Genomic DNA, 72,089 nt, shown 5'->3' with positions numbered 1-72,089 from the left:
AGTCTAGTTTAGCGGATTTTTATCTGCTCCATTTCTGACATGCTCCATTTTGCTCCATTACCCCCTTAGATGGTTGACACGTGTATATGACTAATCCAACGGTCAGTTTTGAGATAAAAAATTTTACTTTTCTTTTTTCACTTTTGAGTTTTAACTTTTCATTTCTTTTACTTGTCCTCTCACTTTTTGATTTTCACCTTTTCCTCTCATTCTCTCTCCCCTTTCACAATTGAGATTTCTGTTTCTCTCTGCTCCGGCCACTCTCAAGAAAGGTTCCCTAACCCGAATCTTTCTCCTCTCTCACTCCTCCCCCTCTCCCTCTATGCGGCGGCGTAACCCTCCTTCAAATCAAGCTGGCAGAGTTGTTCTTGTTGTTGGGTCACACTCCTCTCTCTGAATGTTTAGTTTTCACTTCAAAAGAGTCCCAATCGGGAAAAATGTAAAGAGATTCAACAACCCAACTGAGTTTTCTATAAAACCCTTCTTCTTTCAAATACTTCTCCTAAAAAACCTCAAGAAATCAGTTTAGATCTGCCGATGGAGTATATATACACTAAATGAATGTGGAAGACGAACCATTGAAGTTAATGATTGATTATGGATTTCCTATTTTGCATCAAACTAAAAAACAGTGCGCTTTGCAGCCCCTCTACAAGAATGATTGTCTTGTTCCTCTCTATCTGGATTTCAGAGAAACTCATATTTGATCATCATCAATATAATTTGTAATGGAGGATTAAGAAAATTTTATTGTTCTTAATTTTAGTTCCCTTTTCTAGTTGCAGTTTCATCAAACAGCATGTCCATCTAATAGAAATTGGTCGTTTTCACTAACTAAGGATCATTCTAAAAATGATCTAAATTAGTATTTTTTTATTTTTTTATTTTTGATAAGTAAGAATTGTATTACTAAGAAAAGAAAAAAAGTACAAAGAAAGGCATCCTTTAAGAACCCAAAATCGGGGAAAAGGACCCTAAGCAAGATAGGATAGTCCCTATCCAAACAACAGGGAGACAAAAAACCCCCAAGGCTACATCCTATAATAGGTTTCCAGCTCCTTATCTTTCTTTATGAGAATGGCCAGCTCCGGAGGGAAAGACACAGGCTCCCAAAGGATTCCAGAGGGGTCGGTAGGGATAGAAGCCATGAAATCTGCAGGCTGGTTCTGTTCTCTCCAAACATGAACAAATTCTTTAGACCTCAGCAGCCTAGACTTTGAGTGGATCTTCTTTTCAAAGTAAGGATTTGCCACGGCCCAATGATCTTCCCATTCAAGATGTCGACGGCCAGCTTCAAATCTGACCTAACAGAAACATCATGCAAGCCCTTCTCGATACATAGGGAAATTCCCTTGTAAATAGCCTTGAGCTCCATGGACAGCACCGAGAGATCTTCCCCTAGGCCAATATAGGCAACTATGGGATCCCCACATCCATCGTGAATGAGACCCCCAAAGCTTGCTTTGTCATCTGCAAGAGACCCATCACAATGGAGAGCAACCATATTCAGATTAGGGGCAAATTAAGAGCAGGCCTTTGGTATTCATGCAGCCCAATGAACATGAAGACCCCATTTGGCAGCAATATAGAGGCTGGCAGTAGTATGGTCACCCACCAAAGAAATGGAAGATAACCTACCAATAACATCCCCCTTTATAGCCCCTATGATCTGGTCCTTAGGTCTGATTTTGTTCCTGAGAATTTTGTAATTTCTCTCCGACCAAATATGCTTGATTGTGGCACAGAATGCAAGCTTGATGACCAGCCCCAACTTCCCTACTCTACCTGCAGCATAACTAACCGAGATGGCTGCATCAATGACATTACTAGGCATGGTCCCATCATGAAAACAAAGATCATAAATATTTTTCCAAATATCAGTAGTAAAGGGGCACTCGAAGAATAGATGATTCCTGCTTTCAGTTCCAGCCCAGTAAAACTCACAATGAAGAGGAGCCGGAATGTGTCTATGAATGAGGTTGTCCCTAGTGGGGAGGGCATCCGAAAGGCATCTCTAGGCTATAAAGCAATGGGAATTAATACCCCCTTGAAACCAAACAGCTTCGTTCCAATCTATACGGGCATCTCTTGTGCGGATAGCATTCCAGGCTGGTTTGGAAGAGAAATTACCCGAAGAGTTACCAGTCCAAACTATCAAATCCGGAACCTCATCGTGAAATTTTTCAATGGCTGGGAGGGCCCTCCAAATATCAATGAGGTCAAAAGATGTAGAGGGCCCAGGGTACCAATCTCCATCACGAATAATCTCCTTGACACAAGCATATCGGGCAGCAAGAGAATAGGAGCCTGCGTCATAGCATATCCTACTACCAAATCTATTCAAGAGAACTCCAAACGGGTGCCAATTATCAAGCCAAAGCTTAGTAGCAGCCCCATCCCCAATGATAGTTTTGATAAGAGGAAGGGCTTTATCCCTATACTTCAAAACTTTACGCCAGACCCAACAACAGTTGTTGAGACCCTTGACTGTCCAAATAGACTCTTGCTTAAGGTATCTTTGTTGTACCCACTTGACCCAAAGCCGATCCTCCTTGGAGGCAATCCACCAAATTTGCTTCATAATTCCAGCAATGTTCATTTCTTTGACCCGCTTGATTCCCAAACCTCCCTCTGATTTTGGCTTGCAGACCGCATCCCAAGAAATAAAGTGGGTCTTCCTCTCAAGGGAAGGGCCTGACCAAAGGAAATTTGAGAACATAGACTCCAGCTTGGTGATAACATTACCAGGAAGGCCAAAAATCCCTGCCCAGTAAATGTAACTTCCTTGAAGAACTGAAGATAAGAGTTGAAGACGACCAGCATAAGAGAGAAATCTAGCCTTCCACCCCTCCAATTTTTGACGAACCAAATCCAAGGTGGGGCTGCAATCTTTCATGGATAACCTGCCGGACACAAGAGGGACTCCAAGATACCTAATAGGCAGCTTGATTTCCATAAAACCCGTTAAATCCAAAAGTTCCAGACTGCTAGTTTGGGTAAGGCCCCCTAATATAATAGAGGACTTAGATCTGTTAAGTTGAAGCCCGGAGAGGGCAGCAAACTCATCTAGACCCCCCAAACTAGCTAAAATTGAATCACGGTTCCCCTTCATAAAAATCATAAGATCGTCATAAAAAATGAGGTGTGAAAGGTGGAATGATTTACACCGGGGCAGCAGCTTAATCTGTCCATCAATCTCAAGTCTACGCATAATTCCAGAGAAGGCCTCCATAGCAAGGGTGAAAAGGTAGAGGGACAGTGGATCCCCTTGTCTAATCCCTCTCCCTCCACTGAAGAAACCTGCCGGACTGCCATTTATGAGGATAGAGAACATAGGAGTGGTTACACAGGCTTTCACCCACCCTATAAACTTGTCAGAGAATCCCATTCTTTCCATCACAGCAAACAAAAAATTCCTACTTAGAGAGTCGAAGGCCTTGTGAAGATCCACCTTCAAAACTGTAGTAGGATTGGCGGCTTTTTGTTCGATACCCCGCACAATATTATGGCAAACAAGTATATTGTCAACAATAGACCTGCCCTTGATAAAAGTTGACTGATTATGGCTGACCACACTCCCAATAACATGCTGGATCCTATTGGAAAGGATTTTAGTGATAATATTGTATAGGAGATTGCAAAGAGCAATAGGCCAAAACCCCGTAAAAGTAGAGACATCCCCAGACTTCGGAACCAAAGTAATAAAGGTTGCATTAATAGAACAGGGCATGAAGGAGTTCACAAAGAACCATTGGACAGCATGTGTTAGCTCCTCACCAATGAGCTCCCACGAGTGCTTGTAAAAGCCAGCCCCGAAACCATCAGGCCTTGGGGCTTTAGAGTCTTTTAAACTGAACACAACTCTTCCATCCCCCTTTTCCTTTATCCAGCAAAAAAATTCTTTGCAATTCCTTGAAAGGGAAATGCATAATTTCACTGTTACTTTCAATGACACCAAAAACTCAACAAACACATCGAAAGGAACTTTTTACCTTTTGTTTGAAAGAAAACTCTGAAAATGGCCTATATATTCCCAAATAGTGGTAAACAAACTCAGTGATGTTGAATGGATATAATCATCCTTCTAGGTCTTCTCACATTTATAGGATATACTACTTTTCAAAGTTCAATTCAATAACAAGCATTTGTAAAACTGAAACTGCACCAATTTTCAGTACTAAAAACACTACAGCTTCAGCACCACAAGTTTATAATCAAATACACCAAAGGATGGTTATTTCTTTTTCCTTCTCTCTTTCTTACTAGTTATACAAATCAGCACAACCAATTTATCAAACCATTGACATTAAGCAGCCTTTTTATCCAATTTTACATAAATTTTACTGAGCTATTTACCTTCTAAGGTTTTGAGTAAATTAAAGTTAAACTATAAATCTGGGACAAGCCTCTACTCAAGTAACCACAAGCAACAGAATGACTAAGCAATAGAAGTGCCTTTCTGCTGAGCTCAAAACAGTTCACCCGAATCATAAAAGCTGGATAGTAGTACTCAATTAAGTCCCTAGAAACCCATAATATTAAATCATTGACCTTAGTGGTTGCACAAAAAAAAGAGTTATTGAGGATCGTATACAATCTCCATATAGACCTTAAGACTTCAAGCTCACAAAGAACCCTTTAGATCTAGTTGTCAAATTTCAAAATTTTGGGCTATTTTACAATAGGTTCTTTCCACACTTCCTCAGTTCCAAACCTTAGTCCTTTGTATATATAATTCCAAGAGATGAGGAAATTCTTTCTCATATTTGGTCACAAACTTCTCCAAGAAATGCTTCACTTTTGTCAATAGATGTCCCAATTTAAGATCTTCCTTCGCCAGACCTTTCAATCTCAATACTCATAAAACTGAACACCTTGGAAGAATCCTCTTCTCCAAGCTCAGCTCAAGAAGTTGCGGGTATGTGATGATAACTACCTGTTTCCAACCCATTTTGTTGACAAAGAAATCCCCATATGGCTCATTATCATCTTCTCAGATACTGTCATAAAACAAAAGTACCTCCTAAATGCTATGAGAAAAATCCCACCATCTATAGGCCTCCAATTTCAGCTTCCATGTTGATTTGTTCACTGATGTAAATGTAGGAAATTTTTGATTGGCCAATTGACCAACTCCATCCCCATTCAATGGTTTCCGTTATGGGTTCCATTAAACTTGATCCTTTATGTTCCATTACTAGGCTTCATTATGGGAGTATTAATCCTCTAGTCTAACTGTCAAGTCTCTATGGGAGATTGACAGATTATGACTATTTAAGGAGGAGAAGGTCCCTCCCCTCATCTACGCACAAGCAAATCTTTACCCATTGAAAGAATTGCATATAGAAGGATTGATGGAAGAAGTCCTTCTCTTTTTTGTTTTTGATATTCTTCTCATCAAAATCCGCTGCAATGGCTTCATCAAGTTTCGCCGCAACTAATGACTCGACGGTGAACGATATGTCATTGTATTTTATAGTATTATAGTGATTTATTGTATAGGGCAAAGATTCAATTGAGTATTATAATATTACTAATTCTCCTACAGTGGCATCAGAGCTAAGGTTATAGCCCTCATGCTTTAAATCACATTATTGATTTCCTTTTTATGGAACCCCTTCTGCCAAAGAACCGATTTAAAATATATATATATTATTAAAGAGGATGCCGAACTGTTTCAAATACCAAAGGGTTTTGTAGTTCATTTCTTTAGGTTTGAAATCAATTAATGTAAAAGGGAACTCCAGAATAAATCATAAGATTAATGATGGTTTGATGTGTGTTGTTTGATTCATTAAATAAAAGGGGATTCGGACATTGGAATCAACCATTAAAGAGGGGTTATGAGTTTTATATCAGTTTCTATAAATGGGATTTAGGCTCGATTCTACAAACAATGGTCATCGGCATAATGTTCGCCGTACCAATTTGGGTGTTCGTCAAAGATTTGGAGCCTAGCCGTCGTGTCATGTGGCTGCCATTACGGTTCTATTTTGTTCTTAGCTGTCCTAAGGTTGAAGAAATGGTCATAATGGGTATTATACAATTATATTATTTTTTTTTCTTTTCAATGTTTCTGCTAGGCATTTCTTTAATAAAAGAAGTCATGGGCTTAAGCCCCATGTGATGGTTTTAATTGAAGAAATGGACCCTAATTTATTGTGTATTGACCCATTAAGATTGCCCATGAACGGACCACATGGTCCGATAATTGAACCAACCAAACAAAACAGAAATTAGAAATTAATTTGTTAAGTTTCTGTAATTAATTTTTACTTATAGTTATTTCTGTTTTTGTTTATGTTTATAAACAGAAAATGTTTTGTTTAAATTTATTTCTGTTTCTTTATGTTATAAATAGAAATTGGTTTGTTTCTGTTTATTATGAATTCTATTCTTGTTTATTTATGTTTCAAAAAAAAAAAAAACATGTTCTATTGCTAGTAGTTTTTGTTTATTTCTGATTATTAGTGGACAGAACTTATTAGCATCAGAAACTTGCTATTAGCGACAGAAATAGAACCTTTGGTGACGAAAATTTATGTATGACAGAATTGTTTCATAATCGCTTCCACTGGCATTCTGTCTTCATTTTAAACCCGATTATAATTTTGTCTTCTCTTATGTTTGTTATTTTAGGAGAACCTTAAGATAAAATTATTGATGAACTTAATTGTATTAGTTTTGAGAAAATAAATTAATAAATTATTAATGTCATATGTGACTAGATGTTGGGATTTTCAAGGATTAAAAAAAAACAGTGATTCGATCGCTGCCGAAGTGGATCGGTCATGAAAATTCAAGGTAATTGAACTTGAAATACCTGAACCAACCATCATTAATGAAAAGATGTTGTAATAAGGCAATTTAGGATACAAGTGTTTATCACATAGTCGAGTTGGATGGAAGTGTCATTATGTTATGCAAAGTGTAATCCTACTACGAGGGTGATCCCTGTTGTGCCTCACCATGTGCATCATACTAATCACTCTGGGATAGTATGATGGTTGCTCCCTGCACTACTTTCTGCAAACACACATCTTTACTTACCTAATTTGATTCACCCTAGATATAAATGACAAATCATCCCAAATATAATGCAACTAGTTTAGGGTATTAGGTCATGTAATTTGGATTGAACAGGAGTAACCAAAGGTACACGTTTCATCATGGTTGTAATGACCATAACTATTAACCCTAGACATAAATGTAACAACATCAAATTAAAGGTAAAATAGGGCATTTTGATAAATCATTACTTACAGTTGGGTTGGGATGGGAGTGTCCAAAGGAACACATCTCTGCTTGACTATGTAGATAGATTTTTAAACCTAAGAGGTGACTTCCAACACCCATCGAGTGAACCAATAGCCTGTTACATTCTCAATCCCGAAGGATAGATTGTAATGATGCAATAGGTTGCTCCCTCTAGAATTATAGTTCTAGTATTATTGAAATTCAAAGCATTATAGATAAGTAAGCATGTATTTATGTTTCCTTTTAATAGGACCATCCCCTATGGCTGTACCTAATTCTGTCCCTATCCTCACTGACTCAAACTATTCGGTTTGGCACGAGGAGTTGATATACTACTTAACTATCGTTAATCATGATTATTGTTGCCGCTCTGAGAAGCCAGCTGATCTTACTGATAAGAGTACACCGACTGAGATAACTCTTCATGAGAAGTGGATCCGATCAAACCAGTTGTGCCTCTTATTCATCAAGAAAAGTGTTGGCAAGACTATTAAAGGATCAATCCTTGCCTCTGACGATGTAAAGACCTATTTGGCCTCTATTGAAAGGCGATTCTCTTCAGGAGACAAATCTCTTGCAAGCACTCTTATGTCCAAATTAGTCAACATGAAATACAATGACAGCAGTGGCATAGGCGATCAAATCTATGAAATGGCAAACTTAGCTGCACAGCTGGACAAGTTGGACCAGAAACTGAATGAACCTTGTTGGGTTGATCCTTTATCTCTTTGTCAAACCTGCCCCCTGATTGACTAAGAGTTTGGATGAAGGATAGGAAACCCTGGTCAATCAACCAAGCACTCTGTGGAGCATCACACCAGTGGCTGATCCAACAGGGATGATCTCCCACATACCTACCAGGAGGTGGATTGCAGCTCCATGCCATTATACAGCCACTGCATAATGTACAGCCTGGACTCTAGGTATTCTCTCTCCTCCTTAAGAATGTGGGGTCCACACCTGAAAAGAGGTGCAATTGACCCTGGGTGAGGTATGGGTGTAAGGCCTAAACCCTGGACCAAACCCCTGTGCAAGCTCATTGTGATACAGCTTTGCTGTATTCTTTAGGTGATGCACTGGGTGATGTGTGAGTGGGAAAAAGTAGTATTTTAACCAACAGATGTGTGGGGGCCACCCAAACTGGCCAGGAACACTCTCCAGAGGTAAATGGGAGTCTTGGGAACCACCACAACCCTTAGACCCCTGTGGACCCCACCAGAGTGGCCAGAATGGCCCAGAATCAGTTCCAAAATGCATTCTTAAAAGTGGGCCCAAGCTGCCAAACAGACCTTAATTGTAACAGGTCTATAAATAGAGGGTCTCGGCTCCACATTTGAACTCTAGCTACTGTTCAAATCGTGGGAGAGAAAGAAGAGAGAAAAGAGAGAAAAGAGAGAAAAGAGAAGGAGAAGAAGGAAGGAAGGAGAAGAAGAGGGAAGGAGGGGGAACTGCTGTCCAGACTTGATTCCTACAGTATTTTCAGTCCAATCATAGGTATAAACTCATACCTATATGCTGTTATGCTGTTCTCTGTTCTTCACCTTGGATCTCTATGTTTTGGAGGTATCTCTGGTAATGGACAACCCAGATCATCTGGGGGCTGCCATGTACTACCTCAGATCCAACATGCAAACATGTTGCATGGAAGATCTGAGCATATTGAAGTGATTTTTGCTGCTGTTTTGTACCTGAGACTGAAACCAGTCTCTGTGCCAGACTGTACTGCCCTGTTGCACCAAGAACAGGCAGTCTGGGCTTGGATCTGTGCACACAGGCTGCTCTCAGCCTAACCCTATGTTGCAGCAGCCTCAGACCACCCTATTTTACGTAGGATCACCCTTGCATGCAGCCCAAACCATGGCCATATGCTGGAACACAGCTGGGTTACTATTCCCTGGGCTGTCTGGGCAGCTCCAGGCTACTAAGTGGTGGGCCCAGGTCATTATCCATGTGGACCATTGCAAACTACTCCACATGGGGTCCACAATGACCTAATAGGCATAAGGGATCGACTATGGCATTGCCTGTGGTGCAAAACCCAATAATTGGAGCCTGTTTACTTTCTAAACAGGCTTTGGGCGATGCACACATCACCCAATGAATCGCCCAAAGAATTAAAAAGGGGTGATATGCAGATCTGACTTTGGGAGCTTCCACCCATGGACTATGAATAGTGTAAGGAGGTGGTAAATGACCAAAATACCCCTCCTCACATCTGTCCACAATTATGTACACCTTGGGTACCCAAGTGGGCCCCACAGGGCTAGAAACCCCTGCCTGGAATGGTCCACCTACACTGCTGACCTAAGGGCTGTATTGTAAGACTGCTGGGACCATGAACCATGTACTACAGTGGTAAAATACCATATCTAACCCTGAACCACATTCTCCGAATGATGCACCGGGACATAGACCCAAAGCCCAATACAAGACCCGGAGAATTCCAAGTGATATCAGACTGAGCACTGAGTCAGACCAGTGAGTCTAAATCAACACTAAAACATTCAAAAATAGTCTGAACATTAAATAACACATGTCTGATTTGACATTTTAGAATTTGATCCCACGCTCGAGATGCACTGCCAGACTACAGCTGGAACTAAAACAGCAACTGATCTTATAGAACCAGGCCAAGGTGAGTGGAATGTCATCGTGTATGTACGTGTAACATGAATGATATGCTAAAATTAAACTTTTATAATATTAATACTGTGATATATGTTTAATTCAAATCTTACAAATTCATTACAACACTGTGTTGATTGTTGGACAATTCTGCTTGAATATTCTATACTGATTGTGAATGCTAGACTGGATGTCGTAGCTGGCTTGGAAATGAGGCCTGCAGTAGCCCATAGTATGAGATACGGTTGACACCGCCTGACTCATACGATGCCATATAGACATGGGGTTAGAGTTTCATCACCCGTGCTATGCACCCTTGCCAATAGGGGTTAAGGTGTTGGATGCCTGTGACAGTATATATGAGAAAAGAAAAGAAAAGTGATTATGGGCTATATACCGGGCTATAAGCCAGAAAAGAAAAGAAAAGAGAAAAAGGGATGGATGCCTCATAGGTTAATCACAGAGGGCTGGTCGGGCTGACCTTGGTGAACAAATGCAGGAGCTAACTGGTCCTTTCCGACAACTCAATGGGTGTATCGTGGGAAGGGGTTAAAAGCCCGCTCCAGGGATACATGTATTGGGGATTGTAGTAGCACTAACCTACCCTAGTTGTGATGTTAGGAGGCTAATAAATAACTGAATTGCATTTTCATGTAGGATCCATATGATTGTGGTTGCATATGCATGCATGATGATATGTTTCATTCACGAACTTAGTGGGGCTCGCACTCTGTTATACATGCTTTTCTATTAGATGATTGTACAGGTCGATGTCACTGTGGCGGGGAGGCTTATTACGCGGAGGAAAGCCATGGTAGTTATGACCATATTGGTGTGGACCCCGACGGAGGTCGTGCCGATGGTCCGAGTGTTCTCGGTGACTACTGAGGACTGACCCGTGAAGGGTGTTGACGTGGATGCTGATGCTACTTTTTGTCTTGGGGACTCCTTTTTGACTTTGTCAGGAGTTTATCCCCGTCTCTGCTTTTAGTTTTTCTTTCTTACTTTTTGGGGCTTGAGTTACCTCGCCCTGTGTATATTTTCTTTTTATCTCAGTTGATGTATATATTAACTTTCACTATTTGTTTGTAGGCGTGAGAGAGGGAATGATCAGACCTATTTAAGTATATATCAACATTTCCTGTACTGCTACGCTTCATTTATCTTTTAATGTAATTATAGTTTCTGCAGCACTCTGAGTTTACATGTGGTATTACTATGGATGTGTGTTTGTGAATGTATTAACTGCTTCTAGATCCGTGGGATTTGGCGGATTATCGTTATGCAATTTGGGTCACCTACCTAATCCTCCCAGGGGGTAGTTTGGGGTGTGACAGAGCTTAGTATCAGAGCGTGAAGCTTTTTCTACATTCACAGACGGCAGAATAGGAATAATAAATTACAAATAATCAAACATGCAACAAATTAAAAGCTACAGGGGGTAACTGTAAATAAAAAGACAGAATGCATATTTACATTAATAAAAAGTTAACTATAGCCGGAGCCACTACATAAAGTTTAACTGGAAGTACTACTTCTAAATGCATAAGCTGACAAAAAAAAAAACACTAGTACATAAACCATGATAAAAAAAAAACAAAGGAAGGGAAGTCAGAACTACATCAAGTAAGTCAGGCTAAAACATAAAAAACTCGAACCGGGAAAGCTACTCCTGAGGGGGAATATCACTTGATGGAGGCTGAGTTTGTCGAGAGTCGACGTAGTAATTAGAGTCCCAGAAATCCAAGTGCCGCTCCACGGAACCCACTCTCCCCTCCAAGGATGAGAAGCCCTGATCCATCCTCGTAGACATATCTGTGAGCTGTATGCGGAGGCCCTGAAACTGTGCCATCATATCAGACCACCCGTAGGACTCCGACACCTGTGAGCTCGTAGCACCAGTCGGCACATATGAGGGCAAATCAATAAACTGTGCACCGATCCCCTCTATGTCACCCTGGTCCTCTAGGCCAATCTCCTGCTCCTGCTCCTGTCCCTGCTCCATCTCCTCACCCTCCTCTGGATCACTCTCTGGTTTCCCTTGCACTTTCATCTTTAGGATCGAGGTCTTACTGATAGGTCTAGACCTGTCCCTATCCATGTACTCTCCGGCCAAGGGAACGTCAAAATGTCGAAATACTAAGGTTATGAACTTCTCATACGGTAGGTTCCCATCAGAAGGGTTCTGTGCATGGTATAACATGGCCTGCATCAGTAGATAGGGGAGGTTGATCACTGGACCCCCTCTACCAGCTCCCAATAGGCAGTAGGTGATGTAAGCCCTCAGTATAGAGATACTAGCCGATTCCTGCCCTTCGGGTAGATATTATAGGAAATGCATCTACTGATAATCCTAGCACTAGGCTTATATTCCGCCTCAGACTTAGGAACCCCCTCTAAACCAGTCAATGCCTTGAAGACCCTCCTCCTGGTCTCCAAGGAAAACATGTCTGATATGTTTATCCTGGGCTTGTAGTAACATCTCTCGCTAGTGTCAGGCAGCCCTAGGATCTCTGCCAGGAAGGCAATGGTAAGCCTGATATCCACCCCCTTCACTCTACTTTCCAAACCAATTTCCTGGGCCCCAGATGGTACTAGGTTACAATAGAAATACAGAACCAGGTTCGGGTAACATGGGTTGGTGGGCGATAACATGGATGCCCAACTTAGGGCATTAAACCTAGAATATAAGGCATATTGGTGGAAGTCATCCACCTGTACCATTCTCCCGTTGACTATGCTCTTGGACTTGAATTTGGTCCAGTCTCTGGAGTGCTCATAACTAGAAAACCAGAATCGGTCGAAGTATGACTCCTCTGAGGAAGAATCCTCTCTCAGTGAGGCTGGTGGCACTGCAGAGGACGAGGAAGGCTCGGGATCTGACCGCAGCCTCTTGTGTGCCACCGATTTCCTTGCCATACAACGTCTGGTAGACATGGTGCTGCAAGAAGATAAGATAAAAATAAGATTAGGGCATAGGAAATCTAGAAATCCAAGCCAAAAGAGTAAAATCGTGGGCAACAGTCCAAAACAGTAAGAAAGTGTGTAAAATTTACCTTGGGTTGGCGTAGGAGCGCGAAAGACTCGTGCAAATACGTGGTTTTGGCAAGGGAGAAGTCGAAATAGCCCTTGGAGCTCTACCCTGGGTGTTTGGAAGACTGTAGAGAAGAAATAAGGTGAAAATGACCTATCTCGGACTGAAATAGGCTGGGCCCCGATTCTCTGGGCGATGCACTGGGCAATCCAGCCTAACGCCCAGAGATATCGCCCAGAGAATGAATTTTTGCTGATTTTTACATAAATGCTTATAGACATGAAGTTTTCACCCAAAAACAGCATAATGGACCTAAAAACATTAATTAAATAATTATTTGATAAAAATAATAATAATATATAAATATATATATATATATATAACTAATTAAAATATACATTATTGGCTAAACAAGACAATATAAGTAGACTGTCAAAATGAGAGTAAGATGCATGGGGATTAAAATTTTTTTTTATTTTTTTATGGTTGAGAATAAACAAATATATACATAAATAGAGTGTAATATTATTATTAAATATTGTGTACCTATATTCATATGTATACGAACCATGGTTGAGTGATGTTGTGCAAAATTGAACATAGGTATGTAGGTATGTTGTTTTGGGTGGTCGTAGGGAGCGTAGATCCTACCCCATCCATAACCTAGTTCAACTAGGAATAGAATTTATTAGGCTACCGAGTGGAATTTAAACCCCGTAGGTACCGAGACACCTTGTGCAACCTCGAGCTGACCTATTTATCTTCCTGCTTCTGCTACTTAATTTCCCTATAGTATTATGCTTAATTCTTGAAATTAAGTGACCATAGTGGCCTGATACTTAGAACTTCTTCATGGCAGGACCTTGCTGCATTGTTTGGGTTTGGAGACCCTAGCAACATGCGATACTTTAGGCAACTAAGGAGGAAACTGATCTGGATACGTAAGATACAGGCCCGTGCTGAGAACCAGTTGGTAGTTTACTTAGCTCTTGTAGACACTAGTGGACCCGTGGGTCGAGCCATTTACCTATCCTTAGCAAACGAGGTTAGAGGTGATATAGCCTATCTTTACGTGCAGACTATTATCACCAGTTGGCATATGCAAAGGCTTGCCTGCTAAACACAAGTACATAATTAGGAAGATTGTTATTTAAATTAAATTAAAGATAACATCATGCATAACATGGCATAAAACACTCCTCCAACATGAAACAAATAAAAGGATCAAGAACGAAGTAATAAACAAATAATACACCTTGCTGGGATGACAACATAATTCTCACTGGAACTGTGGAATAGGTAATGTACATGTGTTAAACTAGGAATTGCTTGTTGACCTCGATAAGAAGTGATGGATTATTGAACGCGTTGCTTTTTCCAAAAAAGCAGCCATTGCCAACACTAGAACCAACCGAGGTGGTCGTCGAGGAAGACGCCCTCGAATTGTCCCGAATGTTGAGCTGCCAGACGGAACGAAGCTCAAAATTTTGAAGTGTCGGCTACTTTACCGAGGGCACCAATGGATGCTCAAGCCACTGCTGCAGCACCTCAGCCAGGTATAGCAGCCGATGAGGTGAATGCCTTCATGACCACTATGATGCGGACCATGCAACAATAATAGGAACTGCTGGGCCAAGTGTCTACACAATTTGCGGCCATGATGCAAGAGCGTGCAGCACCACCTCCACCACCAAACCGGCCAATACTCTTTCCACCACCTGTACCTCAACACCTAGCGAAAAACTCTACAGCAAAGGTGATGAAGAGGTTCAAGAAACTCCAGCCACCCGTGTTTTCCAAGTTGAACTCGAAGACAATGCAGCCGAAACGATGGATTAGCACCCTGGAGAAGGCATTTGATGTGCTTGAATGTACGGTTGTGCAAAAGTTGATATGTGCGGGTTATCAGCTATAGAACGAGGCTAAAGCCTGGTGGAAAGCTACCAAGCCAAATCTTGAAGCCGCTCATCCAAATCCCACTTGGGAGCAATTCAAAGAGGTTTTCTTCAAGAACTACTTCCTAGAGAGCTTTAGGGACAGAAAGGAAGCTGAGTTCTCTGCACTTGTGTAAGGAACCAAGTCGGTGCTGGACTATCAACAACGGTTCGAAGATCTGTTCCATTTCGCTCCAAAACACCTTAAGGGAGAAGTAAGCAAGACGAAGAAATTTGAGAAGGGACTTAAACCTAAGATCGGGTCAGTCCTGTCAATTATGGACATTCGGGATTATGCTCAAATGGTCGACAAGGTGAAGACTATGGAAGATAGATTGAAGGAGAAAGAAAAAGAGAAAGCTACAACGTCGCCAGGATTAGGCAAGAGGCCTAATAACTACCAGAACTTCGGTTGGCCGAACAAGGTTTTTCAAGGAACTAGTTCGAGCCCCAATCCGACTACGTACCGTAGGCCAGACGTGGGTCAGAACCCTTTCCGCCCCACTTATAATCGGCCTGCTCAACCAACCGCGAGTCAAGCGACAACGGCAGCTTCGCCAGCCCGACCAGCTACAAGCCAAGTGAGTCAAGCCTCATCGCCGGCCGTTCCGTCCAACAAATGCTACGTGTGCAGCAGAGCAGAACATATGGCTAGGGAATGTATGCACCGCGGATACAACACTTATTCGCCAAATTAGTCCAACGCTAGACCTTTTTAGCCACGGGACAATCGAACGCGAGGAAAGGTATTCGCGTTGACTAATGAAGAAGCAGAGGCGAACCCCAATGTAATGACAGGTAAGTCCACTGAACGCTACTAAATTGTAGGGAATAGCCGATGGAATGTGAAACCTAAATTTTGTACAAACCCTAGGTACCCTGAATGTCTCAACCATTCCCGCACGAGTACTATTTAACTCGGGCGCATCCCACTCTTTCATTTCTACTGCCTTTGCGAGTAGCATGATTGATCAACCGAGGGACATCGGGCATGATTTAGTAGTCAGCACGCCGATGGGTAGTGTCGTGTGCTTGAAGGAAGTCTACGACCCCTGTCAGGTAGAAATTTGTGGGATGAACTTGACTGCACATTTGATAAAGTTCGATATGAAGGACTTTGACGTAATACTGGATTGACTACATACCCCCATCCCGACAAGGGATAAAATATAATAAAAGGGTATGACTAGGACAACACGTGTCATCCCAACCACTGCCAGGATCACAGATGCAGTGTCCCAATACACACTCAGAACTAATATTAACAACATAGTATTATTAAAGCACGAAGGAAGAAATATTACATTTTGAAAGTTCAAAAATACAAGTGGAAGCGTTTACCATAATAGTTATTTCATGCCTAAACTACTGAATGATACATATAGTTTAACGTTTTCATCCTGAGCTGATCATATAGTACTACATAAATTATATAGTGTAAAAGACAATATTATTACAAAGGCACAAGGCCCAAAAGTCAAAATATAAAAGGGGACCAAGTCCCAGCCATCATTATGCCCTGTAGGCAAAATCATTTTGAGGACATCGATCGCAGTGCTCCTCCGCTACCTACATCATAATCTAAAAAATGTGTACACGAGGGGGTTACCTCCACTGAACCAGTGAGGGGATGGGGATGCACAAACACACAATTCACACAGTCCATGATGCATGCATATGTTAGTAAATTTTCAACCTATCACACAAACTAAGTCAGAGGTATATGCTACTATGATAACTCGGGAGACACTGTGGGTCACTTCGATTATCGCCACAATGAAACCTCAATTGTCACCAGGGAGACTACGCCAGTCAAAGCCACCAAAACCATCCAATGGCAGACCCCAATAACCATTACTACTATGACTGGCTCTCTCTCACACCACAGAATCCGGAGCTCTGGTTTCCCAAACACCTAAACCCTTGTTGGTAAGGGTCGTAGCATAAGGGTACAAAAGTCCTAGCCGCAGATATACTACATGCAAGTCCTATCGTCCTGAGAGGTATTCCGGGTGCATCAACGTCCCATTCCATCTAGCACCCGAGTACCAACACGACACAGCGCATACAGTTCAATATGACATTCAATAAAAGGTATTACATATATTTCGGGGTTCCGGCATCAGCACTCACCGGTACCGTAACCCAATAAAAGATGAAAAGCAATCACAACATCATCATATCAACCAAGTATTAAAAGTATGCAAGATGCATAATCATGCTTAATAAAGTATACTAGTAGCATGGTACATGTATAATTAATAATAGCAAGCCCAAATAATAACCAAATCCACTCAAAATATAAGTTATGCCCCGTTGTTACAAGTTTGTCACCGTAATTGAATAATACGTCATAAGATAAGAGTTTTAAACCTGGGGAAAAAGTGAGAATAAGGTTAAACAAGTAATGGAGAGGATCCTAAAAAAGGTATCCCTTAAATCACCTAAGTATAAGGTTTCAGAGGCAGGGTGGTTTTATGGGTGGTCTTATGCCTAATTCCTAAAACCATATGTAAAACCTCTCTAACCAGTGGTTTCAGAGCCTGGCAATTTTATGGGTGATTTTTCTCAGAACATAAAACCGCAGGTAAAACCTCTCTAACCAGGGGCTCATACAGGGAGGTGGTTTCAAGGGTGGTTTCTCGTAGGTCTTAAAACCGCACGTAAAACTGTATACCTCCATATCTAAGATTCAATGGATTTTTCACCAAGTGTTCCATTTTCAAGGGGTTTGAAGGCAAGGGAACGCCAAAGGAGCTTCCTCCTAGGTCCATTAGGGTTCTAAGACCTCATTAGGTCTATACATCCCAAAGGATTCAAGAGGAGAATCCAAGAAGAACCTGTTCTAAAGCATAATAGGGTAGAAATCCTAGGTCTATCAAGTAGAATGAGATTGTGAGTCTTAGGGCTAGCAATGGAGTGTAATAACTCCACAATAGCATAGGCTAAAGGTTTCAATCGATCCTTGGGTTTCAAGTAGAACCCTAGGTCAATGTTTTTCCATCTTCCAAGCTCCCAAAACCCAAAAATAGAAGAAGGGAAGAGAGTTTAATGGCTTACCTAACAAAGATAGGGGAGCTCCATGTTTAGGGCTCTAAGAGGTGGAGTCTCAAGCCTCCAACCAAGCCTTTCCACTCTCCTTCTTCCTTTTCTCCTTCCTTCTTGCTCTCTTCCACGTTTTAGGGTAGATGGGAGGAGTTAAGAATAATGAATGTCCATTGGTTCTATTTAAGGTAAGTGGGACTTAGGGTCCATTTGGTTAGACAACAAATAGAATAAAACCCATTGTGGGTCACATAGATTAAATGGGTCAACCCACTGGTCCTAATAGGAAAAAAAGATTATGGGTGGGGTCCACATGATAATGGAACACAAGGCCCTGACACGTTTCCCAAGATTAGTGGGATTCACAATAAAATATTCCACAAACGGCTAAAATAGCCAAGGCGATTTAAATGTTGACCCGCACATCGAGGACATCAAGGGAAATGGTAAACAAATAAAACAAGGGCTAGAACTTACTTCTCCATTGTCATGGTGTGTCACCCATGACCCCGAATAGTTTCCCCACAGCAATGCCAAGTTCATCACTGAACGAAGTGTCCAAGTGAGGCGACGCTCCAGGGTACTCTCAGGAATTCTTCGCTTTCCGGGCTGGTACTTGGAGGATAGTCGAAAAAGTTGCCATCAACGAATTTCCCCCACTACCGGTTGAGGAATCTTTCCTCCACAGGCAAACCCATACTGTGGTCAATGATTTTGTAGTTGGGTTTGACCACCAGCGAGAACAAGTCACCAGCATACATGGCAGTGGTAACTACACATCATGAGGAAGAAATAATAATTAATTATGATCCCGGGTGCGGGTATAACAATCCGCCTATGGTGCGAACGTCATATGTGCGGAGAAGAAGATAATATTCAAGTTAGATGATGGGTCGATTTTCACCTACCAAAGTGAACCGATGAGGAAGCACAGAAGAATAACCTTATCTGCCCTTCAGGCGTGGAAGTTGCTAGATGAAGGGTGTCAAGGCTTTTTGGCCACCGTGATTGACACCGAGGCAAAGATTAAGCCTTTGGAGGAACTTGACATCGTCAGAGAATTTCTTGATGTCTTTCCAGAAGATCTGACCCTGCTACCGCCTGATCACGAGATGGAGTTCACGATTGATCTAATCCCTGGTGCAGCACCGGTATCCAAGGCACCATATCGAATGGCACCTATTGAGCTGAAAGAATTGCAGGTCCAACTACAAGACTTACTGAAGAAGGGTTTTATACGACCAAGCGTGTCTCCCTGGGGAGCACCCGTGCTATTCGTAAAGAAGAAGGATGGTAGTATGCAGTTGTGTATCGACTATCGTGAATTAAATAAACTGACAATTAAGAATCGATACCCATTGCCATGCATTGACGACCTATTTGATCAGTTACAGGGAGCAAGAGTTTTCTCCAAGATTGATCTTAGGTCAGGATACCACCAGTTGAAGATCAATAGTGGTGATATTCATAAAACGGCGTTTAAAACTCGATACGGACATTATGAATATCTAGTCTTATTGTTCGGGTTAACTAACGCCCTAGCAGCGTTCATGGATATGATGAATAGAGTGTTCCATGACGTGTTGGACAAGTTTGTCATCGTATTTATCAATGACATTCTGATGTACTCCAAGAGTGAAGAGGAGCATGCTCGACACCTTACCTTCATGTTGCAGCAGTTATGGGAACACCAACTGTATGCCAAGTTTAGTAAGTGTGAATTCTGGCTTCACCAAATTGGATTCCTGGGGCACATCGTCACCAAGGACGGCATCAAGGTAGACCCAGACAAAGTGAAGGCAGTTCTTGAGTGGGAGACTCTGAAGAATGCCACTGAGATCCGAAGTTTCTTGGGTTTGGCCGGATATTACCGCCAGTTCATTGAGAATTTCTCGTGCATCTCGGTGCCCATGATGAAGCTAACAAAGAAGGGCGGAAAGTTTGAGTGGAATGCTGCTTGTGAGAAAAGTTTCCAGGAGTTGAGAAATCGATTGGTGACGGCACTAGTTTTGACTATTTTGGATGGCACCGGAGGAATGGTGGTATACACCGACGCATCCAGAATAGGATTGGGTGGAGTCTTAATGCAGAAAGGTAAAGTGGTCACCTATGCCTCAAGATAGTTGAAGGAACACAAAAAGAACTACCCCACTCATGAATTAGAGGTTGCAGAGGTAGTCTTCGCGTTAAAGATATGGCGACATTACCTCTGTGGTGAAAAGAGTGAGATCTTCAGCGATCACAAAAGTCTGAAGTATTTCTTCACCCAGAAGGAGTTGAATATGAGACAGAGACGGTGGTTAGAATTGGTGAAAGACTACGACTGTGAGATTCAATACCACCTTGGCAAGGCCAATGTCGTGGTGGATGCGTTAAGCAGGAAATCGCAGACCGCATCTCTCGCTTCTTTGGTTGTAAGCGAGCAACTTCTAGAAGAAGCATGAAAGTTTGACCTAGAGCTCATGATTAAAGGAACAGCTATGCAGCTAGCAGCCATGGATATACAACCGTCGATATGAGAAGAGATAATTGAGAAGCAGCCTCTTGACCCCGAATTGGCCAAAATAATTTGGGAAGTGCAGCATGGTGTCCACAAGGACCCAGACTTTTCATTTTCCCATGATGGGGCATTGAAGTTTAGAGATAGATTGTGCGTGCCTGACAATTATGTGGTACAAGACCGAATCCTTAGAGAGGCACACAACTCACCCTATTCGATCCACCCTGGAAGCATGAAGATGTACAAGGATCTGAAGAAGTACTATTGGTGGATCGGGATGAAGGAAACCATAGCCCTATACGTGTCCGAATGCCTCACCTACCAGCAAATAAAGGCGGAGAGACACCGACCGTATGGATTGTTACAGCCACTCCCTATACCTGAATGGAAGTGGGAAAGAATTACCATAGATTTTGTGACAAATTTACCCAACACCAAGAAAGGGATGAACGCAATCTGGGTGATTGTGGACGGACTGATGAAAGCGGCTCACTTCATTCCCATTAGAATGAACTATTCGATGGAAAAGCTCGCCCAACTATACATTGAAAATATAGTCCGCTCACATGGCGTGCCTACCAGCATTGTTTCTGATAGGGATCCTTGTTTTACCTCAAGGTTTTGGAGAAGTCTACAGAAGGCACTGGGATCTCAACTAAATCTCAGTACGGCCTTCCATCCTCAAACGGACGGACAGTCCGAAAGAACTATCCAAACTCTGGAGGACATGCTATGAGCCTGTATATTGGAAATAAATGACATTTGGGATGCCCACATACCTTTGGTGGAATTTACATACAATAATAGCTACCACTCCACCATTGGCATGGCACCGTATGAAGCTCTTTATGGTCAGAAGTGTTGGACCCCGTTGTATTGGGACGAGGTTGGAAAACGAAAGTATCTTGGGCCCGAGATGATACAAGCAACCTGTGAGAAGGTGGATATCATTAGAGAGAAGATTAAAGCAGCCCAATCAAGACAAAAGAGTTATGCTGATCATCGAAGGAAGAATATTGAATTTAGAGTCGGAAAGAAGGTATTCCTCTGAGTGTCTCCAATGAAGGGATTGCTACGTTTCAACAAGAGCGGCAAGCTAAGCCCAAGATTCATTGGTCCCTATGAAATCCTCAATAAAGTGGGACCCGTAGCATACCGGCTGGCATTACCACCTTCCTTCCACTACCACCTTCCTTGCAAGGCATCCATGATGTTCTTTATGTGTCGATGCTAAGAAAGTACATCAACAATCCGGCACATGTACTCTCAGCTGAACCTGAACAGTTGGACGTGGATATGATCTATGAAGAACAGCCTATGAAGATATTGGACAGAAAGGAACATAACCTCCGTAACCACACAGTCGCATTCGTTAAGGTTCGATGGGGAAACAGTCCCATAGAGGAAGAGTCACGGGAATGCAAAGAGGAAATGTAGGAAAAGTATCCCCAACTAGAACTACCAGGAAAGCAAATTTCGAGGACGAGTTTTTTAAAAGATGGGGAGAAATGTCAAACCTGCCCCCTGACTGACTGGGAGTTTGGATGAAGGACAGGAAACCATGGCCAATCACCCAAGCACTCTGTGGAGCATCACACTAGTGGCTGATCCAACAGGGATGATCTCCTACATACCTGCCAGAAGGTGGATTGCAGCTCCATGCCACTGTACAATCCACTGCATAATGTACAGCCTAGACTCCAGGTATTCTCTCTCCTCCTCAAAAATATGGGGCCCACACCTGAAAAGAGGTGCAATTGACCTTGGGTGAGGTATGGGTGTAAGGCCTAAACCCTGGGCCAAACCCTTATGCAAGCCTAATGTGATACAGCTTTGCTGTATTCTCTGGGTGATGCACTGGGCGATGCACACATCACCCAGAGTGGGAAAAAGTAGTATTTTAACCAACAGATGTGTGGGGACCATCCATACTGGCCATGAACACTCTCTAGAGGTAGATGAGAGTCTTGGGAACCACCACATACCCTTGAACCCCTGTGGACTCCACCAGAGTGGCCAGAATGGCCCAAAATCAGTTCCAAAATGCATTCTTAAAAGTGGGCCCAGGCTACCAAATAGACCTTAATTATAACCGGTCTATACATACAGGGTCTCAGCTCCACATTTGAACTCTAGCTACTGTTCAAATCGTGGGAGAGAAAGAAGAGAGAAAAGAGAGAAAAGAGAAGCAGAAGAAGGAAGAAAGGAGAAGAAGAGGGAAGGAGGGGGAACTACTATACAGCCTTGATTCCTGCAGTATTTTCAGTCCAATCACAGGTATAAACTCATACCTATATGCTGTTATGCTGTTCTCTCTTCTTCACCTTGGATCTCTGTGTTTTGGAGATATCTCCGGTCATGGACAGCCCAGATCATCTCGGGGCTGCCATGTACTGCCTCAGATCCAACATGCAAACGTGTTGCATGGAAGATCTGAGCATATTGAAGTGATTTTTGCTACTGTTTTGTACCTGAGACTGAAACCAGTCTCTGTGCCAGACCACACTGCCCTGTTGCACCAAGAACAAGCAGTCTGGGCTTGGATCTGTGCACACAGGCTGCTCTCAGCCTAACCCTGTGTTGCAGCAGCCTTAGACCACCCTATTTTACATAGGATCACCCTTGCATGCAGCCCAAACCATGGCCATATGCTGGAACACAGCTGGGTTACTATTCCCTGGGCTGTTTGGGCAGCTCCTGGCTGCCAAGTGGTGGGCCCAGGTCATGATCCATGTGGACCACTGCAAACTACTCCACATGGGGTCCACAATGACCTGACATGCATAAGGGATCGACCATGGCACTGCCTGTGGTGCAAAACCCAAGAATTGGAGCCCGTTCACATTCTAAACAAGCTCTGGGCGATGCACTAGGCAATGCACACATCACCCAGTGAATCTGTAATACCCTGATTTTGGACTAGGGATAATTTGGTCTTTTTACCTAATGCAAGATTAGGGCAAGCTGAAGTGTAGGAACTTGGAGTAGCTGGAGGTGTACACATGCATGCATGGTAAGTAGTGTGCCCTAGTGTAACACCCTCATTTTGAGTTTATTCCTTGCCTAAGCGTAGAATTAGGGTTTTATTTATAAAATATATAATTTAATTTGGAAAATAATTCACAGTTAGTAACCTAGCCTAGTAGTCAGACATTTAATTTAATTTGTTAGAAGTCTAAGGTTCTATTCTTTAGAGGGGCAATTAAATATTTTATTTTTATAATTTTATAGGGTTTAGAATGGGCTTCCACGATTCTAACTTGGGAGGTCTTAGATTTTAGCTAGGAATGTATTACCTAATCTAAAATTTTAATCTAAAATCTTAAGTCAAGATTCCTTTTAAATATTTTCATTGGAGGACAAGTAAATAGATGTAGTTAGAGACAAAATTGGATTCTTTCCACCTTCTTTCTTGTTAGGATTAAATCCCCATAAATAAATCCCAATCCTCATTCCTTTTATCATAAATATTAGAGAGGGAGAGAGAAAAATTCATGCACTACAAAGAAGAAGAGAAGAAGAAGGAGATTCAGACTGTGCAAAACCATCAACTTGGCGTCCAATTTTGATCATTTTTTTAGCCGAATTAGAAAAATCTTATTTCACAATAAAACATAGCCCCGTCTCTTATCTTCGCAACCCAACTTGAATCAGTCCAAATAGAGATTGGAGCAGAGAGATATCACTGATTTACTGAAGGTAGATCATTCTGTTAAAATTCTGTATTTCCCAAATCCGAGTTTATGCAATATAGTGATGTTGATTTCATCATTACCTTAATCATAGGACTCCATTAAAGTGATTCTGAATTAGGAAGACATATATCAACATTATTGAAGCATTGATTTGAGGTCACTTATAGAAACCCTAATTGCTTCACATAAGGTGAGTAGATCTTCAACCATTATACTTGATATTTTCTCTTCATATAAAGTTATTTTGAAACATTGTTTTAAATCTGGAATTTAGTTTTAGATTGAGATTTATCATACCGAAAACATATTTTATTCATATTTTTATTCAATTAAATTATTCACACATGATTGCTTGCAAAGAATGGTGATTTTCTTATGATTTAATTCACAAATATGTGCAGAATTTTTAATAATGTCATGTTTATAGACTAATAAATCCAATGCCTAGTTGTTGCTAGTATGATGAAGGTCTATGAATGATTCTTCATGATTATAACTTAATGTATGATGTTTTTGGATGATGCATAAAAATCTGATTTTGTTTAGGGTTTACTTTTAATTTTCATTGATGTTATTGTTGGATAAGTGATTGCGAAGATTTTGCCCAATCTTCTCTATTATTGTTCTTCACTTTATGTATTGATATGTTGATGAAAGTTACTATTTTCAAACTTTATTTTTATTCTTTTCAATAGCATGTGTTAGGGTGGAATTGAGGAGTCATGACCCTAAGTTCCGAACTTGGATGTATAGCTTTAATTATAAGCAAACCCTTGATTGTTATTTTATTGTTTACCTTACCGACATTGGTGAATATGTTGGGGTAAGGATAAGTTGGCGAGTTTTTGAGCTATGGGCTTACCCTTATTGGAGCTATATGGGCTACTATAAAGAGGAGTGATGATCAAAAACTCTCTAGGAGGGCTGGGGCAAGTTTGGTCACTAGTTTCTCCATTAGTTTCTTGATGTTGAAAGGGGACAGTGTTGTTGTGGTTGATCATAACTAGAGTTCATACGCCGCTATCATGAGGATCTTGACCAGTGTATGGTAACTAACTCACCCTAGTCTATTAGGGAGTGATGTGCTTGTTATATTACGTTCTTTCGATATATCTTTCGTTGATTGTTGTCATATATACTTTTCATTACAGTAGTGGTGATAAACAAATATGGTTATGATCATTTTGTTTTATTTTTTTTTTTAGATTTATATATATATATATATATATATTATTGTATGTATTTACATTTTGTATTACTTGTACATGTTTTCACACATGTATAGTTGTTGTGGATTTACTTGCTAAGCTTTTCCCAAAGCTTACCCTCACCATTTTTCAGATGAACAACTTTATGAATGCAAACCTGGATGTGAGGATATACTAGAGGAGGAGGTCCAAGAGGACGAAGCTTTTGGATTAGAAGAAGACAGCTACTAATAGAAACTTTACACTTTCTTTCAATTTTAGAAGAACTTATTATTTATTTCAGCTTAATTTAATTTTGGGAATTGTAACCTTTATTTCAGAATTTTATGTTTAAATTGGAAAGTGTAATAGCTTAGTTTAACTACTCTACTTTATTTGAAGTCTTAATCTATACATTTTAGACATGTGTTTGTGTTTTGGTTCTACTCCGGTTCATATCTCCTTGACATAAACGATCTTGTGGACCGTCAATGTTCTTAAACCGCTAGGGTGGTTTTGGGGGCGTTACAAAGTCGCCCAGAGAATTAAAAAGGGGTGATATGCAGATCTGACTTTGGGGGCTTCCACCCATGGACTATGAACAGTGTAAAAAGGTGGTCAATGACCAAAATACCCCTCATCACACCTGTCCGGATTTGCATTCATAAAGTTGTTCCAGCTTGGATACCCAAGTGAGCCCCACAGGGTTGGAAACCCTGCCCGGATTGGTCCAGCTACACTGCTGACTTAGGGATTGTATTGTAAGACTTTTGGGACCATCAACCCTGTACTACAGTGGTAAAATACCATACCTGACCCTGAACCATATTCTTCGGATGATGCACCAGGACATAGACCCAAAGCTAAGTGTAAGACCCAGAGAATTCCAAGTGATATCAGACTGAGCACTAAGTCAGACTAGTGAGTCTAGATCAACACTAAAACACCCAAAAATAGTTTGAACATTAAATAACACATGTCTGATTTGACACTTTAGGATTTGATCCCGCGCTCGAGGTGCACTTCCAGACTACAGTAGAAACTAAAACAACAACTGATCTTATAGAACCTGGCCAAGGTGAGTGGAATGTCATCGTGTATGTACGTGTAACATGAATGATATGCTGAAATTAAACTTTTATAATATTAATACTGTGATATATGTTTAATTCAAATCTTACAAATTCATTACAACATTGTGTTGACTATTGGACAATTCTACTTGAATATTCTATGTTGATTGTGAATGCTAGACTAGATGCCGTAGCCAGCTTGGAAATGAGGCCTACGGTAGCGCGTAGTATGGGATACGATTGACACCGCCTGACTCATATGATGCCATATAGATATGGGGTTAGAGTTGCATCACCCATGATACGCACCCTTGCCAATACGGGTTACGGTGTTGGATGCCTGTGGGAGTAACCGTATCTATGAGAAAAGAAAAGTGATTATTGCCGGGCTATAAGCCAAAAAAGAAAAGAAGAGAGAAAAAGGGACGGATGCCTCATAGGTTAATCACAGAGGGCTGGTCGGGCTGACCTTGGTGAACGAATGCAGGAGCTAACTGGTCCTCTCCGACAACTCAATGGGTGTATCGCGGGAAGGGGTTAAAAGTCCGCACCAAGGATACATGTATTGGGGATTGTAGTAACACTAACCTGCCCTAGTTGTGATGTTAGGTGGCTAATAAATAACTGGACTGCATTTTCATGTAGGATCCATATGATTGTGGTTGCATATGCATGCATGATGATATGTTTCATTTACGGGCTCAGTGGGGCTCATACTCTGTTATACATGCTTTTCTATTAGATGATTGTATAGGTGGATGTCACTATGGCGGGGAGGCTCATTACGCGGAGGAGAGCCATGGTGGTTATGACCATATTGGTGTGGACCCCGACGGAGGTCGTGCCGATGGTCCGAGTGTTCTCGGTGACTACTGAGGACTGACCCGTGAAGGGTGTTGACGTGGATGCTGATGCTACTTTTTGTCTTGGGGACTCCTTTTTTTACTTTGTTAGGAGTTTATCCCTGTCTCTGCTTTTAGTTTTTCTTTCTTTCTTTTTGGGGCTTGAGTTATCTCGCCCCGTGTATATTTTCTTTTTATCTCAGTTGATGTATATATTAACTTTAACTGTTTGTTTGTGGGCGTGAGAGAGGGAATGATCAGACTTATTTACGTATATATCAACCTTTCCTGTACTGCTACGCTTCTTTTATCTTTTAATGTAATTATAGTTTCTGTAGCACTCTGAGTTTACATGTGATATTACTATGGATGTGTGTTTGTGAATGTATTAACTGCTTCTAGATCTGTGGGATTTGGCGGATTGCCGTTATGAAATTCGGGTCACCTACCTAATCCTCCTAGGAGGTGGTTTGGGGTGTGGCACTCTTCCTTCTAAGTTTGAACCATTCAAGATCCATTACAACATTAATAAAGATAAGTGGGATTTGAATGAGCTTCAAAGCAAGTGTGTTCAAGAGGAGTAGAGACTGAAGCAAATAGGAGGACAAGTGGCGAACTTAGTGTCACATAAGCGTAAGAGAGGAAAGAAGAGCAACAGTGCAACAAAGAAGAAGACTGACAATCCACAGGAACGGAACACGGAAAGTCTTTCAAGATGAAGTGCTTCTTTTGTAAGAAGATCGGACATCCTTGAAAGGACTGTCAGAAGCGTCGAGTATGGTTCGAAAAGAAGGGTAATGATTCTACCCTAGTTTGTTTTCAAACCAATCTCATTGATGTTCCTTGTAATACATGGTGGATTGATTCTGGTGCAACTGTGCATATTACGAATTCTCTACAGGGATTCCTTTCAACCCAGAGCCCAAGTCCCAATGAGAGTGTCGTCTACATGGGAAAGCGGATGGAGTTTGAAGTTCGAGCGATCGGCACTTACAGACTCATTATGGATACCGGATACCAGCTCGACTTATCTGATACCCTTTATGTCCCCTCTATTTCCAAAAATCTTGTTTCTTTGTCTAAACTTGATGTTGAGGGTTTTAACTTTATATTTGGGAATAATATTTTGAAAGTTTATAAAGATAATAATCTAATATTTACTGGATATTTATGCGATGGTCTATATAGATTTAATTTGGACTCCGATTATGAAAGCTCTTTGCTTTGAATGTTGGAACTAGACGTAAATCCAACAATAATGTTTTCTCAACCTTGTGGCACAAACGTCTAGGTCATATCTTCAGACCAAGGATGGAGAGATTAGTGAAGGAAGGTGTATTGCCTAAGTTAGACTTCACTGACTTCGAAATTTGTATAGATTGCATAAAAGGTAAACAATCTAGGACAAGTTGCTACCACAAGGAATGATGCACTGTTAGAATTAATTCACACAGATATTTATGGACCATTTGACCCCTGCATTACTGGTGAGACGTATTTCATCACCTTTATTGATGATTATTCACGATATTATTACGTCTACTTGTTGAAGGAAAAGTCTAAAAGCATAAATGTCTTCGAGACATTTTGTGCTGAAATCGAAAACAAGTTGGACAGAAAGATCAAGACTATGAGATCTGATTGAGGGGGTGAGTATTACGGTAGACATACATACCTAGGGCAAGTTGAGGGACCATTTGCCTGCTTTCTCAAATCGAAGGGGATCACTCCCCAATATACACTTCCTGGTACACCTGAACAGAATGGAGTTGCAGAAAGACATAATCGTACCCTTAAGGATATGATTCATAGTATGATAAGCAACTTATCGCTGTCTGAGTTTATGTGGGGCGAAGCTTTGAAAACAGTTATGTATATCTCTAATCGGGTTCCCAGTAAGTCAGTTCCTAAAACTCCTTATGAGTTATGGACGGGAAAAAAACTTAGTTTGAAACACTTACATGTATAGGGTTGTCCAGTTGAAGCTAGATTGTATAATCCACATGAAAGAAAACTCAACCCTAGGACCATTAGTTGTTACTTTATTGGTTACTGCCAATGGTCAAAGAGATTTAGATTTTATGCATCTAATCATAGTACCAGGATTGTGGAAACTTCAACTGCTAGATTCCTAGAGGATGGCAACATTAGTGGGAGTAATAAACCACGTAATGTGATATTTGAGGAGCTCCGGGTTACACTTCCAGCCCCTGTACATCATGATAGCGTTGTTCTTCCACAAGTCATCATTAATGATGATCCTATGGAACAACAAATTATAGAGGATGTACCACTCAATGAGGATTGTCACTGAGAACACTGTGGATTTACCTCCACCTCAGTCGAAAGTACAGGGTAGACCTTAGAGAGGGAAGAGGTCTGTCATTTCGGATGACTACATAGTATATCTCCAAGAGTCTGAGTTTGGTATAGAAATCAATGATGACCCTTTAAGTTTTTCATAGGCTATGAATGACAATGATTTTAGTAAATGGGTAGATGCCATGAAAGATGAGATGAAATCCATGAGCGACAATGATGTCTGGGAGCTTGTTGAACTATCTTCAGGGTCTAAAGTGATTGGTTGTAAATGGATATTTAAGACCAAGCGTGACTCAAAGGGTAAAGTTGAATGACATAAAGCCAGATTAGTCGCAAAAAGTTTCACTCAGAAGGAAGGCATTTATTATCATGAGACCTTTTCTCCTGTTTCTAAGAAGGACTCACTTAGGATCATTTTAGCATTGGTGGCTCATTATGACCTGGAGCTTCACCAAATGGATGTGAAGAAGGCATTCTTGAACGGGGATTTAGAGGAAGAACTCTACATGAACCAACCAGAAGGGTTTAGTATGCAAGGAAAGGAAAGATGAGATGAAATCCACAATGATATCTGAGAGCTTGTTGAACTATCTTCAGGGTCTAAAGCGATTGGATGTAAATGGGTAATTAAGACCAAGCGTGACTCGAAGGGTAAAGTTGAATGACATAAAGTTAGATTAGTCGCGAAAGGTTTCACTCAGAAGGAAAGCATTGATTATCATGAGACTTTCTCTCTTGTTTCTAAGAAGGACTCACTTAGGATCATTTTAGCATTGGTGGCTCATTATGACCTGGAGCTTCACCAGATGGTTGTGAAGACGGCATTCTTGAACGGGGATTTAGAGGAAGAAGTCTATATGAACCAACCAGAAGGGTTTAGTATACAAGGAAAGGAAAGTCTGGTGTGCATATTAAAGAAATCAATCTATGGACTTAAACAAGCTTCTAGACAATGGTATTTAAAGTTCAACCACATCATCATGTCTTTCGGGTTTGTAGAAAACACTTTCGACAAGTGTATATATCTGAAAGTCAGTGGGAGCAAGTTTATATTTATGGTCCTATAAGTAGATGATATCTTGTTTGCCAGCAATGATCTTGGTTTGTTAAAGGATACGAAAACATTTCTCTCTAAGAATTTTGAAATGAAGGATATGGGCTTGGCATCTTACGTTATCAACATAGAGATATTTCGAGATAGATCTTGTCGATTGCTTGGGCTATCACAAAAAAACTACATTGATAAAGTTCTTGAGAGATATAGTATGAAAACATGCATACCTACTATTGCTCCCGTGATTAAGGGTGATAAGTTTAGCTTGAACCAGTATCCGCGGAATGATCTGGAGTGAGAACGGATGAAAGACATTTCCTATTCTTCAGCTGTGGGAAGTCTTATGTATGCCATGACTTGTACTCGTCCAGATATTAGCTATGTAGTTGGGATGTTAGGCAATACGTCAGTAATCCTGGTATGGATTACTGGGTGGTTGCTAAGAAGGTGATGCGTTATTTACAAGGAACGAAAGACTACATGCTTACTTACAGAGCAACTGATCAGTTGGAAGTGATTGGTTATTCGGACTCTGATTTTGTCGGTTGCCTCGACAGTAGGAAGTCTATGTCTGGTTATGTCTTTCTATTAGCTGGTGGGGCAATTTCTTGGAAGTCCAAGAAACAGACTTGTGTCTCCACTTCCACCATGGAAGCGGAATTCGTAGCATGCTTTGAGGCCACATCAATGGCGATTTGATTGCGAAATTATATCTCAAGGCTTCGGGTTGTCGACTCCATCATGAAGCCACTAAGACTTTACTGTGACAACATCGCCGCTGTGTACGACTCCAAGAATGACAAGCATTCTAGCAGAGCTAAGCATATTGGAGTGAAGTACAACTTTGTGAAGGAAGCTGTTCAGGAACAAACGGTATCTATATCTCATATAAAAACCAACCAAGGCATTGGCGCCTAAGCTCATTGTAGATCTTGTATCTGATATGGATCTTACTAGAGTTTGATGTATTGGTCACATTTTGTTATAAACACCTTCTATTATTTGATATGATCATATTTATGGATGTTCCTGAACATTTCTCATCTCTATCTTTGTGTATACATTTATTGCGATATGAGTGAGATGTTATAGTTTTTTTCTTTTGGACCATTTATTATTTGTTTCACTACTTAAGGATCTGCTTGGATGGATTTATTAGTGTTGTGATTATGGAAGGGAATATGTTGGTATAAATGACATATAACCGCCATGATTCGCGTTGATAAGACTGTTCATTCAAGGTATTATGTTGTGTAAGCTTTGTATGGGATATTTTGACGAGATCCAAGTATTATTGTTATGGATTGGGAGATTATAAGTTTGGTCATATGGTCCAAGTGGGAGATTGTAGGAAATTTTTGATTGGCCAATTGACCAACTCCATCCCCATTCAATGGTTCCCGTTATGGGTTCCATTAAACTTGATCCTTTATGTTCCATTACTAGGCTTCATTATGGGAGTATTAATCCTCTAGTCTAACTGTCAAGCCTTTATGGGAGATTGATAGATTATGACTATTTAAGGAGGAGAAGGTCACTCCCCTCATCTATGCACAAGCAAATCTTTACCCATTGAAAGAATTGCATATAGAAGAATTGAGGGAAGAAGTCCTTCTCTTTTTTGTTTTTGATATTCTTCTCATCAAAACCCACTGCAATGGATTCATCAAGTTCCGCCGCAACTAATGACTCGACGGTGAACGATATGTCATTGTATTTTATAGTATTGTAGTGATTCATTGTATAGGGCAAAGATTCAATTGAGAATTATAATATTACTAATTCTCCTACAGTAAACACATACAGAGCATGCATACACTTTTGAATCAGGCACTCCATTTTCTCTCAAGACTGCAACTTTTCGAACCACATTCTTTATCAATTCTAGGTTGCATATCAAAACCTTACCATACATCATAAGTATAATTATATGTAATGTATAGGTAGCCATAACCTAAACCTTAACCTTATCAAAACATGAATCCACTTCCTATATAGAGCAAGATCCAAAATGCTCAACCTGTATGTCCCAAATGTAGGAATGGGTATGAAACTTTAAAATCTAAAACCTTCTAAACAGTTGTAGGTTGGAGAAAAACTCAGATCTTATTTGTTTCTACGCCCTTTCCTTTGGTATATGAATGAGATTATGGGATTAGGATTAGTTAAGTGGTGAAGGAAATCTGCCCTGTTTTTCTTATTGGGATATCGATATGGAAGCATGTTTATCTTGAATTTATTTGTTGGTTTCTCACTCTCTGTGCTCTCTCCTTTTTATTTTTTATTTTATCAAAAAAAATCAATTCATAGGCGAAAGAAAAGGGACATTGGCATATAACATCATAACAACAACATTGTTAGACGTTACTACATTTAAATAGCAGAGCCAAATTTCATCCAATTTCCGATTACCATCAACCAAAAAAACCCTAAATAATCTTCATATTCAGTTCCACTAGCAAACCCTAAGCTCCCTGCCCTCAATGAAAGAACACACAGAAGCAATGAAAAACCAAATAAATATAACAGCTTTATACAGAGAAGAACAACAACTGGGGTTCATTTCACACCTGGCCTTGTCGACAAGTTGAACGGTCTTCCCTCTGGATTAAAAATAAAGTAAAGCAGAGAGAGAGAGAGAGAGAGAGAACACCTGTGTTGGTGAGGAATCTCTTCCAATGACTGTTCTTGCTGCTTTGGTGAAGATAAAATGTGCCCTAGCTCATATTACAGCAGAATTTTTTCTACATAAATTTGATTTCCGAGTAGTGGAGAAGGAGGAGGTGGAAATAGGAGAAGGAATAGGGTTAATGGGGAGGCAAGTGGGTTGAAATCGAAGGAGGAAGAGGGTTTTTGTCGGCGGCAGCTTCTCGCGGGAAACGAAAATCTCGATAGATAGCTCGATCAACTTGAAGTTCTGCGCTTATTTTTTTTGACAAAAAGACTTACAAATTTTGGGATGGAATACAGACCGTCCAAATAAAGCCTTTTTTGATATATTATATTAGATAAAAGACAAAAAATTACCGTCTCCAAAGAGGAAATAATTTTTACAAATTAGAGACGGAAATTTTCGTCCCAATTAAATGTATTTAATATAGAGAAAAGTCCGTCGTAATAGGTATAATATTGGTCAATAACAAGGAATAAATATAGTCTCAATTGGAAAGTCGCATTTAGAGACAATATTATGTCTGTCCCAAAAGATGAAATTAAGAGACGGCTTTTAATCCGTCTCAAGTATCTACTTCCTTAGTGCTAATTGAGACGGACGTGAAGTCCGTAGTTAACTGGGTTCTTTTCGGATGAAAACTATATCTGTCCCAAAAAAAATGTTGCTAAAACCCTTTTTTGTTGTAGTGTATGTAGGGTAACCATGCATATTTTTGTGCATTTTTTTAAATTTCATATTATTTTCTAAAAATGCATTTCAATTTTCCACTAGAAAATAGGGAAAATTATTTTCTAATGTTTTTTTTAGTCTAAATAAATTTAGTAGATGTTCTCTGTGGTGTTTTACACGACTTAGCACAATTCCCTTCATGGATGACGTCAGCATGCATGGTATTTCTGCTTCTTCTTTTTTCTCTCATTTTAAGGCATATTGGTAATTTCATAAAATGTATTTTATGGATCATTTTCTTTTAGAAGGGATCGTAAGTTTTAGCGGATTAGTTCCAAAAAGATTCCCAATTCCGGTCTCAAATTGACACCAAATCCAATAGTTGGGATTGGAATGTCAAAAAAACCTGGCCAGCCCAAGCTTGCCCTAATCCGCCTTGAGCCCGGACAGGGCCGAGCTAGGCCTGGGGTTAACACAGGGTCGGGCTGGGTTTGGTCTTTCCTTGGCACTGGCAGGTTCAGGCCAGGCCTGGGTTGAGGCCTCGAGCTGAGTCCTACCCTTTATATATTATAGATGGCAAGACCCATTTATTATATATTACAAGACCCATCTATTGTATATATATACAAGGCCAGCCCATCGATTCAAGGTCAACCAGGCCAGTCCGGCCCTATTAGATTCAATCAGGTTGAGCCGGGTGTGACTAAACTCTAATAGGGTCAAAACGGGTTGAGGGTGTGTTGGGCCCTGGGAGAGTCGGGCTGGACTTGGGCTGACCTTAAGAGCCCTCTGGTTGGGCTAGGGTTTACAGCAAGCTCGGCTCAGCCTGGCCAGTTGACACCCCTAAGTTGGGATGACCAAGTCAACCATTCATGTGTTGAGGTAGGTGACAGTGTAGGTAAGTACTCCTATATTGTTAGATTAGTTTTCCTTCTTCATTTATCGATTTTTTAAGGGGCAATTACTATCACTACCCTACACTTAGCTTATATTTACTAAAACTACCCTACTTTAAACTTCTTTTCTAATACTACCCTGTTTTTAAACTTTTACGTCTCCTTCTACCCTCATGTTTTTAAATACCCAAATTGTCCTTCCTTTTCACCTAGTAACCTGCTAATATATTTAACCTACCATTCTTCTTCTATTTTCTACTACTTTTGTCATTTAAATAGCAAAAACTGAAAGCACCCACTTGCTTCTTCTCTCTCTCTTGTTTTTTACTCTATTCATTTTTTATCTTCAATTTTTCTATTTAATTAGTTTTTTATTCATCATTTCATCCTCATCTTTCTTCTTTGATCAGATCATGGTTCTAAGTATCAGTATCGTATCGCCCATATCGGATGATACATACCAGTTTTGCTAGTCACTGATACCGATATTGTGGCGATACCGTATCAATAGCATGTTATGAACAAGGGGTAAAATGGTCATTGTAGACACCACATTTTGACACCTTGGAAGTGTGTCTTGGCAATGATGGTCAAGGACGTAACTCGTGTGGTGACTGAATGGCAAGAATTATCAAATTATCCCTACCCCACTTTTTGTAACCAAATCGTCCCAAATAGAGCCTAAACCCTTAATATAGCCGTATTTAACCATTTTAAGTTCACATTTGAAGTTTCACCCAAATCCAACACCTTTCATAAAAATGACCGTTTTTCCCCTGGTACAGTTCTCGGTATCTGGACCATCCGATTTAGTCCGAAATACTTTGGATGACCTTATTTGATCATATTAAGTTTTCACGTAAAGTTTCGGCCAAATCGGGTAATTTTGTGAAAATGACCGTTTTGCCCCTGGTATGGTTCTTGGTACCTGAGCCACCCGATGTGACCTGAAATCATTTGGATAACTTTATTTGGTCATATTGTGCTTACACGTAAAATTTCATGTAATTTTGATATCATTTGAACCTTGATCGGTGTGAAACACCATTTATGTATTTTCCTCGATATCCGTGCCATTTTTAGGTAAAATCCGACCATATCTGTCACACGGTTGAAAAGTACGGGTTGAGACCTTCGCGGCAATATGTGGCGCGTCAAAATCGGCCACACGGATTGGAAGATATCAATATTTGAATGTGGGCCTTTAAAATGGAATCTTTGAGAAAGAGAAAAAAAAATGATCGATCCGAGTCAGACCGGATTGACCCGACCGGATCAACCCGGCCTGACCCGACCCAGCTGGACTGTCGGCAGGGGACAAGCCCCCACCATTAAGGCTGAGCCACACATGGCCCCATGCCCACTTGCCTGAGCCAAGGTAAGGCTGCACCGGCCTAGGCTGCCCAGCAGGCCTAAGCACACGCAAGCCCAGCGAGCCCATCACTCACCTTATCCCCAGCCTTCAATGCCCCAAGGGTCTTTGAGACCTTTCCTCGAACAGATTTTCTCCTATAAATAGGAGGCCATTTGGAGGGTCTAGGGACGGAGGAAAATTAGTGAAAAATTACCTTCACGTAGTCCTTGATCCCCTCTTTCCATCCATGTTTTCTTATCCATAGGTTATGCTCCATTACTGATATAAAATTCCGTAAATACCCTTTCTTCACCACTCTTGCCATTCGGAGCAACCACATTTGGAGCGGCTTTTGGAGGTTTCCAACGATACTTACTGTAAAAAAAAGGTTACTCAAGCTGAGCCCAGGCACTTCCATGCTTGAAGGGTATTTTTCCATATTTTTTACTTATTTCTAAGTATTTGTTTTGATTTTCTTTACAACAAAGGTTGTTTTTCAGTTTTAAAAATGTTAAAAATAATTCAAGAGTGATAAAAATATGAAATTTTCAGGGATGATGCTTGTCACTATGTTTGACATTCATTAATTTTCTCAAGCTCCAAATCATTTTTTTGTGAGATTTTTTCTCCTATAAAGGATTTCGGATTATGTAAAATCTGAACATGTGGGTGGGTATTTGGACAAAATTGTTATAACCATGTTAAAGATCATGTTTTGATTAGTGGGAATGGGCTTTGGTTTGATCCAATTCGAATCTGTGATGGGGATTTTGTATTTTTCTTTGTTTTTCCTTCTTTTTTAGCATTTCAGAAAATATTAAAAATAATATAAATGCATAAAAATTCACAAAAAAATTATGGAATGCATATTTCATCATGCTTGATTTTATGGAATCATTATCCACTGACATGCATGTTTGATAGTTTTTATACATTTCCCACCTCATTTAGGGGTATAAATGTCATTTTTCTAATTACAATGAAAAATTCTGGAAATATAGGAAAAAATGTTTTTATGCATGACATCCTATTTTAAAATGGTTTAGGATGTTTTCATATGCATACGTGACCATCATGCTTGACGAATATGCATAAAAAGTCATTTTCGCCCCTCGGGGGTGTTTTGGTAATTTACCAAATGTGGGCCCAGACTATCATTCTGAAAATATCATTTGGTGTGTTCAGTCATTTTAGGATGTTTAACATCACTTTCGATGCCTACAATGATTCTAAGTGTCTTTTGACACTTTTACCATTTTGCCCTTAGGGGCATTTTGGTCATTTTGCGACCAAACCTTGTTTAGGACCCCGAAAAGGCTCTTGTTACTTTTGCCACATGTTTTAACATTAATAAACATGTTTTAAGCATAAGTCAGCATTTTCATGAATTATCATGCATTTTCTACATGTTTGCCATAACAGGGGCATTTTGGTAATTTTTATCACCCCACATTTTCTTGCCATTTCATGTGCTCTTGATGATCCAAATGCATGATGTTAATGTTATTTAATCATGTTTTGCTTATTTACAGCATTTAAATATGATTTCATGCCTTTGTACATATTTTGGCCCTTTAGTGGCATTTTCGTAATTTTGGTTATTTTGGCCTATGAGCTGTTTTGCTTATCAATATAATTGTCCTTCTCCATAATATAATTAAACTTGGTTTTCTTTTTTACAGTCAACCATGTTTTTAACCATAGAGTTAGGCTTTCTAATTTAGGTAAAATCCATTAATTAGCTTAATCAGGATGCATAATGTACATAATCACCAAACTTAGGAGTAGTAATTAGGATTAAAACATTAATCTTAACTAGCCTAATTAGGTTCATAAATTTCAATCAAGTTAATAAAAAAATCTTCAAAAAAAAATTAGTTTAATTAGGTGCATAATATGTATAACACAATAGTACACAACAAAGTTTGGTCTAGGAAGGCCGGCTGTCGGCCAGGCGGTTGCTGGGTGCCTAACACCTTCCCAGCCCGTAACTTGACACTTACCCAGAGATCTGGGGCAGACCATCTATTGAGTCATTGGAGTTAATTTAGCGCCCCTTCTGCGAAGGAGGGGCACCATTCATGGGTCCTAGATCCTAAATCTAGGTGGCTACTCCCATTTTCCAATTTTCTTTCTTTCCCCCCGGGTGCATGCCAGCGACCCTCCGTCCGCTGCACCTACAGTCATAAAACTTGTTTTTTAAGGAGATTAAGGGGTAATTTTGTCCGATGTAGCCAATCCAAGCTGATACCGTATCAGTACTGTATCGGTTTTGCAGGTTATCGATACCCGTTCCGATACCGTGCACTAAAAATATGGAGCAGATCGGCTCTCTTCAAAGCACCCCACTTCTTCTCTCTCTTCCTCTTTTTATTCAATTTACCTTTCTGTGTTTTTTATTTTTTATTAACCTACAGCGCGATTCTTGAGTCGTCACTCTTCTTCCCTCTCTTCATATTCGCAGAAGCACCCCACTTCTTCTCCCTCTTCCTCTTTTTATTCAATTTACCTTTCCGTGTTTTTTATTTTTTATTAACCTACAGCGCGATTCTTGAGTCGTCACTCTTCTTCTCTCTCTTCATATTCGCAGAAGCAGAAGGCAACCCTATCTCTCCATTACAATTGATCTCTACACGACCATCTTCATCTCTCCTCAACCTCACAGCCATGGGATAGAACGGCACAAGAACAATCATCGAATTGTCTCTGCCTTCTTGGCGATTTCAATTGAGAATTCATGAAAGATGGATTGGTTTCAGAGAAGGGAACGTGCTTGTACTGGAGACAAAGGAGAAGAACTGGATCACGGTGAGGATCTGGTCGATCTGTTCGAAGAAGAACGATGAGGATGAAATGTTGAATAAAAAATTAATTAAATAGAAAAATTGAAGAAAAAAAAAAAAACCAAATGGAGTAAAAAATGGGAGAAAGAAGAAGCGGGTGAGTGCTTTCATTTTTTACTATTTTAATGACAAAAATAGTAAAAAATAGAAGAAGAATAGTAGGTTAAATAGCTTAGCAGGTCACTAGGTGAAAAAGAAGGGCAATCTGGATATTTAAAAACATGAGGGTAGAAAGAGTTGTAAAAGTTTAAAAGCAGGGTAGTTTCAAAAAAAAAGTTTAAGATAGGGTAGTTTTAGTAAATATCGGCTAAGTGTAGGGTAGCGATAGTAATTGCCCCTTTTTTTAAAGGTAAAAGGTTTCATGCATGGCCATGCATGATCTACGGTCATACTACAAAACCCTTGGATGGGGACAAAGTCCCTTTGAAATACTAAAACCACCCTCCCTATAATATGACATCATCGATGATACAAAGCCGGTCGTGCATGAATCCCTTCCCTTTTTGTAAATTTTAAGCTTTAGTGCATAATAGTTTTTAAAAGGGCAAAGGTTTCCTCAATGGCCTCTTAAGATTCAGTCCAAGTATCTACTACAAGGTGGTAGATCAGATGAGACCCAGATTTTGTGGACATGTAGACACTAATATCCCTTGCCTCCATTTTAAATTTCACGCCAAACTGATATCATGAAGTGGTAAAATAAAATAATATTCAGGGGTTCTAAGGACTACAAGAGGGTGTGTGGGCATGCACAAAAAGCTGAAAAATACAAGATTACATGTTAATACACGGGAGAATATTTGATTGCATTAGGTTTGGGAATTTGACACAGTTAATTCAATTAAACTTAGACCTATATATCCAATGGTCAGAATCACCAAATCATCCTACCACAGGCTATAAAAGATGGACCATTGAAATGAGTTATTAAGACAAAATGAATTTTTGCCTTGTTAGAATCGGACTAAAGGATTAATGATTTTTTCGGTTTAACCACCGAGTTGGGTCAGGTTTTAAAACAATAGCTTGCACATAGTATTCGGCTCTCCTCCAGCAATGGTGGGAGTTAGAGGATCCAGCCCAACAAAAACAAAGGTGTTTAATTGGGTCATTTCATAGGCAAACCCCCCTATAAAATGACCAATCCCTCCCCCCCCCCCCCTTGTTTTTGCTGGGCTAGATCCTCCAGCTCCCGCCACGGCTGGAGGAGAACCAGGTCCTTGCACACACCAGCCTGATGATAAATGGGCTGGGCTTGAGCATGCCCATTTTTGAATGGGCTTATGGCTCGAGAAACCCTTGGGAACACGATCGAACCAGCCAATTACTTGAGCTGACATGCATGAAAATTAAGAATTGTAATTGCATTTCTCAAAAACGAAAAAGAAAAACAATTGTAATGGCGACTATCAAAACTTAAAGGGTACCTTCGTTGATTGTTTTTTCTTCTGTTGGGGGTTTTCCTAATAACATCCGAATGAAACTGTATAATAATAACCAAGAAACTATTTTGCAGTGGCTGTTGTTGTGCCTGCTACTATTAATTAAGCAAGCTTCCACGGATTCGTAACTGTACAACATCAAGAAGGCCAATAAATTGTGAGAGGAACCAAAACAGCAATCTATGAAGACGATAAGGAGGTCCCAAGAGATGTTTGTTTTAGACTTTATAGAGGCATTCAGTATCTGAACAGGTAAGCATGGTGAGGGATAAAATATCAAAAATGTCAGCAGGATTTTTATTTTATGGTGTGATAATGTTAGTGCAACTTACCTCACAGTCAACACAATTTTTCATGCCTGAACTAAACACGTTGAAATTGATTTCCACTTTGTTCGGGATAAAATCTCCAATGGTGATCTTGATGTTAGGTTAATCTCCACCAAAGATGATTTGCATAATCTCAAATCCCACCAAGATGGAAAGAAGATAAATGATGAGTTGGGAAAAGAGACAAGATGAGGTGTAATTGATATCTCTTTTCTTTGCAATGGCTATTAAACTTTTCTTGTAACCATTTCCTTTGACTCGAGTTCGGTTCCTCTGCACATACGTGCAGGTGCATTTACATGTGAAAGGCAACCACCTATTCTATTTTTCCATTTACAAGAGCAGGGGTAGTTATAGAAACAAACTAAAAGTGTGATTGACTCTGAGACGTACATTCACTTCTCCTTTGATTCTCCTCTATCCTTTAAAAGAGAATCGTTTATTTTGAATTTAGTGAAGAATCCTTTGTTGTATGGATATAGGGTAGAAAAGAACTGAACCATATTAAGCCTAGTGTTCATCTTATCTCTCCTCTTCTCATTCTTTCACAAGGAATTAATCCTTCTAGTTTTAAAATTTGTCAGATTGGACCATAAACCCTCAATAGGATCTGTCCAAAAAAAAAAAAAAATTTGGACTCTTGAGTGTTATTGTTTAAGAAGACATCAGTTTCTTTGTTTAAGGAAAGATATATTGATCTAAGTGGATGATTTTTTAAGAAATTTTAAAATTTTCCTTATGCCGCCGTGTGAGATGGTATTGGGCGACTATTTTGGTGAACATACTAAAACTCTATAGGGTTTTGTGGACTTTAGGATGATGTGGTGAACAAACTTTCTCCAATTATATTTAAGTAATCAAGAAATATTATTGGATTTCAAGAATGAGGAAAGAAATAACTAGCCTTTTTGAGATGGGAAATCTTCATCGAGAAGAAAAAAATTTGAGTCCTTCATAAGTAAAGATTGTAACTGTGCGAATAGGGGGTTAATTATATGCCATTGTAAGAGATATGGAAAGGATGGTGGAGGGTTTGATTTGTGAATCCTGTCTCAAAGTGAGCTTAAAAGAAGAATAAAAATAAAAGAAAGATGAAATCATATGATGGGATACTGGACAAATTGAGAGCTTTATATACTCGATCCCAATGCTCCAAGATATGGTAGCTAGCTACAATTAATATACCTCAATTAAGCATTCAATCAATCCAATTAAATGTCACCAGAAAGAAAGAAAGTAAGCAGGTGAGAGACAATTGGATATAGATCAGGTAGAATTATTTCTTCTTAATTAAACCTTTTTAGTGATTACTTGTTTGTCAAAAGGATATGATCCTTAGGAATTACGCTTCTCGAGGAATCACGGGCATTGAGCCCTTCATTTGGGTTCCTGACCTTATATTTTATTTGTTTTATTGAACTGTTTCTATTAGGTTAACATTCCTTTGTTATTAATTAAAGCCAAAGATTATTAGACAATTAAAGCAGATAAAGTTATTGGTCAAGGTTAAAGGAACATGTCTTTAGAGAGAAATGTATCAGCTATAAACTTGAAATGAAGGATTTCCATTGGAAGGTGACAATCTCTCTCTCTCTCTCTTGGAAATAATTATTCAAAACTAGACATGATATCACATGTAAATAAAGGGGATAAAGTTCTCATCTTAACTGTAGATAAATCAAGGTTGATGCGCTTCAATAAGCGAGTGTACGTAGTAACTATTAGAGGGATTCCAATAAGCAAGTATAGTGACCATTGGAGGGGCCTACATAATTGTTTTATCTTTCAGGATGATTTGTAAGAATTTGACTTGCACCATGAAGGTGTCCACAGTCTTAAGAAAATTGTCTGGTGGAACAACTTATCCCCACTGATTCCTTCAGTTTCTCCATACAATTTTAAGTTTGTGACACTATATTTGGTGCTTGAATTTGTTGACATCAATCTTGGTTTGTTTGCAATTCAGATAAATACTTTATCTCTTTTATTTACATATGATACAATGTGTAATTTGGATAATTATACCCAACTCTTTTCTCCATACAATTTTAAGTTTGTGACACTATATTTGGTGCTTGAATTTGTTGACATCAATCTTGATTTGTTTGCAATTCAGATAAATACTTTATCTCTTTTATTTACATATGATATCATGTGTAATTTGGATAATTATGCCCAACTCTCTCTCTCTCTCTCTCTCTCTCTCTCTCTCTCTCTCTCTCTCTCTCTCTCGTGTGATATGCATTATGTTTCGCCTTCTCAGTTGAGGGATCGGGGCAATGTGTTAAGAAAATAACGCCCAAAATGGCGATTTGCGCTAAAAATATTTCCTTTCCTTCTACTTGGTTGTATCTTATAATACTCCCTTTTCTCGCTTTGGCGTTTCTTCTCTCGTCCTATATAGAGTCCTTCCCCTTTGTTCTAAGTTTTTTAAACTCCAGTGATTTCGTGCCCTGTTCTTGCGTTTTCTCCTTCTTGTGACCCAAATTTCATCCTTCTCATCTATCCCCCCCCCCCACCCCCAACTTCTTTTAACTCTGTCAGCTACCGTTCCCCTAGAGGAAAAACCCCATCCTCCCGAGGAGCAAATACCTGAACCACTTGTGGATGGTGATGAAGAATTTGAGGATGAACCTTTCTTGCTAGTGATGCAACAGAGGATTGATCGGAGGAAAACTGATCTAGCATCGTTGTCGACCAGGTCTGGGAAGGTAGAAGATACTGCAAACAAGCGGTTACAGAAGCCCTAATTGCCGCCTGGAACACTAGACATCCGGTGGAAGTCTCGCCTCTGTAGTAGAATAGATTTATATTTCAATTCTAGCACAAAACAAGCATGGATAATGTGCTTGCGGAAGAACCATGGACAGTAGGTGGTAATCTCATCGTGTTGGAACCTTGGAATCAAGAGCAACTTTGGGGTTTTAACAAAATGTGCTTATGGATTCAACTCCACTGATCCAACCTGGAACTTCTGGACTTATTTCTAGGCTCTCAGATGGCTATGAGAATCGGTATTCTACAGCGGTTAATGCTAATCAGGGGGTTTCTAGCAGGTTAGAGACAACACTATATCAGAGCAAGGATCATCCTCGATATCCAAAAACCCTTAGCGTGCTCTTCTTCCTATCAAGTGAAGGAATGGTTCCCAGAACATCATTCAGGTAAAATATGAGCATCTCCCATTTATGGGTAATTTACACATATCACCCCTGAGGTTTGACGAAAGGATGATTTTACCCCCTAGTTTTGGAAAATTCTGTGTACTCCGCTGAGGTTTATAAACGGTAACAAATAAACTCATTCCATCAATTTATGACTAACACTGTTAAAATCAAAAGGTAAAGTGACAAAAATGCCCCTTCAAGGGGAAAAAAAAAACCTGCAACTCATCTTCCGCAAATCGATTGGGGAAGATGAGTTACAGGTATCCCCATCGATTGCTCCATCCATGGCTTCTAATGGAACACTTCAAGCCTGGCAAGGAGCTTGAAACACTTAAGTTGAAGGGATCTGAATCAAAGCATGAAAATGATGACGAAGTGAAGACTGATGGGGATTTGGATTTGACGAACCGGTGGAGAACCAATAGGGAGGTTGAGGCGACATTTCTGGGTCTGCTCTTTCTTGAAAATTCTGGTCAATTTTTTATCCTTTTTTTACCAATTTTATTTCATTTCAATCGTATTTCCCTCTTTTCCTCCTACCTCTCTTGACTCCTTGATTTCTGAGCTTCACACTCATTGTTGCTCTCCACAAACCCAGAAACGGTGATTATGCTTTGGTGTCTTCTCTTTCCCCGCATTTGGGGTCTTGAAGATCTCACTTCTTTGGGGACCAATGATCTGCAATGCCACAAAAGGATTTATATCTTGGATGTCGATACTATTTCCATTGGGCAATCCTTCTGACCTCTGTTTGTTTATGTTTCTCTTAAATGAGCCCGACCTTTTTTTCTTCTCGATCATTATGATTCTTTGAACACATCAAGATCTATAAATCATTGTAAGTGGGATTTCCATATAATTGCTTTCCTTTTGGATTCAAAGTCGCCAAGATCTCCGTTCCCTTTCAGCTGGGTTTTCCAAATTCAGATCTAGATTGGAATCTGCCTTGAATCATTGGAAATATGCTAAAAATAAAAAAAACCCTAGTTTCGTTTATCCAAATTAACAGCGGAAGCTCACCGGAGATGTTCCATTAGAAGCCATGGATGGAGCAATCGATGGGGATACCTGTAACTCATTTTCCCCAATCGATTTGGGGAAGATGAGTTGTAGGTTTTTTTTTTTTTCTTGAAGGGGCATTTTTGTCACTTTACCTTTTGATTTTAACAGTGTTAGTTATAAAATGACGGAATGGGTTTATTTGTTATCGTTTGTAAACCTCAGGGGGGTACGCAGAATTTTCCAAAACTAGGGGGTAAAATCATCCTTTCGTCAAACCTCAGGGGTGGTATGTGTAAATTACCCCCATTTATTTGTTTTATCTGTGGATTGCTTGGTCATGAAGAATCAAGATGTTCCTCGGCTTTCCTGGACCACCCAAGCTCCACCACCACCCCACCCAATCCATCTAGCTGCTTTGGGAATGAAATCCGAGGTTTTCCCCCAGATAACAGACTTATTGAACCTACTATCACCCCTATGTGTGAAGCCCCCCCAATTTTGTACTCTCCCTACTAAAAGTTTCCAGCCTTAGGAAACCTACTCTCCGGCGAGATGCCACACCATTGCTGGAGATGACAACAGTATAACTGTCCCCCTTGCCTCCATTGTTGTGCATGCCTCTGAGCATATGGTCCCCAACTGCCACGTGGACTCTGCTATTTCACCTGTTATTCGCTCAACTCCTGCCACCATTCCATTATTCAACTTTTCCCCCTCTCATGCACAGAATTGGTTCCCTCACCCCTCATCAGATCAAGGACCATCTTCCCAATCCTTACCTAGTCTGACCAACTATCCCATAAACCTTCCAAAAAACCTTTTACAACCCGACCTCATCCCAGCCTTGTCGTCCCATATTCTGCAAAACCCAGAAATCACACATGCTCTTCTTTCCCTATTACCTACTCTGGCCAATGTTACCCTCACGGGCCCTAGGGGAGATCTTATGGTCCTGGGCCCATTAACCAATTCCAACCCAGCACATTCTTAACCCCCTACCCCTCTAAACCTCATACCATCGCATCACAATATCCATGAGCCCACCCACACCCAACTAATCCTTGACCAATTTGCAATCCTTGGCCAACCGAGCACCCTCTTACAGTAGATCCTTCACTCTAAACCCAATTCTGCTCAGAACTGGATCATTGAGGCTCCACCTCATGTTCCCCCTCATCCAAACCAACAATCTTTGGCTCCCACCCTCCTCATCTAATCAACCACTCCTCTAAAAACCAACGTCTTCGGCCAACACCATCCCATTCGGTTCAGTCAGCAGGTACCTGTTACAAAAACAACGCCCAGAATGGCGATTTGCAAAAGAAAAAAGAAATAGAAAAGAACACACAACGCACAACACAAAGATTTTACGTGGTTCACCTCCAATCTGGAAGCTACATCCATGGCTGAGCAGTAGAACAAATTTCACTATGTCTCTGAAGTGTTACAAAAACTCTCATCTTACTCTCTCAAAGAGATAAGAACAATAAATAAGGAAACCCTAAACCAGAAAGTACACAAATGCCCCTAGCCCAAAAATGCCCAAAAACCTGGGCCGGACCAAAACATAACACATGGCTCAAAAGGTACTCGTTTCGAAGATCTCGACAAGCCCAACACCACTCCAGCCTTTGGCATGGAGCCCCGCCAGTTTTCGGCATTTCGAGATCATTTTGAGGCCGAAATGGCCCTCCGAAGATCTCAATCGCACTTTCTGGACCAAATCAGGCTTCACCAACAACAGTACCTCCTCATGGAAGAAAGCCCGCCATGCTATACCATATCCAACTCCCCAAACCTTGGAATCCAACCCTCAACCTCTGCATTTTTTAGCAGAGAACCCCGTGGTGGCTGGGGAACAGCCCCCTGAGCGGTCATGGAAATGGTAAGCTGGAATTGTCGGGGTTTCGGAGAGGCCCTAACAATTCGATCTCTGGTAAACCTCTCAAGGAAGGATAGACCGGGCATGATCTTCCTTTATGGAAACCAAGTGTATTTCTTAGAAATTACAAAGAGTAAAACAGAAGTTGAATATGGAATGCATGTTCGGTGTGGATGCTCAAAACCTCTCTGGAGGTCTGGGCTTATTTTGGAACAAAGATCTCTAGGTTAATATTCTTTCAGCCGACTCAAATATTTTAGACCTAGAGGTCAAGGGAACTGATGATAATTTCTTTTATCTATCCTGTGTTTATGGTGTACCAACTCGTTCTTGTCGTCATCTTGTCTAGGATAAACTGTGAGCTATTGCTCGAAACAGAAGTGGCAGTTGGATTGCTATTGGAGACTTTAATTCTATATTATCTTGGCATGAGAAGGCTGGGGGAAATAAAAGTGGGGACAAGGACATTCAATCTTTCAAGGATATGATCAATGACTGTTCGTTAATGGATCTGGGTACTCATGGTCCAATTTATACTTGGTCCAACAATCGGCAAGGAAATGACAGTATAAGAGTTAAGCTCGATAGAGCTCTTGCTAATCCTCAATGGCAGAGCAAATTCCCTGATATTGCTGTATTTGCTAAAGCAACTATTGGTTCATACCATTTCCTCTTGATTCTGGATACAGAAGGAGGTAAAACTTTAGGGCTAAGACCCTTTAGATTTGAAGCAATGTGGTTAGGGCACCATGAGTGTAAAAATGCTGCTTTTTTGGCTTGGTCGAAGGATTTCAGGGGCTCAACTTCTCAATGTTTACATCTCAAGCAAAGAAATTACAGAGCTGTTTTCAAAAAATGGAATACTGATGTCTTTGGGAACTTACAAAGCAATATTTAGGCTCTTAAAACTGAGTTCGATCATATCATGAGCCTACCAACATCGGCTTCTCTCAAACTAGAATTTCTGAAATTTCATCTCTTCTTGCTTATCATCAACGAAGATTACATAATAACGACGTCTAGACAAAGACTGGGTGGGAGAAGGCCCCCAAACATCACTATGAATAAGATCCAATGGAAATAGACTTTTACTATGCGTCTTAGGTAAAGAGAGACAATGTGCTTTATCTAACTGACAAGCAGAACAACTATTACAAAAACGAGACGACAAACAAGGGAGAGAATTTATTTTAAGCATAGGACGGATAAGACGTTCATGCAGATGGCCTAGACGATGATGCCAAACATCAAGAGACGTGTGAACAGCAACATTAACGGATGGAAGACGATGAAGAAAGTTCATAAAGACCATCTTTACTCGGACCGGAGAGGAGTGTTGATCTGGTTGCCTGATCCTTCACAAAAAAATGAGACGGGTGAAATTTGAAAAAAATATTATTATCATAGGAAAATTTTTTAACAGAAAGAAGACGCTTAGAAATAGATGGGACACAAAGTACATTATTTAAATGAAAGGAACAAGAAGAAAGAGAAGGGAGAGAAAAATAACCTATATGAGAAATTGGTAAGCCCTTACCATTGCCAACATAAAGTTGATCCAGACCAGTGTACTCAACATACTGGGAAAGGGATTGGATATCAGGGGTGACATGATGTGATGCGCCAGTGTCTGGATACCAAGGGAGGGCAGTAGAGGAATGAGGCATGGGGAGTAAGGGTGGGTTGGGATGGCCATATGTAGGGGTGGTCATAGGGTAAGACGGTTAGGTATAATGGAGCATTGGGGATGGGGCGGTAGTGGGATATCGGTTGTAATTGTTGGTAGGATAACCACTTTGAAAGTGAAGAAAGCAGCGGTCAGTTGAATGGTTTGTGCGACGGCAGATAGCACATAAAAAATGTCCATAATTCTGGCCAGGATGGCCACCACGATTAGGAGGAAAAGAACCGACGAGTGGAGTGGAAGAAGAGCGTTGGGCAGAATTTCCAGTAGGGGAGACAGTAGGCGTAGGAGAATCAGTGAGAGCAAGCTTGTGTAGTGTACTGCCATGAAGAAATTCATGACTCAGCATCATAGCACGGAGATCATCGTAAGAGATGGGATCAGTCCAGGTTAGAAGAGAAGACACCATTGCACGAAATTCTGGTTTCAATCCCCTGTCGATATTGAGATTAAATGCACTAGGACGAAGAGGTTGGCCAGCAGAACCCAGTTCGGCAGCAATGGATTTCATGCGTTACAAGAACTAAGAAACAGACTCCTTCGGCTTTTGTTCAATATCCTGGAGGGCTATTGTAAGAGACATAAGGCAGCTGTCAGAAGGGAAGGAGAGTGTCGTGGAGAGACAGAGCCAGATATCACGACTGGTACATTTCCCAAGCACCAAGAGAAAAACTTCTTTAATGAGAGAGGAGATTAAAAGACTTCGAATGAGGGAATCCTAACGACGCCAAAGAGCTGCCGCCGTAGGTTCAAAGGGACAGGGTGTTGTGCCATCAAGGTGACCAAAGAGATTTTGGCCATCAAGAAAAGGTTCAATTTACGTTTGTCAATGCAGAAAGTTTTTGGAGGTAAGTTTAATGGATATCTGGTGATGAGCGTGAGTGAAAGAAGGAGATGGAGATGAAAGGGAAGGGATGGCAGGATCGGTGAGAGTTGCAACGGGGGAGATGGCGGACAGGCCAGTGGTCTCATCACCCATGATTGATCAAGCAAGGAAGAGGGGAAGATGGGAAGAAGATAGAGGGGGAAAAAAAAAGAGAAGACTCGTTGGAGTGCTAAACGGCTCTAGATACCATATCAAATTGTATTGTATTTCCTTGATTCTGAATTCTCCAATAGGAGTATATATACAATGTACAACCTTAAGAGACCTAGTTAATCTAAACTAGGCAAGAGAATAAATCAAATAAGAGTTTACGTTGTAATGGGATACAAGCTTTGATTGTGTAAATTCATATCACATGTGGTAATTCTATATCACATGTGACGTTGAAGAGAGCCCAAGAAAGGAAGGGCAATACACTCTCAATAATGTGTATGTAGATAGAATGCAATCCAATTGGGTTGGATTGGAATACCAACTGACATATTTTAACCTATTCTTTCCTATGTCTTGGTACTCTACCCTCCCATTCAAAAAAGAGTGGTAGTTACCACTGGAAGCAGATGAAAGCAATGAATATTGTAAATGCTATGCTCTTTTCCCTCTTCAGAAAGAAACAAACTATCTTCTCGTCCAAGACAAGACGGTTGGCATCTTTATTATGGACGTTTTATTCTATATGGACGTTTTATTCTATCTTTGCTTATGAAAGGTCAAGCTGATACGATAGACATCACAATTGCCTAATTGTTGAATAACTTCCTTTTTTCAAAAACTTACTTTAACACCCCCTACATTTTATGATTTCTTTCAAGTAGGTCATGTCCGTTAGTCAGTCAACATTTAGTGATGACATCATGGGTTAGAAAAATCCTAAATCTTTAAAGGTAGTGAAGTGACTCTCTTACCCCCTCCTCGTCCTTTCTCCTACAACCCCAACGCCCCTACCCTTTATTTCATTGCATCTACGACATGATTGTTCAATGCTCGTGGAATGGCAGATAAAATAGAAATAACCCTAAGAATTCCATATTTCTAGATACAAAGGCTGGTTCTAAGGTTCTTGGGGATCGATTTCATCTCATTTTAAAAACTCAGTTTTAAATTCAGAGACAGAATAGAAATTGGTCCTCAAAAACCCTAAAATCAATTCTTAGAATAAAAAATAAGAAATTTCTAAGGTTTTTATGGATGAATTAGTAGTCAATTCTGATCCAAATCGGCAAATTCACTGATCTCTGTACTGCCAGGGGAAAAAAATTCTATATCCACCCATGGACACTGGATGGCATTTCCACTGTAAAGAATTCAATATCAAAAGCAAACCTAACAGATCCTTACTCATCATCACCCATAATCTGAGCTACCCAACCTAAAGGTTCATTCCGTGATGGTAAAAGAAACGCGACTGGGAAGAGAAAGGAAAAAGAGCCGAGAAACACAGCAACAGGAGTCGCTGGAATTGATTTTCAAGGATAAAATCGTTAAATCAAAGATTCCATGTGGGATTTGGGAAGAAAGATTTTAAGAGATATCCAACAATCTCTGTACATCATTGACTCTGAAAAGGAAGAGTAGGAAATCTCAAAACCTCTGAAACTAACCTGACTTCTCAGAGAATAGCACCTTCTCTTAGTACAGAGAAAACCTTGGCGAAGTCTCTAATCTCTTCTTCAGTTACCGTGCAAGAGTAACGGGGACGAAAGGGCAGGGAGGAGAGGACGAAAAGTAGCAAGGGTGAGGTGAAATTCAAGGGTTAGAGGTAGGTTGGAGCAACAAGTATGGTTGTAAAAAGGAGAATAAGTTAGTGATTTCACTTCACAAGTTTCAGCTGAATAAACTCATAAGAAAGATAAAACGAACGCAATCGATCAATAGTAGATAGGGTGTACAAATAATTTTTCCTTTTTTATAATTTAATTGCACCATCTTATAGCCCACAGTTTAAAAAATGGGGAACTGGATCGGTGAATTGACTGATTCCAATCCAGCCAATTCCCACCGATTCTACTCCACTTTGACCAATTCTGATCAACTCCAACTAAATCCGGCTGATTAATGAAAAAAAGATGCCAAGATTCATTTAACGTATTAAAAATTTCTTGAGCACTGCTGCATTGAATTGCTTTCACTTCACCCCCTTTATATATCTCCTGCAACCAAAAATAATCTTCCACAAGACGAAGGGAAGGATAATGTCACAACTCGCAAGCACCAACACAAACACCACCCAGTCTAAGTCTAACAAAAACTGGATTTCTCAAGAGGATTCAGCGCATACATGGACAGAGAGCCCATTTGAAGCTAAACATACTAATTGCCAATCTATTATCCCTTCTTACTTATTTGGGTCTTCAATGAGTGATCATATATGGTTAGAGCTCTGGATTTCTTTGTTTTCTCGTTGAAAATCATCAGAAGAAGAATAAACAAGTATAGAAACGGGGAAGACGTACATCTCTCCACCTTGGATTAATATCCTCATGCATACATTGAGAAGCCAGAGCTGTCTTGTCTCCCCGGAGAGCCGGCAAACAAATAGAGTAAAAAAGTACCAAAATTGAGGGGAAAATCATTGTTGAGATGCTCCATTTAGTGTTACATCCATGGCATCTGGTTCTGCTGAATCATCTGCTTTGTCACCCTTCTTACCTACAAATCAATGAAAGTGGATTCTTGTCTAAGAATTTTTGTAGTTCTAACTAAAACCAACAGTTATAGGTCAGGCAGGCCCTGTGTTAAGGAAATACAAACACTAAAGAAGGGACCTGTTAGAGGTCAAAACATATGGGTGGTAGTTACTAAACACAGAGCAAGCAGGACCTGTGTACAAAAAAAAATTCAAATACTAAAAATGGGGCCTCATGTCTAACAATGCAAGGTCCCGTGGGACTTGTACTTCAAAAGTTTTCATACTAAAACTAAGAGCAACCTCCCACAGTATTTACATAAAAAAATAAAATGTATAAAAAAAAAACATTGTCAACCAACCAATGAAAGAAAGCCATGATAAATGACAGAAATGTGCTTAAGTTTACTAGACCAACTTCAGGGAAGGGCTTTATATTGCCACCCATCTCAGTAAAGTCTGAAGAACAAAAGTCGATTAATTTCTGAGAAGATTAACACCTCCCCTGTCATTTTCATTTGCAAGGGGGCTGCCTGATTGTCTGCTCGACAGGTTATGGAATTCCCCAAAAATAAAGAAAACAAAAAACACCAAATACCTGAACCAAACAACCTACCTAGCAGAAAAAAATAGAGAACACAAGAAAATGGCTTTATTTGTTAAGTGGAGACTCCCTGATTGTCTGCTCGACAGGTTTAGGAATCCCAAAAATAGGAGAAAAAAATTACCAAATTACCTGCACCAAACAACCCTACCTAGCAGAAAAAAATAGAGAACACAAGAAAATGGCTTTATCTGTTAAGTGGAGACTCCCTGATTGTCTCTCAACAGGTTTAGGAATCCCAAAAATAGGAGAAAAAAAATACCAAATTACCTGCACCAAACAACCCTACCTAGCAGAAAAAAAGAACACAAGAAAATGGATTCATTTCTTAAGAGGGGGCTGCTGATTGTCTGCTGGACACGTTTAGGGAACCTCTACATGTTTTAAAAACCCTTAAATCAGGGTCACTAGACACTCGAGCTCATATACCACTTGGCAAATCAGTGAACATGAAAATATAATAATGAGCAAAATCATAGGCATCAGTTAGACAAATGAAGAAATTTAACACTCGCCCTGCCCCAATATTAATGACCACATTGGATTCACAATTCAATTTCAGCACACCACTACAATCGGGTCAATCTAATGAGGTGAAGTCCAGATTGATACAATTGATCTAATAGGATTAAATGTTATGGGTAGGTATTCTCTGTTGGGGAGCGTGGCTCCTGCACATGCACAGGAGCCAATGACAGCACGTGGGGGCAGGGTGGTCATTTCACCACCCCCTGTGTCTGGGCGTGAGCAGTACGGATTTACCACACTTGAAAATCCAACCGTCCACCCACCCAACATGGCCCATGTTAAAAAGATGCCACTGCCCATGTTTTTACGGTTGGATTCCCAAGTGCGGTGCATTGCACTTGAGAGGATAAAAATAGGGGCAGTACACTCCCCCCCCCCCCCCAAACAGAACTTTTCTCCAAATTTATATACCTACTCTTTCAATAGGTCCTTGACAACTTACCTTTCTTCTTCTTCCCACCACCTTTCTTCTTTGTCTTTGTGCCAAGAGCTAACCAGGCCTTAATCTCGGGATCATCTATTGTCTTTGCAGGCTGTAGCTCCTGCAGCGGATGGGATGTAATCCGATCTGACCCATTTGGCATTAATAAAACGGTGAATTTAATATGGGCCACATAATCACCTGCAAAGATCAACAGAAATTGCTCAAGGAACACTTGATACGGATGGAACATACAAGCTGAAAAATAGATATCTACCGACACCAAAGACTCAGTTAACTATCCACATCAAGGGTGACAATTTACCACGACTTGTATTGTGTCAGAATATGCTTACCAGGCTTCCCATGAAGAACAGGGTATGGCTGCTAGAGCTCGTGGTTCACACATTCCACTAATCCTAGCCGGCCCTCTTCTCTTCTAGAGCCTTAGTAGAGTAAAGGAATTATATTATGTTACTATGATAAAAAGGCATCAAGTCAGAAGGAAACAATGCGAAAAGGTCACAAACCTTGCTGAAAAGGGCATGATAGGGAACTTCTGATTTATTTCACTAAAGATGAACCTTGACGATTTCATTTTCAAGTGGTAATTCTTGTCCACAGCTCTCTTGTAAATAGTAGTTTGCCTCTCATCCAACAACTTAGGCTGTATTTATTTATCCCCATGAAAATCATACCACAATTAAAACCATACATTAGAGCATAAGAATATTGTATGGTTAACAGCAGCTCACTTACCTTTCCCTCACCAGTGCTGGTCACTATATCAATTGCATAGACTTCATTCTCCTCAAATTCAGCATCATCAACTCTTGTATCAGGGCTAGATATACTCAATATAACCTTGTTCCCATCAATCACAAACTGCTTTAGCTGATGACTAAGAACACCTTCAACAATCTTGCAGTCATAGGCAGCAGCAACCTTCTGAATAGCTTCTGCAACATCTTTATTCTGCACAAAGTCAGAAACACACAAGTGAATTGGCATATTCATGCTAATTGTCATGGTACAACACAACAAATAACAATAGTAATAATGATATTAAAAATAAATGTTACAAAGAACTCATATAGTAGTGCATAAGAACCCTTGCAACAAACAAGCAAACCCATTCACCCTATCAATGCAGAATGACACAACAATATGTGGGCAAAAATAGTGTTACTCCACAAGAAATGAACATATCGTAGTTTCAATACCCATAAATTCTGTTACAGCACCTAAGTACTTGTCAGATGTGCAGATGTGAACATTGACCAATCTAAGACAACAAATCAAATGATCACAAAGTCTTCGTTGAAAATGAAAGCAAGCTCCCAATGCTCAATGTTCCGTTATGCCATTCATTACCCAAAGAGAGAATTTGATCAAACGATATTTCACAACTAGCTAAAGTTCCAATAACCAGCTTCCATTCATGGGATTTGAGTGCCTTCCCGTTTGATTACTTACTTTGAGACAGGAACCTTAATTAATAATGATATGCCTTCAACTGGGATGGTAAAACATTTACTCGACCAACACCATCTCCTTACAAGGAAACTTTTTCTAATTGCTTGTCTATATACACAATCCATTCTAGGTAGCCTACCTATATCAAAGATGTCCTCATTCCACTTCTGCTCAGAAGTTCTAGACCCCCTGGATAAGCCAATAAAACTACCACAAAAAGAAAAAACAGAAGCAATGACCTAGAAAATTGATCTTGCCTGATCTTGCCTGGGCCAAATGCACCTTGTCAGAAAACTGTTCTCGTTATGGATTTATGGTTATTACCCAGAAGGATCATTCTAGAGGCACAAGTCAAGGACAAATCTACCATAGGATCAGTTGTTTAGTTTGCTCATGGGTACTTACAAACTATATAGTCCTTATTACAAGAATAAACATCCAACATAGAATATGTTAGTCTATCAGAGTAACCATGACCTAAGTACCTAACTGCCATCAGGCATTAGATTATTGGTTATAACAAGTTGCAAAACTTGTGGTTTTGGCTCAAGACATAACCCATGCGATTTTACAATTAACTTCTGACCTAGAATACTCACACAGTAATGTACTTCATTAAATAGCATAGATAGTTCTCCAAATAGCCATCATGGCATATGTTTGTAGAAGACTGGTGGGGAAAAAAATCTTAAAAATAACCCCCTGCTCAAAAAGAAAGCAAGACGTTGAACATGTTATAGTTTAGAGATAAAGACCCTTCTGAAAAGAAAGAACAATGCTTTGACTGGAAATGTTGGCTACAAATGAGTGAGAATTGACAAAAAGATAATTGATCAACCCCAAGCATAGTAACCAAATATGTTATAGGCAACAAGGAAAGGAGGAAACCAAAAAGAAATTGATCACCTCGGCAAAGTTGCCTTCTTTTAAGCCTGTGTAAGAATGCCTCTGAACTACTTCTCATCAATATATGTTTTTTACTATCACCAACAGTATATGGAGCATATCCAGCATGGTTTTTATTTCAATCCATCAACAGTTCCGCAAATGCCATTATGGCATCTCTTTGTAGAAGACTCATCAAAACCAAAAAAAAAAAAACTTATAACCCCTCCCCAGATCCCAAAGAAAAGCAAGACATCAAACATGTGCTAACTAAAAGAAAGATCAGTTGAGAAATAAAAACCCTTCTGAACAGAAGGAACAATGCTTTGACAGAAAATGTTGGCTACAAATGAAAACAACTCCTTGCAACGTTTATCAGTAATAACGGTTGTCAATCAAAACAGAAGTAGATCAACCATGCTCCCAAAATAAGACTAAGTATAGGAAAGGAGAAGAGGGATGCAATTGATCATCTTGAGAAATACCTTCTTGTTCATATGGGCCCATAAAGAGACTATATATTTAGAACACTAGTGGTTCAAGAACAAAAATGGAAAAGTGCAGTGTCTTGTTAAATACACGTCTACCAAGGAGACATGCAGCCTAGGAAAGGGCAATCATGCTCTAACCAGTGAGTATGACAACCTTACCCTCCATTTAGCCACTCAGGTTTCTCATGCTAGAAATCTATGAAGGCACAAGCGGCACAACTCCTAAGCAAAGGAAAAACAAGAAGAAAACCAAAAAAAGTATGCCGTTCCTATCCAAGTAACTAAGTTAAAGCAACACTTGGATGTCGATCGATGGCTTCTCGATATATTCATTATCTAGCATTCCATCTGCTCACATATATATTCATTCTCACCATAAAAGCACCAATTACTACAACTGACAACACCAACCCTCTCCCCCCCCCCCCCACCCCCCAAAAAAAAAAAAATTTTACCTGCCTTGAATATTAGGCAGCTATTATTACCCTAAGTCACTACATACCTCAGAAACCTCTTCCTCAGCCTTGTGCTAAAGAGAAATAAAGAGATTTCATCTCAAAGACTCAACTGGCAACATAACCCATGGAAAGAAATAAAAAATCAACATCTTAACATCATCAAGGACCAACTATTGGAGGAGAACCTAGGGAACAAGGCACCCGCCTAATCGTTGCCTAGGTGCCCTAGGAATGCAATATAGCAATGATAACTTTATCTAACTACGCTTGCATGCAACATATACGCCATATCAGCGCAATATGATACAATTATGCTAGTAATGACCTAATATGAGAAAATCAGCATATAATAAACGAAGTATAGAATATAATATAAGCATATTCATAGAAAAACAAAACAATAAACAGAAATCAACATAAACTCTTTAAGTGTCCACAAGGCATGTTGTCTCCTTGACCCAAGAAAGAGTTCAAACACCTAGGCAGTGCTTAGGTGGCACCTGCACACAACTATGCTACCTAGAGCCAGCCACACAGTGTTTTATACTTAACAAATAAGACAAAACAAAGAAAAAAGATAACAGTTGAATATGTCTCCTTTAAAATTGAGATGTAGAGGTACATGATACTCTATCAGTGTAACTATGACAAATGAAGCATCACTGGAGATTTCTCCATGGCATTTTTATAGTCTTCATCATTTAGAGAAATCATGTCCGCTTGAAGAAATCAGTAGAGTAATCACATGGCAAAATTTCATTATATCATGAAGCTGTATACCTATGAAAAGTGTGGTGGGAGACAATTTCCTGAAAATTTTAAAAAAATAAAATGTAAAAACAAGTAGACAACAGCCATCTAGTACAGTTTTCACAATGTTCCCCACCAAAACAGGGAAGAGAACGCTACATGTAAGGTAAGCATCCGTATTAAAATGAGACAAACTTATGAAGCAATGCCATGATCGGCTAACGAAAATATTGGCTGAGTACGGGCTACATGTATCAATCAAAAGAGCTGTATTGACACAAAAGGTAAAGCACCGAACTGTAGCCAACTACAATATAGGCAACAGGGAAAAAGAGGAAACCAATAGACAGTTGATCACCTCGGCAAAGTTGCCTTTCCTAAACAACAACAACCATAACCTTATCCCAACTAAATTGGGTCGGCTACATGGATCCGAAGAGGCCGTGACAGTAATAGAAATAAGAGAAGTAGATGGGAGTAAAAAAGTAAAAAGGAGTACAAGGAAGTAAAAAAAAGATAAAATAAAGTTACTAAATGAAGAAGTCTAAGCAGTAGTCAAAGCAACATTCCAAGAACATCCCCCTATAAGGGGTCGGCTACACGGGTCCTTGTCCTCCAAAGTTGCCTTTTCTAACTTCCAAGCAATTGCTTTCTCTTTTAAAATTCATAACTCCAAATGTCATACTTTCTATGATAAAATATTGTGAACTTGTCAAAAAATTTTGAGTGCAAAACTAGATGATACATGAAAACCATCGCAGTTAAAAAAAAAACATGAAAAGAGCCATTCCCAATCAGAGTAACTATGACAAAAGCTGCACTTGGGTGTAACCCATGGCTTATAACAAGTACTCATCATTGGACATCAATCACACACATGATATAATGCTGGCAAATCTTCTCAGTTTGAGGAAAGGAAAATCCAGAAGTACATAAATTTTTATCAAATTACATGTGTGGTGTAAAGAAACCAAGTGACAAATCTTAAGTAATTGATGAATATCCCAATAGAATGGAAAAACTAAAATGTATAAACAACAACAAAAACATACCAGTGGCGGACCACATCATATTAAATTACAATTTAGATACATCACAATTAAAACTCCTTTTTTCTCTTTATGTATATAACTTACCAAGCCTCAGCCCCAACATAAAATAATTGAGAACAATAGTGACATCCAAGAACTAAAACTTAATGGCCTTAGTAAATTGTACAGCTACCATTGCAAAGGACCAGAAACGGAACACATCGCTTTAGAGGATAGGGAAAGAAAAAAGGATCTATATAGAATTGACACACAATATTTGGACATACTAGAAGAATGATAGAAGAAATAGCACCTGAACGCATTGAAGATCAAAATTAGAAGAAGAAAGCAGCTGGGTAGAAGAAGAGCCTTCAACTGCATTTGCACAATTCAATAGAGCCAAAACTTTTCAAAATCTCAATTTCTGTTACACAACATATTTTCATAATTTCAATTACTCAAAACATTCTTAATGGATGAGGGGTATAAACACACTCAAAATTCTTACCAACACTCATAAAAGGACTCCTACTAACTCCCACACAGTGATTTAGCTTAATAGACTCAAAACAGAACTTTATACTTGCTATAAGAAAGCGTTTGGTTCGATTGTTTTGAAGAATTAGATTATGATTCTGGACCAGGTTTTCTAAAATCAGGTTCTTGTGGATTCATAATTTTGAAATTTAACTGTTTGGTTACCCGATTCGTGATTCTTGAATAACTTCTTGTTACCCTATCGTTCTTGATTCTTTCAAAGACTGTTTGGTTACCTTGAGTTTGTCACGTGGATTCTTCTCAATCTATATGAATAACCGTTTGGTTACCCTGAGTCTGTGACTTTGATTTATCCTGAATCTATCTAACTGTTTGGTTACCATGTGTCTTGTAGTTAGATTCATCTCAAATCTACCATATGAAAAAGGATATTGGCAACATTATTAATTGTCAAGTAATAAAAAAGACAAATCTCCATCTCCTGGTGGTGTCAGTTACTGATGGCTAGGTGCTAAATTCAAATCTCTATGTTGCTCACTTTCTAGCTAATAAAGCTTCAAATTTAAAAACAAAAAAATATGATCCTGTAAATCACTAAAAATGTCCCAAATGCCCTATTTAATTAATTGGTTTCAATGTCTCAACACCACCCCATGCTGCCCCCACACACACTCATACACTCACACTCACCCACCCCTTGTTGCCCCTACACACACCCACACACTCACACTCACACTCACACTCACCCCCACCCCATGCTGCCCCCACACACACACACACTCACACTCACCCCCACCCCATGCTGCCCCTACACACACTCACACACTCACACTCACCCCCACCCCATGCTGCCCCTATACACACTCACACTCACCCCCACCCCAAGCTGCCCCTATACACTCACACACTCACACTCACCCCATGCTGCCCCTATATACACTCACACTCACCCACCCCTGGCTGTCCCCACACACACTGACACACTCACACTCACCCCCACCCCATGCTGCCCCACACACACTCACCCCCACCCCATAAAGACTCACATATGAGATAACAAATGAGAGTAATTCTAATTGAATAAAAATACCTTCTGATATGTACCCTTACTAAGTTGAGATGAAATGGTTGAAAACATGAGAAGGGGGGGGGGGGGAAGCCATAAACCTTGTTCCAGCTCTTTTAACTCATTTATAGATAACTAACCTTCTTTGGTGCAGTTTGAAATTGGAATTGAGATTAGACATATATATCATAAAGGACTTATTGGATCAACAAAGGGGGAAGGTTAAGACAGAAATAGCAGACCATCACATCCACTCACCATAGCAAGTGCAGCTCATCCACAATCATATCAGAAATAGCACCAAAGAAGATAACAAATGAGAGTAATTCTAATTGAATAAAAATACCTTATGATATGTACCCTTACTAAGTTGAGATGAAATGGTTGAAAACATGAGAGGGGGGGGGGGGAAGCCATAAACCTTGTTCCAGCTATTTTTACTCATTTATAGATAACTAACCTTCTTTGGTGCAGTTTGAAATTGGAATTGAGATTAGACATATATATCATAAAGGACTTATTGGATCAACAAAGGGGGAAGGTTAAGACAGAAATAGCATACCATCCCATCCACTCACCATAGCCAGTGCAGCTCATCCACAATCATATCAGACAAGAGCCATATAAAGGACTTATTGGATCAACAAAGGGGGAAGGTTAAGACAGAAATAGCATACCATCACATCCACTCACCATAGCCAGTGCAGCTCATCCACAATCATATCAGACAAGAGCCATATAACATTGGTAGGTCAAAGCATGATTTAATTATTTCTGCATACCATCACATCCACTCACCATAGCCAGTGCAGCTCATCCACAATCATATCAGACAAGAGCCATATAACATTGGTAGGTCAAAGCATGATTTAATTATTTCTGATAAAAATCCAATAGAACTTAGTATTGTCATCACCCAAAACAGAAGAAAAGTGAGAGATGTGATATGCTCAAAATCATCACAAATACCAGGAAGATAAATACATGCAACTTAGCGAGCTCATCCACAAACTCTCATGGAAATATATAAAACCTAGTTGTGGGTCGCTGTCCAAGTTTGATATAAGTTGGAGCAAGTTAGAGCAAACACTCTCGCAACCATGAGGTAGTTCCTTGCCTTCTATTTTTCTAAAGATAGAAAGCATATAAATATCAAACTGAAATACAATTTGTATAAACCAAGATACAAGAAGATGTGACACATCTGTGCATATGTTGGAGTGTGCATATCACTACCAAGAACTAAATGAAAGTAAAAAATGTACATTGAGAATGAAAGCAAGAAATGTCACTAAGAACACAAACGAATTGAGTCACAAAAATTACTTGCTTATCTTCTGTGAAGCCTCCAACATATACCCACTTTGCATTGTTTTAAAAAAAAAAACACGAATGTAGAGAAAGAACAAACAATCAATTTAAAAAAAAAAAAATGAAACATAAAAAAATTTAATGAGTATACTATGAATTTAAACCACCATATCTTGGGGCATTCCCAATTGCTCTACCGGTTTGAGCTAAAGACTCACATACAAGAAAACGATACAAGTATAGTTCACCCAAATGGTTTAAGTTGTTAAAATCTCAAGGACAACATAATCGGTGGGTGAAGTTTTAGGGCTAACAAATCAGTTTTTCCAGAGTTATGTCAATGTTTCAGGAAAGTAACATAAAACAGAGTATCTGCAAGGTCAGAAAAACTGAAGTAATGCTAACTTGATCAATGGGTAATATAAAAGGGACTTGCAGGATTGAACAACAGCAAGAGCCTATGAGCATAGTAGAAACAATGTAGTTCAGACCTAGATCCCCTATACACACTCACCCCCACCCCATGCTGCCCCCACACACACTCACCCACCCCTTGCGGCCCTTACACACTCACCCCCACCCCCATGCTGCCCCTATACACACTCACACTCAAGCGCAGTACTGGTTCCTTAGAAGGAGAAAGATTACAGCTATGTATCCATTAGTTGAAGGCTGAAACCAGAATTTACAGAAAAAAATTTTCTAATTCATGAAACAAAACGATGAAACAGAGAGAGAGAGAGAAGAGAATAAGAAAATCACCTTAACCAACTGCCTTGCCTGACCCGGTCTTCACTGTCCACCTTAATCCACCTGGAAGAAAAACACAACAAAATTTTTTATCAATAACTAGAAAACCTAAATCGGACAGAGAAGCATAAATTTTTTAAAAAAAAAAAAATATACATCGCTGGTCTGAGCTAAGAGAAGAGCGAGAGAGAGAGAGTGAGACACAGCAGAGAGCACGAGAGAGAGAGAGAGAGAAATAGCAGAGAGCAGAGAGAACGAGAGAGAGAGAGATAGCAGAGAGCAGCAAGTAGAGAGCACAGAGCAGAGAGAGCAGATACCTTCGATCGGTGGATTTCACGGCAATGCAACGATCGGTGGTGAGCTTTAGTGCCCCTTCCCCTCTCCTTCTAGGTCGAGTTCGTTCGCAAGATCGTGAAATTAGAATTAGGTTTCAAGAATCACCAAAAAATCTCCTATTTATATCAGGTACCTCAAATGATAGTTTCTTTTTGGAATTCACCTAATGAGGTGAATTCTTGTCTAAGTCAATTTTACGTTGAAATGAAGAATCATTGATTTTCGTAGAATCCAGTTCACATTCAACCAAACGCTATAGTTTAGTAACATGAGTCCATAGACTCAAATTCTTAAGACTTAGCGAACCAAACGCTTCCTTATCCCAATCCAACTCACACTCTTATGACACTAGGCTACGTTTGGAGTGCGTTTGGTAACGGTCGAACAGTGTTTCGAACAGTTCTTTTGTTCAAAAGAACGAAAAAATATGAAAAAGTGTTTGGATTATCGGTTCGTTTTTTATTCTTTAAAGACCGAACCGGGCATTTTTGAAGTAAAAGAACGTTCTTCATGAGACCGTCTTGGAGACGGTGCGCAAAGAACAAAGAACAAATCGAGAAGGCTATCGAGCAAAACCCGTGACTTCACAATCGAAAGAAACGCAATCTGCGAGAAGAGGAGGGGAAGGAAGAGAAGGAAACGCTCGAACCACTGCAGTACAATGGTTTCTCTCTCTCGCTCTCTCCTTCACGCTCTCTCTTCCTTTCTCTGTGTATCTTCCTCTCTCATCCTCTCTTTCTCTCTCTCTCTCTCGCTCGCTCTCTCCCCGTCTCACTCTCTATCTCGCTATCTCTGTCTCTCTTTGCTCGTTCTTTCCCTCACGCTCTCTCTATCTTCGTCAATAGGACTTTGTTGCAATTGATATGGAATTGGGTTCATTGGATTCGGACGCTTGAGAAAGAAACTTGCAAAGAGGAGGGGAAGAGAAGGGGAAACGAAGGAGACCACCCATAAGAGAACTGCGGAGTACCATGCCCTCTATCTCTCTCTCGCTCTCTCCCTCTCTCCCTCACGTCTCTCTGTCTCTCTGTCTCGCTCTCTCTCCCTCTCTCACTCTCTATCTCGCTATCTCTCTCTCTCTCTCTGCCGTCTCTCTCTGTCTCATTCTTTCCCTCTCTCTCTCTCTCTCTCTCTCTCTCTCTCTCTCTCTCGATCGTTGTTTTGTGATGATCGACCAGTCTGAATTTTTCCTCCCATGTGTCTCAGAATTGGATCTACATCCCTAAAATTTGAAGGATTCAATAAAAAGGTATGATTATGGATTTGTTGAGAAAATTGATTTTTCGATCTGGATTTTTAAGAATGGATGTTAGGGATTTTGGGGATTTTATTCATACATACTTGTGATTTTCGTTTGTTTTTTAGGTATGGATGTATGGGTATAATGGATTTTGGGGATTTTATTATCTTTGAGTCATTCCATTCTTTGCTTTTGCGTCTTTCTTCTTTCTTTCTCTGTGATGATTTTATTATCTCTCGTCTCGTTCTTTCCCTCACTTCAGTTTTTTTGTCTCGGGATTTGGAGCAACAACTTGAAGGATTCTCCGTGATCCTCTCTACCACGACCACTGTCGCATGAAGTGTGAAGGTGACTCTCTCTCTCCCACTCTCTCTGTAGCGGTATCGTAGCTCTCTGCTCTCTCTTTGTAATGGTGTTTACTCGATTTAGTTGGGTTTTTTTTTCTCTCTCTATTTACCGAATAGAAATTGCTTTGTATTCTTGATTTTGAATAAATTTTGAATAAATTTTGTATCCGATTTTCTTCCTTATGATTTTATCCTTCTATGGTAATGCGAAATCGGTGTTCTTCTCTATTTGCTTTTTTATTTCTTCAAAAAAAAGAACATTTAAATTTTTTGAGCAGATGATCTCTTGATTATGTTGTAAGTTGAGATTGTGGGTCTCTGTTGTTCATGGAATGCATGGAGTTTCAGTTGGATATTACATTGTATAATCTATCTTTCCTTGTTTGTTTTGATGAACTGTTGGATATGAAAAGTAAACTTACTATGCATGGGTTTATGTTGGTCTGCTTCATAAAATTCAAGTATAATAAAATGCTATAAGCTCATCTCATTACTATACTAGAATGAAATCCTTATTGCTTACATCCTGCTATTTATGTGCTTCTTTTTGGTTAAATTTTATGGTAGACTGATACCTCACAGTGTCTTCAAGTTCATAATGTTGGATCTGCGGTCCTACATAAAAACCGTGGAAGCCTTTATATCCAGGCTAACACGGCTGTTATTCTTATAAATGCCCTTACTTTATATCATCACTAATGTATGTATATGTGTGTCTGCATGGAGCATGTGTCTCTTATTGTTGCTGACTCAGGAATTGCTTTTATTTTATGAATTCCTCTATTTTTACCACTCAAGATTTACAAAATTTAATCTTCTACATTAAATGTTGAAGGACTTGGGAAAGGTGGGAAGTAAAGTGGGACCTGTCACATTATAACCCTCCAAATGGTATCCACTATAAAGAAAACTGTCTGTGTGTGTGTGTGTGTGTGTGTGTCTAATGTCAGATTGGAGGGCCTTCTTTCTCAATGGTCTCTAAGAGAGAGGGTTTTAAGAAAAGAGAGAGTTTTATTGGCTTGGGAGAAAGTGGTTGCAAGTTTATTGGTTGTACTGAACTTGGGTTTTGGGATGAGACGATGAGTCCTTGAGAGGGAGTGAGATGTTGTGATCTTATTGACCAAATCCTGGGGATAGGAGTGTCATGTCACTCTCCTGCTCTCATCCTCAAATTCTTGCCATGAGAGGAGACCACATATAATTCTCGAATTCAAATGTTTGAGAGCATATTCTAAAGAAAACCACTCCATGGGTTAAGATTAAAAGGAAAGAGTAACCTACCAAGCTGTTGTTGGAAAGCTTTGGAGGAATCCTAGTTATGTTAACTTAAAAAAAAAATTTTGAAACCAAAAAACTAAAATAGCACAAGTCCAGCCATTATTATGGACTAACAAACCAGCGAGGGTAAATTTTAAATTTCAACACATGACCAGAATAATGATTGAAGTCATATGTTCATATTGAAACTCAAACCAGGACCCTATGCAGGTCGATTATATAAGAAATTGTTGGGGTTCTATATAAGAAATTGTTGGGGTTCATGTGTTGGGCCTATGACCAAAACATGGCACCTCCTCCTCCTCCCCCCAACCATAAAAAACCCCGAGCTCACTAGAGGGAGACAGCCTTCGATTGCTAATTTTATTACAAGAGAATGGTGAGTAGCAATTCCATTTTCGGGCTATGATCAACCCATCTAAGTAGAGTTGTCTTGATTAGATTGATGTCAACAGATAGTCTTTTCATACGGCAAATGAATTCTACATGACTCCTTGCCTAATAGATGATTTACGAATTATAGGGTTGTGATGGATCCATCTTGTTAGGCAGTGCCACCATCATTAGTGATTTACGAATTATAGGGTTGTGATGGATCCATTACTTTTACAAGTGACCAGTTGTATGTTTTTGCACGTATAGACTGGTGGTCCTAGGTGGAAGTACCACCTTACAACAAAAAAAAAATAGTGGGAAGTACTCTGGGAAGAACAAAGTAAATTAATTAACAATACTTTATCCTGTGTCCCCTAATCAATGAGTACTTGATGGGTCTTTAGCTCAAATTGGTAGAGCACTTGACCATGTTCCAAGGGGATGGTGGTTCGAATCCACCGAGGCCCAATTTTTATTCAACTTGTTCATAGCATTGTCGGTTATGACACTAATCCACATAAGAACCCAATTTTAATGGTATTTTCTAAATTTGGTATATTTTTATAATTACTTTGGTTATGTTAATGAGATATTTTAATTTTATGCCAAGGTTGGTAAGAGAGAAAAGAGTTTTACAAGTATTTATTGGTGTAATTTAGAAGGAAATGGCAATTTTGTAATTAACATCAAATAGGGAAGAACAGGTTTTACCAAACGCCATTTTCGTTCTGAACGGCGTTCTTGAGACCGTTACCAAACAGTCATTTTTGGTCTCAGAACGCCGTTCTAAACAAAGAACGCAAAAGAACGTTCTTAGTCAAGAACACCCGTTCTTTGTTGAGACATTTACCAAACGTAGCCTTGGTAAATGTCTGAACAGTATACAGAATTGTTTTTCTGTTCTTTAAGAACAAAAAAACATGATTTTCTGTTTGGTTTGACGGTTCGGTTTTTTGTTTTTTTAGAATGAACCGAAAGAATATTTGATGTAAAGAACGTTCTTTACAGAACGTCTTGGAAAGAACAAGAACGATTGATCGCGCGATTCACAAGCAAAACCCGTGAGCAAGGCTAGACGAAAAAACGGAAAGACAGATCTGGGGAAGGAAGAGCAGTAGCAGGCGAAAGTTGCAGGTCGATCTCCTCTCTCTCTCTCGCTATCTATCCCTCTCTCTATCGCTTCCTCTCTCTGCTCTCTCTACCTCTCACTCTCTCTGTTTCTTTCTCTCTCGGTCATTTGTTGGGATGAAGAACTGACTAGAGCTCTATCGATTTTTCTCCCTTGTGTCTCAGGATTTGGAGCAACATCCCTTGAAGGTTTCTGCTACAGTGGTCCTCTCTAGCACGACCCCCTCTGCAACTGAACTTGACAACAACGAAGGTGACTCTCTCTCTCTCTCTAATTAGGTTATCATTCTTGTGATTTTTGTTTCTGGTCTGTAGGGTTCCCAATTAGGTTTTCGATTTAGTGTTTCAGGATTAGATTAGAAAATCTCGTCTTTGTTCTTCGTTTTGCTTTCAGATTTTTTCCTGTAATGCCTTCATCTTGAAATGGATTGTGGTTGTAGCTAAATAAATCGATCAATCTCAGAAGTTGTACTAGCCGATTGTTGTGAGATTTTCATCTCTGTCAACAGATCTGCTTACCGAACTTCTTCTCCATTTTCGTTCTGTGTTATGCATTTTTTTCTCCATCTCTTCCGGTTTTCCGATTGTGTTATTACTTTTGTAGGCTATGTGATTTTTAATTCAATTTTCTATTGATGCTAAGGCAAGATTTGCTATTTTGCCCCCTTTTTTTATTTTTTATTTTTAATTTTTTTGTGGGGTACGATAAGGAACGAATGAAGAGCCTTCTCTGTAATGATGCAGAAGAATATAAAGGGGATGAAGAGCCTTCTCTGTTTATCCTTTTAGGTCCTTATTTCTGTTTCATGGATGTAATTTTTTTTCTGTTATCCATAATTTAATTGCTTTTGTTTCTGCCTCAGATTTCTTCCTCTTCATTCTGGAAATGAGTGTTTATTGATTGATTTATCAACACATTGCACTTGGTTTATTGAAGCATATATACTGGGAAAACAGTTGCAACACACTAGAGGTTCACCCTGGAATTGCAATGGATCTTGTACTACTGCTCTAGAATCTTTAGTTGATTAAGTGTAGCTCTGAATTTTGCAGCTCTCTTTCAATAGATAAACCAAAAGAAAAGCAATAAAATGAAAGCAAACACCAAGCCAGATATTTATGTGATTCGATTTTGTAGTCTATATCTATGCATGGGGTGTTCTCTTTTATATGCTCCAATGAATACTAGGGAAGCCAAATGCTCTGCATCACATGCAATTTGTGAAGAGCAGTCTTGTTACTGCTGGACTGAAGAATAGAAGATTAATATACCCTGTGGCACTTTCTCTGTCCTGGGTATTTCTGGCAGCAACTTCCAAGTTGTTTTTTCCCTGGGTATAAGCTACCTTCGGCTGCAGTTTCTTTGTCATCCAATGGCTGGATCTTTCTGTGGAACTATGTTTCTATTTCTGACCCTTAGTTACTATTTCTGAAATTCCTGTCATAACTCATCATCTAGCCATCAACCTTGGCTGGAAATTTGAAGTGTTCATCTACCCAAGGTGTCCATCCTTCAACTGGAAGGATATTCCCATCCAAGTTGGTTACTTTACTATTTGAGAACTTGGAATTTTGGAAAAAGTGATGCCCAAAAACATATTACCTTGTTCAATTAATTATTTGATTTACCCTATTCATGTTTGCCTCCATATACCATACGGTGGAAATGCTATCAAATCACATAAGCTTATTTTAAGAATAAATTCATTCTTTTATACACAAATGGAATCTGAATACACTACTGATGTTCAGGTTCACTTCATTCATGGTAGGACAGGTGTCCAAGTTGGTTTTTTCTGTAGAGCCATTGAATATGCATTATATTATCTGGAGATTGTTTCTGAAATATGTTTGAGCTGTTATTACTCTTTTATAATTTTAATATGAAGTGCATGCCACTTCCATGATCCACATGACTCATTTATTTCATAATTTTAATATGAAGTACTTCTGTTAATTCAAGTATCTGTTTTCAGATTCATGGTTGTGTTTATTTTTAGATTCATGAATCATATTCTTTATTCTGTTTACTTGTCAAAATTCTCAATACATTCTAACATTGGATTTGTCTCTAATGACTGGTTTTGTGGCAATGTAATCAGAAGTCAAGAAGCTTCCTTTCCCTTTCTTTGATCCATAATTTTCAGTTCTTAGAGGCATGTATAAATGTTGATGATGATTTGGTTGGCATATCTTTGGATAGGCTAGGTTCATTTTGATAAGGTACTTGCCGAGTTTGATAACTTGTCTCAGTTGTATGTTTTATCATGTATTGATTTTTCTAGTCATTTCAATGATTCTTTTTTAGTCCATAAGTTCTTATTGAGTAAATAGGAGGGCTTTAGGTGTTAGTGTGAGAAAACTCCACTGCCCATACTTTAATTATGGAAATCTTGCTTGTCAACTTTCTCATGCAAAGATTCATTTCATTGCGACTCTCTTGATGTATTTCTGTTTTAGACCTATGCTCATTGCATTCCTCATGTAGAGATTCATGCTACTTTAATATTTTTTGTTATATTTTTGTTTTGGATCTCTACTTGATGGGTCTTTAGTTCAAATTGGTAGAGCACTTGGCACATGAGCATGTTCCAAGGGGATGGTGGTTCGAGTCCACCAAGGCCCTTTTTATTCAATTGTACGTAGCATAGTCAATTATGACACTAATCTACACAAGAACCCAATTTTAATTGCATCTTTGAAATTTGAAATATTTTTATACTTACTTTGGTTATGTTAATGAGATATTTTAATTTTATGCTAAGGTTGGTAAGAGAAGGATTTCACAAGTATTTTTTTGGTATAATTGACAAAGAAATTGCATTATTGTAATTAACATCAAATAGGGAAGAACAAGTTTTACCAAACACTATTTTCGTTTTGAACGGCGTTCTTGAGACCATTACCAAACAGTCATTTTTTGTCTCAGAACGCGGTTCTAGACCAAGAACGTCAAAGAACGTTTCTAATCAAGAACGGACGTTCTTTGTTCAGACATTTACCAAACGTAGCCTAAGTTTGCATACTGACTTCTCTGTGACCTTATGGGCTTATAATTTAAGCCCATTACAAAAGTAAACATGTAAACAAGTAACCAAGGCCCATAGAACACATCCACATCCCAATTGGACGGTCATGATGATGGTACAGCTCCCCCCAAATGATAAGGAACATGACAGTCTAACAGTGTAACTATGACTAGAGCTACATTTGGGACATGCTTTAGGACTTGCTCCCATTGCTTTCAATTAGTTTCGTCACTTAGACGAGTCATATCCTTCAAAAACCCTACAATATAAAAATTTAAAGAGTAAAGGCAGAGGACAAGATGCCCCTGTTATTACCGAGGTCCCTAACTTTGCTTCACCAAATCAGTCAGTTTCTAATTTGATAAGAACAAAATGAAATTATCGGATTTTAGAGCGAATTTGATAATAAATTTTTATTTGTTATAGATCCATTCACTAATCTTTTCAGCTCTCATAATTGTCATCAAATGATAAGGAACATGACAGTCTATCAGTGTAACTATGACTAGAGCTTCATTTGGGGCATGCTTTAGCACTTGCTCCCATTGCTTGCAATAAGTTTCGTCACTTAGACGAGTCATGTCCTTCAAAAATCCTACAATATAAAAAGTTAAAGAGTAAAGGCAGAGGACAAGATGCCCCCGTAATTACCGAGGTCCCTAACTTTGCTTCACCAAATCAGTCAGTTTCTAATCTGATATGAACAAAATGAAATTATTGGATTTTAGAGCGAATTTGACAATAAATTTTTATTTGTTACAAATCCATTCACTAATCTTTTCGGCTCTAATAATTGTTATCATTGATTATGCTCTAAAAATTATCGAAGATTCTACAAACTAATGAACAGGAAACAAGGATGTTTAGATTTACAGAACTACTAAGATGAATTTACCTTGTCATCAGACTCATGTCATCCTTAGAATGAAGCATAACAATGTTGTAGTTACACTAGGTATTCATTAAGAAGTTGTACTGCTTAAACCATTTTATGCCATAGTAATGGAAGAGAGTGGCACAATTCCTCTACGAGAGAAACAATGAAAAAAATCCCTACATGGACATTGAATCAAAATCAACACAAATCAATTTGAAAACCACTATATACATATAGTGGTTTTCAAATTGATTAAGGTTCAAAACCCACTGTCACATCACTAGCAAGGTAGGTGACGAATTTTGAAACAGCATAACGAAGAGACACAGAATCAAACAACCCAAGCAAAACAGAGACAATACACAGTTAACCTACTTCTTAGGTTAAAGCTAATTTAACCAACCGAAGTTTACTTCATTTCCTTTCCAAGGAGCAATGACTAGAAGAGTAAACCCTGTTGTGTTTAAAAGAAATAGAAACAGAGACGAATAATTATGAGTTCTCTCTGTAATTGAGAGAAACCCTAAGTGTGGTTTCATTTATATATTAATAACAATGCATGTAATACAGCCCTTACATAATACAAGATTTACACCTACTGCCACTAGTGGTCCTATGTGACACCTGGCTGATCTAATACATCTAATACTCTAACATCCCCCCGCAAACTGAGCTGGAAACAAAGGCCCAATTTGATACAAACTTGAGCCAAGGCCTGCCGTGGAAGGGGCTTGGTGAACACATCAGCCAGTTGACGATTAGATGGAATATATTTGGTGACAAGAGAGCCGAGAGCCACCCTCTCATGCACATAATGATAATCTACCTCAATATGCTTTGTGCAAGCATGGAGGATAGGATTAACAGTCATATGCAAAGCACTGATGTTATCACAGAATAACGTGGCTGGGCGTGGTTGTGCAATGCCAATATCCCTAAGTAAGAATGTCAACCATGTGAGCTCAACTGTAGTAGATGCCATAGCCCGGTATTCAGCCTCTGTACTTGAACGGGCTATGGTGGGCTGCTTCTTTGCACTCCACGAGATGCAATTTGAGCCTAGGAAGGTGCAAAAGCCAGTAGTAAATCGCCGGGTAAGTTGACAACCGGCCCAATCAGAATCAGAAAAGGCATAAAGATCTAAAGTACTATTATGTACAATACGAAGACCCTGATCTAGAGTCCCTC

The 72,089-nt window shown here is 39.6% G+C and overlaps 1 non-coding gene and 2 pseudogenes across 1 annotated transcript; 1 reads left to right on the top strand and 2 right to left on the bottom strand.

The window, feature by feature from the left end:
- Nucleotides 1-51,794: 51,794 nt before the first annotated feature.
- On the bottom strand, nucleotides 51,795-54,619 carry LOC122652919 (annotated as a pseudogene).
- LOC122649265 lies at nucleotides 52,415-52,557 on the bottom strand (annotated as a pseudogene).
- Nucleotides 54,620-67,426: 12,807 nt separating the features above from the next.
- Nucleotides 67,427-67,532, top strand: LOC122649250. Its single transcript, XR_006331223.1, has one exon. It is a non-coding gene; the product is annotated as a small nucleolar RNA snoR109 (small nucleolar RNA).
- The last annotated feature ends 4,557 nt before the right edge of the window (nucleotides 67,533-72,089 follow it).

The sequence above is a fragment of the Telopea speciosissima genome, chromosome 1 (assembly GCF_018873765.1).
Source record: "Telopea speciosissima isolate NSW1024214 ecotype Mountain lineage chromosome 1, Tspe_v1, whole genome shotgun sequence".
Taxonomy (NCBI): domain Eukaryota; kingdom Viridiplantae; phylum Streptophyta; class Magnoliopsida; order Proteales; family Proteaceae; genus Telopea; species Telopea speciosissima.
The sequence above is the reverse complement of the archived record's forward strand: the minus strand, read 5'-3'. Positions and strand labels throughout refer to the sequence as shown.